Raw genomic sequence first — 72,089 nt, forward strand, 5'->3', positions numbered from 1 at the left:
TCTCTTTGCGAATATAGCACCATTGTTACAAACGGGAGGAAATGTTACATTTTGGTTTGTACGGATCATAGGTGTGAGTGATGAAGGAGACCTGTTAGGTAGTCTAAACACGCCCCATGCTACTGCAAGAATGCTCACTTGTGTAAATTTATGAATGCATTATCCAATCAAGTTTTAAACATTTGACATCTTCCACCTTTTCTCTTGAAAGGTTGCTTTACAACCCAATTAATCTATCTGCCAGTAAGTTTTTCCTAATATTCACCTTAGGTTTTCTCTTTCATAATTTCATCACGTTAACGAAATCAATATTTTCACATTGTACACATCCCATAACAGAACAATTGTTATCACCAAGTCTGAAATATTCATGTTAGGTTCAAAAACCCAAATCAGAAAGAAATATAATGTCTGGACTCTAACACAATATGGAGTTAAACTCTTAAATACCTCCCATTATTCCCTCTAATAGGGCTACATCTTGCAGGGAGCAAACCAAAAAGAGTGAAGGGGGGACAGCATAATAAAAGATGCAGCAGAACACTATGGAATCAACATCTGTGTGGGGGCTCATACCACAGACAAAACTTAGGGAAAACTTCCCAGAGTAAGCCAGGCAAAGTAATCCCAGCAAAGTTTACCTGTGTGTTTTTACTTCTGGAGTAGGAACAAACAAAGGTTTCCTTCTGGGACACAAAGCCCAACATTCTAAAGGATGTACCCCAGGAGCTCAGAGGCCAGTACTTTACATAATAGGCCCTTTCACATACTGTGTAAACAACCTCTCTTCCCAAAATAGATCAACATTTTCCTCTTTTCAAATGTGTCTTGTACTATATGATTAGCTGGGGACTTTACCGCCTATGGTTGTGATCTCCTCTGATCCATCAGACTAAACAGATCTGCCAATCTGGCCTGAATTTTGATGGGAGACTCCAAGAAAAATGAAGGATGCTGATGAAAGGGTGGCAGTGATTCAGCAGATGGCACACTTCCCTCTTAGTCAATACTGAATCATTGCCCCAATATGGTGTAATGGAACACTGTTGGTGAAGGTGCTACCTTCCATATGAGGTATGAAACTATGGTCCTGACTGCTTGTCTTCTCTTCTTCAACGCTTAGCCAGACAGTCGGCCGTAGCGATCGTTCACCATTTGGTCCGTTCCTGCACAACCGCAAAGGCTTGATGTCCTGAGTGTCCAACATCGGAACAGACTTGATGAACCCAGGCAATAAGGGGTCTGCCTCTGAGCCGCCTCCACACCTCGGTTGGTGGAATTTTATCCCAGATGTTATAAGCCACCCGGAGAATGGCATTCACTGGAACGTCTTGTGGCATCCTAGCAATGCGGACAATGGCCCCAGTAGTCTGTAGACCCGAGAGACAGTAAACATCTGCATTACAGATGAAGCCTTTCCACTTTATGCCCAATATACGACCTTGACATTTTGTGTGGAAAGCCTCCAGCTTTGTCCAGTCTGAGCAGCATAGTGTCCATGTTTCACAGCTGTACAACAGTATGGGAAGGATACAGCTCAAATAAATCCTGAACTTGGTTGACTGCTTGTGATCATTACAAATTCTATGACTCTATGTATGAGTAGTGGTGCAAATAGTGATATATTGGCCAAATCCTGAACATCCCGTAAATTCTGTGGTCTTCAGATCTAGATTCAGAATTTGCAATTCTGGTCCACTGGTATTTTAAGTATAAGTCATCCAAATTTTAAAGCCTTGTGAATAACTTAAGTGTAGCCATTCACACTCCACAGTATTGCCTAAGAAGGAAAGTAAGGAAAAGAACAGACTGAGGTGCTTCCATTCAAGAAGGAACTGAAAGATTGTGTTCCACAGTAGGTATTAAATTCCAGAAGCTGGTTTATATTTTGGAAAAGGTTTGCCTCTCTGCTTAGTTGTTTAACTGGACACAAAATGGCAGATCAACTTTTTTGTCTCAGAATATTCTCAAAGGGACTTTTTTTTAATGCATCTGTAGAGTGCCCAGCACAATGGGGCTCTGATTTCAGCTGATGTCTCAAGCCACTACTATAATTCAAATAATATTTCAACAAGCATTCCTCTAACAGCCCAGGAGAGGATGGCTCAGCAAGAGGCTACCTTAGTGAACCAACTCCCAGCACGTAAGGAGGTTAAACTACGGAGGAGGCTCATTCTCTAGGTAGATTGTGGATATCCTTTTAATGTATGTACTGGTGCCTAGACACTAGAGAGATGATTGCCCTAGAAATGCATAAATAATAATATTCCTCTGTGTGTGTGTGTGTGTGTGTGTGTGTGTGTGTGTGTGTGTATTTATATATAGGTATCTGCTGTTTCCACAGCACCCCAAAGATGTGCTTACATAGACTGATAAGTACACCCATTGAGTGATATTCTTACTTAATGCCAGCCCTTACAGCTGGGTCAAAAGTTCTGGTGGAAATCCAAACCCGCCAAGTTAACTTTTTCAAAAAAAGAACCCACAGATTGAAAATTTGGTTCAGCGAACTGGAATCTATGCCCCAGGAGACCATCCCTGGAGTATAGCTAGCAGCAAACTCTGTTTACATTTGGGCCTAGGAGGGGTGAATTTTTGACTCTCCAATCACCTGGGTGCTGGGTGAGATCCTGCCTGTTTATATGGGATATGTAAACATGGGATATGTAAACATGGTAGGTAGAAGGCAGCAGCTCCTGTCCGTCCATTTTGTATTTTTAAACTTGGATTATGCAAGAACAACTATCGAATAGTGTTTTGTGAAAGTAAGGCTTATGTTAGGGAGGGCACCAGGGGGTTGTGTGTGGGGAAAACTCCATTCTGTTTCAGGTGATGTTTATGACCCTTGGAATTTGGCCAGTCTATGAAATTGAGACGGCCTGTTCTTCACATTGAGTCATACAAAATGAGTGAAAAGCCAGGGCATCACTGAACTATTATTTTGTTGGGGGGGGGAGGGGGGGGGAAGAGAGAGAGAGAAGAAAAACCTCTTTATACAGGCACACACATCTCTCGTGAAGGAGGAGTAGGAGCCCAATATTGTAAATCCTTACTCATGCAAGTTGTTCTGATGACTTCAGTGTGACTGTATGAATGACTGCTTGTGTAAGGCTGCAGGAACAGGCCCAGTGGGACTATTAATATAAATAAAATCGTACTGGATTCGGAAGGGTTGTGGCCACCATTCCAGCTGCCTGACCATGAGCTGGTGAAATGAATTTCATTTTCCACCTCTCCTGCTTAGTTCCTGCAGCAAATTAGGCTTTATGTGAGGTGAACGTTTTCCTAATTGCATGTCCCCTTTCACTTTGTTAGTGGAAACTGTTTCTTTTTCCTTTTTTATATCTATATAACTGGTTACAAGTTAAAATTCTATTTTAAACTTGGGGGCGGAGGGAAAAGTCCTCCTGGGCTGAGCCGTTGTGTCTGTTTTCAGCCTCAGAATTCACTCAAGGTCAAATTATAAAGCCTTGGAAAAGGGGGTGGGGTTGTGTACAGTGGAATTGTGGCTAACAAAAATTCTCTGCTCTGACACTAGTGCAGGTAAGGAGCTTTGGTAAATGGCATGAGCCATTTCTGAAAGTAGCAACTGAACTCAGTAACACAGGTGAAAACTCAGAACTAATTCCAAACGGGCCCTTCAACAGGTGTAGGACCAAGCCTACAAAAGTAGGAAACCAGCTTGATGCTTATCATAAGAAGTAGAGAGGAGCATATGCTGAAAAACTTGGATCTGGATCTAGCTTTGGACTTCAAACAGCCTCTGAACTCAATGGTGTCTGGCTTTGGGGTTTGCCCATAATCTAATACAAAGGCAGTGTTTTGTTAGACTTGTCGGTAATATTGTAAAAGTGACTCACAAGGTCCTGAAATAGTGAGTCACTACACTGTGTTCTTTGAGGAGTTGATACTAATCCTCCTTTCCTGGTGCTTGTTGAAACCACAAAATTAACGTTTAAAGGCGCCACTACTAAGTCCCTTTCTCATCTATGTCCAGGACTGGCTCTTCATAACTGAGAGGCAGAATACTTCTGTTGACTGAGTGGACACGTCACACGTCTCACACCCAGGCACCAAATGATGAGAACACTTTGCCATTTGTTTTACCCTTTAGAACTCAGTGTCAAACTAATTAAAGTCAGGAGTCTTTGGCCTGGATTCAACAGCTTTCCTTCCAGATGACATCTGCTGAATGATGCCGGATGACATCTTCTCTAGTCCTGCCTTCCTGATCAGACTCTTTTAAAAGAGACTCACCGGACGAGCTTTTTTTTTTTTTTTTTTTTTAATTCTGTCAGGGTTTTCTCTGGGTCACCTGAATTGATAGAGCAAAGGCAGGATATGATGCTTCCGCAGGATTCATCCAGTGCAGTGCCAGACAAGGCCTTTATGATTACTAGAGGATCAGGGGAGACAGAGCCCAGTTAACTGACTGGGTAGCTTGGTAAACCAGACCCAAGTACTTGGGGTATTTCCTAGTTTAATGTATGACATTTCTAGTTTAAAACAGGAATTGTTACTGCTCTGTAGCTACACTTGGCAGAATTCATTTTTTTTTAAATTTCAATGGATTTTTTAACAGTTTTTTAATTTTATCTATTTACATTTTCACAGTTGCACAAAATTATGGATTTCAAGCATTTTTTTTTCTGGTTCGTATCAATTTAAATTTTCACAATTGCAGGAAATTTTTAGGGGAATCAGACAATTATTTAATGACAGTAGGCGTAGAGATTGAGAAAGTTAACATTTGATAAACTTTCAAAACACAAATTGTCAACATCACATGTCCAAATATACAAAGTAAATAGCCTTAAATCAACAACTCACACCTGTTTTTAATATTCATTCACTTGTCCATTTGTAACATGCCTAATTCAAAAGTCTAAATCACTGGATTTTGACTCTAATAAGTTCTCAAGCAGCATTTTTCTTACTTTGCCTATCTATAAATTTCTATTATAATCAATGGAAGTATTTTTTTCTTTGGTTTGTCTGTCTGGTGAAATTGATGTTTAATGACATTTACTGATAAAAATCTCATCTGCAGCTGAGTGTAGCTGGCTAGCAGGGTAGATCTGAGGAACAGACAGTTCCATGCAGAGAATAAAGAGTCGAGCTCTTATTTGAAAAGGGAATTAGCTATGAATTCAGAGATGAGCCTGCAGGTCCTCTAATGAAAGACGTTTTTGTTTTAAAACCTCTCTAATAAATTGCTACAACTAAATACACTGTGGCTACCAGCTTGGAATTGTTTTGTCTATGACTTTTAAATATTTTGGGAATTAAAAAGTTAAAATAATCAGCGTTTATGCTCAGATATGTGTTCTCTCTCCTTATCTCCCTTCCATCCTCCCACAACAATCAACCAAAAAAACCCTATCACCAAAACCAAAAACCCCTTGGAATTTCTTTTATATTTGTTTCCATATGGGGCACTTTCCTCTGATGGCCATATCCTGCACCTGGATCTCCCTTTGTGGAGAGGCAATGTGGTCTAGGGGGTAGGACACTAGATTGGGACTAAGGAAACATGGATTTTATTTCTGATGGTTCCTAACTATTGTATTTAATAAACATCAAACACTCAAAATTAGAACTGTAAAAAAAAAGTTAAAGCTGTATAAAATCAGGATGGACATTAGTTTTACAGCATCTGCCACAGGGCTCCTCTTCACCTCCCCTAATGCCAGAGTTACAAATAAGGTGATTTTCTTACAAGCATATTGGCTGCCAACCAGAGGCTCTGCAATGTTGTTTTCAAAGGCAGCCTTTACATGTTTTGAAAGGTAGTCTCTTGCCACATGAACTCTGAATGCACTGTTCTAAACAAAACTGTTGTACCTGTGTTCCACAGACCTACACCTATACTGTGTCTGCAGTGGTGTGGGCTGTACTGCTCGGTCTGTAGTAGCAATGAGGTTCCCATTTCCCACCGCCATTCCTACGTGCGAATTGTGCCCATTAACTTACATTGTCTCCTTTATTTAAGCTTTTAAGGCCTGAATTGTTTTTCAGTGGTTTGCAGACGCCTTTCTTGCTTCCCATGTAGATTCCAACAATATGCCCAGACGTCTAGTTCAGTTCTCTTGACACACTTTTACAGCCCTAATTTCAAATGTTAACACCAGCCACAAAAGAATCAGATGTTTTTTGCGTAAATTACAACTAAAATAGCCAAAACATTATCTCATACAGGCCTAGTCATCACAATGCTTAATATTAAATTCTTCTGCATGCTTCAGGAAGTACTCCCTTAGGATACTGGCCAGAGCTGTCTGTCCTTTCTGACTGTAGTTTGAAAAGGGCAAAGCCAAACTTCTTTGTATAAAGTGTATGTGAGCAGTCTAGACAGATGGTGGGATCTGAGCCAGTGATTGAAAACCCACAAAAACTCATAATACTAATGGAAACCAAGTGAATCAAACGGAACCTGTGGCAATACAAACTCTCTCCAATACACCATATGGAAGATCTACAGTCAAAACCCAAGCTTATTGGGACCATGATTAGTTCATTGCTGTAAAGCCCACTTAAAATAAGACCTACTTCACAAATGGTCAACCCACCATATAAGAGTTTTCAAGGAGGTGGTTTTCATATAGACCACTTTAGAAGGGAGCAGGTGATAACAGATGAATACTAATATTGGGCTTGATAAGCAAGCTCTCCAGACGTAGAATTCCCACTGATTTCAATGGGTCTTTCATCTACTGATGGTCAAAGCTGGAGAATCCAGAAGACAGGATCAGCTGCTGGCTACAAAGACCAGCAAAAAATTTGCACATCCAGAAGCTGAATCCAAAACCAGCCTCAGTGTGGCCTAGTCAAACAAGTACTGGGCTGGGACTCAGGAGACCAGAGCTCTTTTCCCAGCTTTGCCACTGGCCTGATGGGCAACCTCCATGCCTCAGTTTCCCCATATGTAAGAAGAAAGACAATGATCCTGACCTCCATTGTAAAACCCCTCCGCGGGCCACATCAGGTGTAGTGTATTAAATTGCTCCCCATAGGAATGTGCTGCTTACGGTGTATTACTTACGGCAGCCAGTCCAGGTGCTCTGAGCGGCATGGCAAGGGGGTGGCTGGGGGGGGGGGGGTTGGATATGCGTGGGAGTCCCAGGGGGCTTAACGGGGCAGGGGTGTGGATACCGATCGGGGCAGTCAGGGGACAGGGAGCAGGGAGGGTTGGATAAGGGGTGGGGTCCCGGGGGGTGGTTGGGGGCAGGGGGGTGTTGGATGGGCTGGGGGTTCTGAGAGGGGGAAGTCAGGGGGCGGGGGCCAGGCTGTTTGGGGAAGCACAGCCTTCCCTACACAGGTGTAGTATATTAAATTGCTCCCTGTAGGAATGTGCTACTTGCTGCCGTATATAGTACACTCTAAGTAGCACATTCCTACGGGGAGCAATTTAATCCAGAGGCACGGTGAGCTGAGGCTGCGCGGGAGGGGCCTGGGGCTAGCCTCCCCATCCAGGAGCTCAAGGGCCAGGCAGGATGGTCCTGCGGGCTGGATATGGCCCGCAGGCCGTAGTTTGCCCACATCTGTGCTAAAGACCAGCCCTCCATACACTTTCGGAACCCCAATGTGGCCCTCAGGCCAAAAAGTTTGCCCAGCCCTGCTTTAGCAACTAAAAGGTAAATCTGAAGTAACACTACATAAATCCTAGTCTTAACCAGCACCCCGGGGCAGTTCCCTCCCTCAGAACCAACCAAGGTGGGTATCCCAGACCCTAGCTCCCACTCCTCCTTATCAGAGTGGAGGCTAGTGAGCCACACCTGCCCCAGAAAATCAGCCACAAGTAGCCTGCAGCTCTCTGCAGGGCTCCAAAATCTACTAACTGGGTGAGGCGAACACTTACTCTTGCCTCTCCCTGAAATCCCCCAGCACTGTAGTGTCTGAGACCTTCTGCCATGGGAGCGTACACCTTTGAGGCATTTTTGTGTATTGAAAAGGAAACAGCTCTAGGATTAAAATAAATCACCGCACATGCTGCATCACATCATTCGGTACCTAGCATAATATAACTCAGCATAACCTGTTACAGTTAGATGGAAACTGGAACACTTTCTCACTGTACCATACCATCTGATTACAAACACTGCACATAATGGTGCAAAATCTTAGTTTATATTTTTAGAGCCTATGAAAAACTGTGAAGGCAATGAACTCCTCCTTCTAGTGGCAAATTTTCCTGGACTAGGCTATCTGGATATTTAGAGATGCCTCTATTTCTACACTCTGTTGGCCACATCTCTTAAAGGTCATACTCTCCAGGGAAGCAGAAGGAAATGCTTGCATGCAAGAAAAAAATATAACTCAGTACCAACAGCTACAAAAAAAGGTTTGAATTCAGAGTGTCCACATGAGCTGGATTTTCCAGCTGTGCCTTTCAGTTTATTGCTGCCAGACAGACAGTCATAATCCTTTGACTCCACTTCTGAAATTATTTTTAAATATGGAGTTTAAGGCGATGACAAAGCAAAGAGCAGGATGGTAAAAGCACTTTTTTCCAATATGGTACATAACAGAAAGTGGTATCCAAGCAACAGGTGTGAAAGGGGAAAGATATTAAAAGACTTGTTCAGTCAATTATCTCAGCCTGAACATGCTGCTAACTAATGTAATTGCACTTGCCGCAGAACACATCTTTTTCTTACACTTAAAAATAATCACAGTATGTCAAAAAGCCATGTTAAGAACACAAACTCTAATGAATCCTGAAATCTCCTAGATTCTCTTCCTCATCCCCAACACACATGCACTCTCTCTCACACACACAGGAATAACTGAAAGCTGCCACCTTCAGGTAGTACATCATTTTGCTCTTTGGTTCTTATAACCATAAAAGTGGCTATGTAAAAATGGCACCTTGTTACTCAACGAATCTGCCTTCTGTACACCATATACTCCACATCACATCCACTTGCTTCTAATGACAAAAATAAGTATTTGCTACTCTTGCAAGCTATTTTTACAAAGTTGGGCCTGGATCCTTCGAAGACTCAATCATGTACTTGACTTACTCGCATGTCTAAAGTTATGTAGGCACAAAAGTCTTTGCAGAATTGGGCTTTTGGTTTAAGAGTCTAGCTGCACCTTACCATATTATGATTAATGGCCTCCAGAGTGGAAGCACTGTGTCTTTCTCCATCAGAACAAATAATGAAAAAGGTGTGAAATCATAGTCTTGACCATACAACATTAAATGTCTTACAGGCTTCCACCAGACTTCATTAGGACATGGTGAGAATTATTATCTCCCTGCATGACATCTGCATTCCAGCTGAAGCGTGGAGGCGATCTGCTGGAATATTGGGTGTGGGGAGAGAGACGCATCAGAACATATGCCTCGCCCTCATCCAAGCAGCAATCATTCCCTACTGCAAAGTTACTCAGGCAGTGGCTGAGCCTTAACTGCAATAGGCTCAGTTGCTATTCAGATAGAACTTACGGAAGTAGCAAAATAACTGACTAATGGAACCCATGGAAATAATTTACTAGGATTATAAATTGACTTTTGATATGGTATCGAAAGACTAAGTAAATGCTTTAGAACATGAGCAAGCGCAGTTGTCAGATACGTGTGTCTTTATTATTATTTTTTTAGATATACAAAGGACCACATTGTCAAATAGGAGCATGTAAGTCGCACCCACAAAACATGTGCATGCATCCATTGCAGGTGTAAAATGAGTGACCACACGCAAATAGGAATGCCAGGGCAATTACATGTGACATGCACACAGTGGTTGTGTACACATAATGTATAGGCACAACCTCAGTGCCCATGTTTGAAAATGTATCCTGAAAAGTTAATTTCATTCTTCATATTACTCTTTATACCTGGGGCACGCTTCCATTGTTACGACTGCTGTACTGCGTGCTTTAATAATTTTGCTGTGGGGTAGCTGATATACTAAGTGCTTACGCGCAATTCTGCTGTGTCGAAGCACTGACTTATTTGAAATCCTCAGGAGTCAAATCTTTCACTTTAAATCTGCGGACTTCATTGAGCCTTAAACTTCCATGCTTCTTGATATAGTGCTGGAAACAAATTTAGCAAAAGCAGCACTGCAGCTTCAGGGCTCAAGATTAGCTCTGGAAATGAAGCACTGGACTAAAGGCCACAAATGTGGCTGGCAGGTACTGTTTAAGCTTGCCACACACACAATTTGATAGTGCATTATAGGTATCTGATTTGCATCTAACCTCAAAGCTTTAAACTTACCCTGGGCTTTGAGGTTTAGAGCCAGATTTTTAAAAGCACTACTCCCATTTGGCCGCTTGTTTTGGTGTCCAAACAGGAGTCAATCTCTTTTAGAAAATCTGACCTTAATGTACTCACAAAAGCTCAGCAAATATGGGCTGAGGTTATTTGCCCAGCTGGGGAGGCAGCCCAAGCTTTCCACCCTAAAGAGAAGAATGATGCTCTGGTGATTAGGGCTGTAGCCTGGGAGTTAAGAGATATGGGTTCAATTCCCTGCTCTGCTACAGACTGCCTGTGTGACCTTGGACAAGTAGCATAGTCTCTCTGTGCCTCAGTTCTCAATCTCTAAAATAGGGATAATAGCACTGCCCTACCTCACAGGGGTGTCGTGAGGCTAAATAAATACATTAAAAATTGTGAGGTGTTCAGATATTATGCTAAAGGGGGTCAGATACATACCAGAGATAAATAAACTGACCTTCTGTAAAGCACCTCCCCCCCACAGCTTCCTCATTTCAACACATAATACTTTTTTGTAGGGCTGTCAAGCGATTAAATAAATGGTATTCTATTACTGTTTAACAGCATGATTAATCCAGATTAATTTTTTTAAAATATTTTTGGATGTTTTCTACATTTTCAAAGATACTGATTTCAATTACAACACAGAATACAAAGAGCACAGTGCTCACTTTATATTTATTTTTGATTACAAGTATTTTCACTCTTGAAAAATACCCTTTTGCTTTTGTTTTATTCACCTCATACAAGTAGTGTAGTGCAATCTCTTTATCATGAAAGATAAATTTACATATGTAGAATTATGTACAAAAAAACTGCATGTAAAATTTTAGATTCTGAAAGTCCACTCAGGCCTACTTCTTGTTCAGCCAATCGCTCAGACAAACAAGTTTGTTTACATTTGCAGGAGATAATGCTGCCTGCTTCTTGTTTACAATGTCACCTGAAAGTGAGAAGAGGCATTCGCATGGCACTGTTATAGCTGGCGTTGCAAGATATTTATGTACCAGATGCACTAAAGATTCATATGTCCTTTCATGCTTTAACCACCATTCCAGGGGACATGCGTCCATGCTGAAGACAGGTTCTGCTCGATAACAATCCAAAGCAGTGCAGATCAACACATGTTCATTTTCATCATCTGAGTCAGATGCCACTAACAGAAGACTGATTTTCTTTTTTGGTGGATCGGGTTCTGTAGTTTCTACATCGGAGTGTTGCTCTTTTAAGACTTCTGAAAGCATGCTCCACACATTGTCCCTCTCAGATTTTGGAAGGCACTTCAGATTCTTAAACCTTGATCCAGTGCTGTAGCTATTTTTAGAAATCTCACATTGGTACCTTCTTTGCATTTTGTCAAATCTGCAGTGAAAGTATTCTTAAAATGGGTCATCGTCCGAGACTGCTATAACATGAAATATATGGCAGAATGTGAGTAAAACAGAGCAGGGGACATACAATTCTCCCTCAAGGAGTTCAGTCACAAATGTAATTAACACATTATTTTTTTAATGAGCATCATCAGCATGGAAGCATGTCCTCTGGAATGGTGGCTGAAGCATGAAGGGGCATACGAATGTTTAGCATATCTGGCACGTAAATACCTTGCAATGCTAGCTACAAAAGTGCCATGGAAATGCCTGTTCTCACTTTCTGGTGACATTGTAAATAAGAAGAGGGCAGCATTATCTCCTGTACATGTAAACAAACCTGTCTGTCTTAGCGATTGGCTGAACAAGAAGTAGGCCTGAGTGGACTTGTAGGCTCTGAAGTTTTACACTGTTGTTTTTGAGTGCAGTTATGTAACAAAACAAAATCTACATTTGTAAATTGCACTTTCACAATTAAGAGATTGCACTACAGTACTTGTATGAGGTGAATTGAAAAATACTATTCTTTTGTTTATCATTTTTACAGTGCAAATATTTATAACAAAAAATATACACTTTGATTTCAATTACAACATAGAATGTACATGAAAATGTACAAAAACATCCAATATATATAATAAATTTCAGTTGGTATTCTATTGTTTAACGGTGCGATTAAAACTGATTAATCGTGATTAATTTTTTTGAATTAATCACATGAGATAACTGCGATTAATCAACAGCCCTTCTTTAGATGTCTTCAACTAGTGAGGCTTGTTGGTGTGCAAGAGCAAGGCTTCTTGTGGAGGCAGAGTGGGCCCCCTGTAGGGGAGATGGTGGCTGTGATATAGAAATGGGCCAGACGCATGGGGAGATTCAAACTGATCAAACTCAAACTTCCACATGCATATGCAGGGTTTGGTTCACATCTAACTCCACCATGGAGAGTTCAGGAGAGCTGGCATATCTCCAGAAAATAGTATTAAAGGTACAACTGCAAACTACTGTGATGTGAAGGTCAATATGTCTCCATCAGGAACTTTTTAATGACCTGAAAATCAAAAAGGAATACTACAAAAAGTAGAAACATGGGTTAATTGCTAGGGAGGAGTACAAAAGAATAGCAAAAGCATGTGGGGACAAAATCAGAAAGGGTGAGGCACAAAATGAGTTACACCTAGCAAATGATATCAAACAATAAGATGAGGTTCTTTATATACATTAGGAGCAAGAGAAAGGTTAAGTAAAGTGCAGGTCCTCTTCCCTTAGCAGGGAAGGAAAGCTAATAACAGAAGACATTAAGAAAGCTGATGTGTTTAATGCTTATTTTGCTTCAGTCTTCACTAAAATGGTTTACAAGGAGGAAGGAACACAAGCCAAAATAGGGAAAGAACAGGTTAATGAATATTTAGATAAGTTAGGTGTACACAAGTCAGCAAAGCCTGATTAAATTTATTCTAGGGTACTTATATAACTAGCTGAAGCAATCTTGGAACTGTTAGCAATTATCTTTAGGATGGCTGAAGTCCCAGATAATTGGAGAAGGGCAAACATAGTACCCATCTTTAAAAAGGGGAACAAAAAAGACCCACGGAATTATAGATCAGTCAGAAAATTTCAATACCTGAAAAGATACTGGAACAAATTATTAAACAATCAATTTGTATGTACGTAGAGTATAATATAAGGAATAGCCAGCATGGAATTGTCAAAGACAAAACATGCCGATTCAACCTAATTTCCTTCTTTGACAGGGTTCCTGGCCTAGTGGATAACGGAAAGCATTAGACATCCTATATCTTGATTTTGTAAGGCTTTTGACACAGTCCACAGGACATTCTCATAAACTAAGGAAATGCAGTCTATATGAAATTATTATAAGATGGGTGCCCAACTGCTTGAAAGACCATACTCAAAGAGTGGTTTCAGAGTAACAGCCGTGTTAGTCTGTATTCGCAAAAAGAAAAGGAGTACTTGTGGCACCTTAGAGACTAACCAGTTTATTTGAGCATGAGCTTTTGTGAGCTACAGCTCACTTCATCGGATGCATACTGTGGAAACTGCAGAAGACATTATATACACAGAGACCATGAAACAATACCTCCTCCCACCCCACTCTCTTGCTGGTAATAGCTTATCTAAAGTGATCATCAAGTTGGGCCATTTCCAGCACAAATCCAGGTTTTCTCACCCTCCACCCCCCCCACACACAAACTCACTCTCCTGCTGGTAATAGCCCATCCAAATAGCCCATCTACTCAAAGAGTAGTCATCAATGGTTCAGTGTCAAACTTGGAGAATGTATCTAGTGGGGACACATGGGGGTCAATATTTTTATTAATGACTTGGATAATAAAGTGAAGATGATGCTTATAAAAGTTGCAGATGACACCAAACTGTGAAGGGTTGCAAGCACTTTGGAGGACAGGATTAGAATTCAAAATGACCTTGATAAACTGTAGAACTGGTCTGAATTCCACAAGATGAAATTCATCAAAGCTAAGTGCAAAGTACTTCACTTAGGAAGGAACAATCAACTGCACAACTATAAAACGGGGAATAACTGACTATATATTAGTACTTTTGAAAAGGATCTGGAGGTTACAGTGGATCACAAATTGAATATGAGTCAACAATGTGATGCAGTTGCAAAAAAGGCTAATTATTATTCTGGGGTGTATAAACAGGACTGCTGTATGTAAGACACAGGAGGTAAAATTGTCCCACTCTACTTAGCACTGATGAGGCCTTAGTTTACCATACCTTTGCATTTCTTTTCACATTTGAAAAGGAGCCCACACCAGTTCAGATGCCAGCAAATAAAATAGTCTCCTTCTTGTGGGTCTCCCAGAGCCACCCTGGCTCACATGTTTTGTGACTGTCCCGGAATACAATCCTTTTGGCTAGAAGAACTCAGGAGAATTAATATGACAATGGATACGTCCTTAAAAATTACTTCCCAGTAGCTTGGTTTGCTACAGTAGTGCTTGTAGCCAAATGACTCAATTGCTTAGATGGAAGAGGGACGGCATCCAGAGAAATCCTGGCTTAGCAACTTGACTGACCTGGCAGCTAAAGAGCAGGTAACGTTTTGGAGAGGAGGGTCCTCAGACAAATTTGAAAAGATTTAGTCTAAATGTTTAGAAACATTTGATTAATTCTGAGCAGATGACAAACAAGATGTTGTTCACTTTTTCCCTCCCAGCTCCCATTCCCTTCTTTTACCTTTTTCATAGAATCATAGACTTTAAGGTCAGAAGGGACCATTGTGATCATCTAGTCTGACCTCCTGCACAATGCAGGCCATGGAATCTCAACCTCCAACTCCTGTAACAAACCCCTAACTTATGTCTGAGCTATTGAAGTCCTCAAATCGTGGTTTAAGGACTTTAAGGTGCAGAGAATCCTCCAGCAAGTGACCCGTGCCCCACGCTGCAGAGGAAGGCAAAAAACCCCCAGGGCCTCTGCCAATCTGCCCTGGGGGAAAATTCCTTCCTGACCCCAAATATGGCGATCAGCTAGCCCACGTGCTCAGGGTTAAGACTCACCAGCCAGACACCCAGGAAAGAATTCTCTGTAGTAACTCAGATCCCACCCCATCTAACATCCCATCACAGGCCATTAGGCATATCTACCACTTATAGTCGAAGATCAATTAATTGCCAAAATTAGGCTATCCCATCATATCATCTCCTCCATAAACTTGTCAAGTTCTGTCTTGAAGCCAAATATGTTGCTTGCCCCCACTGCTTCCCTTGAAAGGCTGTTCCAGAACTTCACTCCTCTGATGGTTAGAAACCTTCATCTAATTTCAAGTCTAAACTTCCTGATGGCCAGTTTATATTCATTTGTTCTTGTGTCCACATTGGTACTGAACGTAAATAATTTTTCTCCCTCTGTGGTATTTATGCTTCTGATATATTTATAGAGAGCAATCATATCTCCTCTCAGCCTTCTTTTAGTTAGGCTAAACAAGCCAAGCTCATTGCGTCTCCTTTCATAAGACAGGTTTTCCATTCCTCGGATCATCCTAGTAGCCCTTCTCTGTACCTGTTCCAGTTTGAATTCATCCTTCTTAAACATGGGAGACGAGAACTGCACACACTATTCCAGATGAGGTCTCACCAGTGCCTTGTATAACGGTACTAACACCTCCTTGTCTCTACTGGAATTACCTCGCCTGAGGCATCCCAAGACCGCATTAGCTTTTTTCACGGCCATATCACATTGGCGGCTCATAGTCATCCTGTGATCAACAAGTACTCCGAGGTCCTTCTCCTCCACTGTTACTTCCAAGTAATGCGTCCCCACTTTATAACAGAAATTCTTGTTATTAATCCCTAAATGCATGACCTTGCACTTTTCACTATTAAATTTCATCCTATTACTATTACTCCAGTTTACAAGGTCATCCAGAGCTTCCTGTATGATATCCTGGTCCTTCTCTGTATTGGCAATACCTTCCAGCTTTGTGTCATCTGCAAACTTTATTAGCACATTCCTGCTTTTTGTGCCAAGGTCAGTAATAAAAAGATTAAATAATATTGGTCCCAAAACCGATCCCTGAGGAACTCCACTCGTAACCTCCTTCTAGTCTGACAGTTCACCTTTCAGTGTGACCCGCTGTAGTCTCCCCTTTAATCAGTTCCTTATCCACCTTTCAATTTTCATATTGACCCCCATCTTTCCAATTTAGCTAATAATTCTCCATGTGGAACCGTATCAAATACTTTACTGAAATCGAAGTAAATTAGATCTACTGCATTCCTTTGTCTAAAAAATCTGTTACCTTCTCAAAGAAGGATAACAGGCTGGTTTGACACAATCTACCTTTTGTAAAGCCATGTTGTATTTTGTCCCAATTACCGTTGACCTCAATGTCCTTAACTAATTTCTCCTTCAAATTTTTTTCCAAGATCTTGCATACTACAGATGTCAAACTAACAGGCCTGTAGTTACCCGGATCACTTGTTTTTCCTTTCTTAAAAATAGGGACTATGTTAGCAATTCTCCAACCATACAGTACAACCCCTGAGTTTACAGATTCATTAAAAATTCTTGCTAATGGGCTTGCAATTTCATGTGCCAGTTACTGTAATATTCTTGGATGAAGATTATCTGGGCCCCCCGATTTAGTCCCATTAAGCTGTTCAAGTTTCGCTTCTACCTCAGATATGGTAATATCTACCTCCATATCCTCATTCCCATTTGTCATGCTACCATTATCCCTAAGATCCTCATTAGCCTTATTAAAGACTGAGGCAAAGTATTTGTTTAGATATCGGGCCATGCCTCGATTATCCTTAACCTCCACTCCATCCTCAGTGTTTAGCGGTCCCACTTCTTCCTTCTTTGTTTTCTTCTTATTTATATGGCTATAGAACCTTTTACTATTGGTTTTAAATTCCCTTTGCAAGGTCCAACTCTGCTTGACTTATAGCCTGTCTCACTTTATCCCTACATGTTCTGACCTCAATAAGGTAGCTTTCCTTGCTGATCCCTCCCATCTTCCATGCCCTGTATGCTTTCTGCTTTTTCTTAATCACCTCTCTAAGGTGCTTGCTTATCCAGCTTGGTCTACAACTCCTGCCTATGAATTTTTTCCCCTTTCTTGGGATGCAGGCTTCTGATAGCTTCTGCAGCTTTGACTTAAAGTAATCCCAGGCCTCCTCTGCCTTTAGATCCATAAGTTCTTCAGTCCAATCCACTTCCCTAATTAATTTCCTTAATTTTTGAATGTCAGCCCTTTTGAAATCAAAAACCCTAGTTGCAGATTTATTTTTGTTTATCCTGCCGTTCAGTTTGAACTGAATTAGCTCATGATCACTTGAACCAAGATTGTCCCCTACAACCATTTCTTCTATGAGGTCCTCACTACTCACCAAAACCAAATCTAAAATGGCTTCCCCTCTAGTCAGTTCAGCAACTACTTGATGAAGGAATCCATCAGCTATCGCATCTAGGAAAATCTGAGCCCTATTATTATTACTAGCACTTGTCCTCCAGTCTATATCTGGGAAGTTAAAGTCTCCCATGATCATGCAGGTTCCATTAGTATTTACTTCATTAAAAACATTAAAGAGGTCTCTATCCATATCCAAATTAGATCCCGGCGGTCTATAGCACACCCCAAGCACTATCCCAGGGAAGGCTCTAGTAGTTTTCTTCCCCAATGTAATTTTTGCCCAGACGGACTCTGTCTTATCCATTCCATCGCTTCTTATTTCTTTACATTCTACCTCATCATTGATATACAATGCTACTCCACCACCTCTGCCTTTATTTCTGTCTTTCCTAAACAGCACATACCCTTCAATGCCTGTAGTCCAGTCATGACTACTATTCCACCATGTTTCTGTTATCCCTATAATATCTGGTTTCACTTCCTGCACCAGTAGCTCTAGTTCCTCCATTTTGTTACCTAGGCTCCTCGCATTGGTGTACAAACATCTTAATTTTTGCTGTTTGGCCTCACTCACATTCTGTACCCAATTAGGCATGGTCATTCTACAGCCAGTATGACCTATTAGACTGGTATCCACACTGCCCTTCCTCCTTATATCCATTCTCCTACCCACGGCTGTATCCTTTCTTACTTCGTTTTCTTCCCTCTCAATGCTAAAATCTGGCGTGGAGATTACCTGGACATCTCCCAACCATCTCCCCCAAATTCCTAGTTTAAAGCACTCTTAATTAGTTGTGCCAGCCTCCATCCTAGAAGTTTATTTCCTTCCCTACTCAGATGAAGTCCATCCCGAGAGATCTGTCCTCTGTCCATGAATGCCTCCCAGTGGCCATACATCCCAAAGCCCTCCTTATAGCACCACTGCCTAAGCCATCTGTTGATAGTCATAATCTTGTCACACCTTTGTTGCCCTTCTCTAGAAACAGGCAGAATCCCACTGATCACTTGAGCCTCGATTTCCTTTAGTGTCTTCCCCAGCCTGGCACAGTCTCCCTTGATACATTCCAGCGAGAATCTAGCCGTATCATTTGTTCCCACATGAAGGATAATTAGGGGATTCTTTCCCACACCCGTTAGGATCCTCTTCAGCCTCAGGTCCACATCCCATATCTTAGCACCCAGCAGACAGCACACCCTTCTGTTCTCTGGATCAGCTCTTGTTACAGACCTGTCTATTCTTCTCAGTAATGAGTTCCCAATCATGTAGACCTGCCTTTTCCTGGCGATGGTGTGATTCTCCAGTCTATTCCCTGTTCCATCGGGCTGTAAATCCTCTCGATTCCTATTGTCCCTTGCAATCCTCTGCAACCCATCCCTTATCCTCCTGGGGCTCATATTTGGTGTAGTCTCCATTGACTCTTGCCCTCTTCCAATAGGCCTATCTGCTCTTCTCTTTTTCCTTGCCCTCTCACCTTCAGTGACCATCTGCTTTGCCCCTTCTTCATTTTCCAGCTCTGCAAACCTTTTTGTTCTTCTGGTTATTTTTTTGTTTGTTTAGTTGTTCTGTTTGTTTTCTGTTCTCCCCTGATTTGGGGAGCAGAAAATAATAAAAATATAAATTAAAAAAAATATATTCTCCATTTCCATGCAGTTGTCTCCGTCAGTTTCACTGACAGAACATTGTGTCATTTCCCAGTAACGGCCATTTTGTAAAAAAAATTTCTATTCTTGCCCTTGGAAACGATCTCTTGTGTGATCCCATTCCAAACTCTAATTATATTTCAAAATTTGTGGTGTAATGCAACTTCAGGGACAGATCAAGGGACATGAAAATACATTAAATACTTTGCACACATATTTTAAAAGAGCCATCTTGAAGGTTTTTTTAATCTCAATAGCACTTACTTGGTTAAATGAAATGTTTCTGAGAATCTTCTAGTTGTCAAGGAGACAGCCATAAACATTTAAAGGATTTAAAGGATTTTTTCCCTTGACGTTCCAACAGTTATCTAAATCAAGCTTAAAATGAAGCTGGGCTTGGAACCTTAACTACTGGGCCTCCATAATAAAAATAAAAAAAAAAACAAAAAACCACACGTCTGCAGGGACTCCTGGACCTCCCGTGCTTCTAGGTACAACCTACACAAATAGCCTTATTTCTTTCTAAGCTGCCACCAGCCAATAGAAGACAACACACTTGCATACTCTAATTTATTTTTTTTTATATCTATCTATCCTGCTCCCAGTGAAGTCAACAGTAAAAACAACAACAACAAAACCCCCACATCACCTGTTGACACTAATGGAAGCAGGATTAGGCCCCAAATTATGAACAATAAAAATCTTAAATAACTTTGCTTAGTTACCATCTATTTCCTTCAAAGATAGCCAATGCACTAGTTTTCAAAGAGATTAAACAGTCATGAACAAGTCATTTTTGAGCTAGAGGGACACAAATAAGACATTCAACAAAAGTCAACATTTAAACTCAGATAATTGTGAAATGGCCTGTAACTTGGAACCTATTTGACAATTTTGAATGTACTTTACAGAAAATGTTCCCCTTTTGTCACAGAGAAAAAGAGGAAATTCCAATGCAAAGTTATAGGCTTGCTTAAATAACATTCGGGGCCAATCCTTCAGCTCTTTACTGTCATGAGGAAAAAGACTACCCATGTAGACATTCCCATTTCCTTTAATGGCCATGTCTACACTACGAAAGTACTCCGATTTTACAGAAGTCGATTTTTGGGAACAGAATGTATAAAGTCAAGTGCATGCGTCCACACTAAGCACATTAATTCAGCAGTGTGCATCCACAGTACCATGGCAAGCGTTGACATTCCAAGCGGTGCACTGTGGGTAGCTATCCCACAGTTCCCGCAGTCCCTGCTGCCCATTGGAATTCTGGGCTGAGCTCCCAATGCCTGATGGAGCCAAAAATTTGTCATGGGTGGTTATGTCATCAGTCAACCCTTCCTCCTTCCATGAAAGCAACAGCAGACAATCATTTCGCGTCCTTTTCCCTGGATTGCCTGAGCAGACACCATAGCACAGCAAGCATGGAGCCCGTTCAGCTCACCGCAGCAGTTATGACCATTGTAAACACCTCGCACATTATTGTGTAGTTTATGTGGAACCGGCACTTGAAAAAAAACCAGGCGAGGCGGCGATGGCAGCGCAGCGATGAGGACATGAACACAGATTTCTCTAAAACCGTGGTCCCGGCAATTTGGAGATCATAGTGTTACTGGGGCAGGCTCATGCTGGGGAACGCTGATTCTGGACCCGGGAAACAAGCACAGACTGGTGGGACTGCACAGTGTTGCGGGTTTGGGATTATTCCCAGTGGCTCCGAAACTTTCGGATGTGTTAAGGGCACTTTCATGGAACTTTGTGACTTGCTTTTCCCTGCCCTGAAGTGCAAGAATACCAAGATGAGAGCAGCCCTCACACTTCACAAGTGAGTGACAATAGCCCTGTGGAAGCTTGCAATGCCAGACAGCTACTGGTCAGCTGGTAATCAATTTGGAGTGGGCAAATATACTGTGGGGGTTGCTGAGATGCAAGTATCCAATGCAATCATTGAGCTGCTGATATCAAAGGTAACAAAGGTATCAAAGGTATAAACATCTCCCCATTACTCTCACAGAGATTGTGGAGCACACAGCAAGCAGCAATAACAATGGGAATATTGGATGTTTAAAGGGTCGCTGGTGCAGTTTACTGACTTGCTCAGACCTCAGCAAAACCAATATTCCCATTGTTATTGCTGCTTGCTGTGTGCTCCACAATCTCTGTGAGAGTAATGGGGAGATGTTTATGGCGGGGTGGAAGGTTGAGGCAAATTGCCTGGCCGCTGAATACGCACAGCCAGACACCAGGGCTGTTAGAGCACAGCAGGAAGCGCTGTGCATCAGAGAAGCTTTGAAAACCAATTTCATGACTGGCCAGGGTATTGTGTGACACTTCTGTTTGTTTCTCCTTGATGAAAACCCATCCTCTTGGTTGCCTCTAAATTCCCTGTAAGCCACCTGCCCTCCCCCCTTCGATCACAGCTTGCTTGTAAAGGAAATAAAGTCACTATCATTTAAAAACCATGTATTCTTTATTAATGGATTATAAAAATAGGGAGATAACTCACAAGGTAGCCTGGGTGGGGTGTGGGGGGAAGGAAAAGGCCACTTCAAAACTTGTTGAATGACAGTCTTCTGTTGCTTGGGCTGTCCACTGGGGTGGAGTGGTTGGGTGCCCAGAGCCTCCCGCACCCCCTGCGTTCTTGGGCGTCTGGGTGAGGAGGCTATGGAACTTGGGGAGAAGGGAGTGTGATTAAACAGGGGCTGCAGCAGCAGTCTGTGATCCTGCTGCGGTTCATGAACCTCCACCAGACACCAGAGCATGTCCGTTTGATCCCGCAGTAGCCCCAGCATTGCATCCTGCCTCCTCTGATCTTCCTGCCGCCACTTCTCCTCACGTTCATCAGCTGCTTTCCTGTACTCTGCTATTGTGTCCCTCCACACATTTTGCTGAACTCTGTCAGTGCCGGACGACTGCATGAGCTCAGAGAACATTTCATCGTGTGTGCTTTTTTTCCCCACCGCCTTATCTGAGATAGCCTTTGGGATGGAGGAGGGAGGCTTGAAACATTTGCAGCTACTGAAGGGGAAAAAAGGGAGTGAAGATACATTTTACAGAACAATGACTATATTCTTTCATGGTGAACAACACTATTCACGTTACATAGCACATGTGATTTTGGTACAAGGTCGCATTTTGCATTTTATATTGAGTGCCTGCGGCTTTGGTGTTAGAGATCACGCACGCAGTGCCAGGCAACAGAATTCAGCTTGCAGGCAGCCATGGTTTCAACCAGGTTACCATGAACAATATCACTCTCCTGAGGATAACACAGAGATAAAGAATGGATGTTGCTTGAATGCCAGCAAACACTGGGACCATGATACCAGATTACTTGCTACTAGCATGATGTGGTAAAGTGTCCTACCATGGAGGACGGAATAAGGCTGCTCTCCCCAGAAACCTTCTGCAAAGGCTTTTATAGTACCTCCAGGAGAGCTTCATGGAGATGTCCCTGGAGGATTTCTGTTCCATCCCCAGACGTTAACAGACTTTCCCAGTAGCTGTACTGGCCACGAATGCATCCCAAGTCCTCAGGGCTAATTAATCATTAAAAACGCTTGCTTTTATAACATGTATTATATTTTAAAAGGTACACTCAGAGGTCCCTTCTTCAGCTTCGTTGGGTTGGGAGGGTATTTCAGTCAGAGTGATAAAAAGATCCTGGCTGTCGGGGAGAACGGTGTGCTATGTGCTCTCCTCAAGCTCGTCCTCCTCATCTTCCCCCTCCGCAAAATCCTCAGGCATGGCGGAGAGTACCCCATCATCGGAGTCCATGGATAGGGGTGGGGTGCTGGCCCCCCCTAGAATTGCATGCAGCTCATGGTAGAAGTGGCATGTCTGGGGCTCTGTCCTGGAGTGTCCATTTGATTCTTTGGTTTTCTGGTACGCTTGTCTGAGCTCCTGAAGTTTCACGCAGCACTGTGTTGCATCCCTGCTGTAGCCTCTGTCCCTCATGGCCTCGGAGATTTTTTGAAATGTTTTGGCATTTTGTCTTTTGGAACGTAGTTCTGATAGCACGGATTCCTCTCCCCATACAGCGATCAGATCCTCCCATTCGGTCCATGCTGGAGCCCTTTTTCGATTCTGGGACTGCATGGTCACCTGTGCTGATGAGCTCGCCTGGCCAAACAGGAAATGAGATTCAAGAGTTCCCGGGGCTTTTCCTGTACACCTGGCCAGTGCATCAAAGTTCAGAGTGCTGTTCAGAGCAGTCAAAATGGTGCACTGTGGGATAGCTCGCAGAGGCCAATACCTTCAAATTGCAACACTAACCCTAATTCAAAACAGCGATGTCGATTTCAGTGCTAATCCCCTCACTGGGGAGGAGTACAGAAATCGGTTTTAAGAGCCCTTTATGTTGAAAAAAAATGGCTTCGTTGTGTGGATGGGTGCAGGGTTAATTTGATTTAACGCTGCTAAATCTGACAAACTTGTAGTGTAGACCAGGCCTGAGTAAAGGTTACTTATGAGAAGTAGGTTTGAATGGAAGCTGATTGCAAATTTAACTAAAAAGGGGTTACTGCCTCTCCATAATACAAACGGATATATTATGCATATCATTTAAGCTCTCAATACTGTTTTATATATGTAGATTATAAAATGTATGAATAATTTTGGACTGGCAGTTTATAGGACCCCTGTACTAACAGCAGGCAGTTCTATCAAGAGAAGTTAAAAACAAAGTTTTATTGATCTGAATTCATGGAGCCCCAAGAAGAAACTACCTTTACTAAAGAAATCATATTATAGTAACATATTCCTGCCTTCAGGGAAGAATATATACCATTAAAATGACAATAATTTCTTCACTAATTGAATCTTTCAGGTGAAATTCCCCTTATTATAATGTTATTGCTTTGCTTCCAGGGTAGAATTGTCTAATCAAATGACGATCTCCTCGTTACACTAACCTAATACCAGGGTAACATTCTTACTAGATGTTTTACAGATTTGCCTTAAAGGCAAGAATAGTTCAATGCATTCTGCTACAAACCAGTGAAATCCTGAATATTGTAATAGAAACATTGTGAAAGATTTGGGAGCTTGGGTATAACTGTGCATGTCTCACTGTCACTAGATGGTGCAAAAGAGCAGTCTCATTTTTGTTCATATAACTAAACCCTTTGATAAAAGTTAATTATATTATTTGCAGTGTTAGATTATCTATTACAATAGATTTCATTTGTCATATGAAAATTGTATATGGCTATATCATTCTGATATGGTTTGGGTTCTTTACCTCCAACAGTTTCTCAGGTGATCATGTCTGTTACAAAGGTGCTTCTTCACCTGAAAGTAGCTTTCTTAATTCCAGACACATCTCTTTCAAAATGAAAGACAGAACCTTGGACCAGGTCAATAATAAGCATTTGTGTTTGCTTCTTTGCCCTCTCATGTCCTGTCTGTTCCTAACTTATGTAATAAAAATGTCTAAGTAAAAACAAAAACAAAACAGGATGGTTGTGATAATACATTAAAGATTGTGAAGCACTTTGAGATTTGTTGATGAAAAATGCTAGCTAAGAGCTAGGAATTACTATTGTTAATTCTTTTCACTCTGATGGGGAAAATATCAGCTAATCTACACTACATAAACTAAAATGTATAGTTTATTGTTTAATTATTTAATATATGGAATATGGAGCACTTCATTTCTAGGTCATTGGTTTGGATTCAAGGTCAGTTTTAACTAGGGACGTCAAACAATTAAAAAAATCACAATTCATTGTGAGATTTAAAAAGTTAACAATTAATTGCAGTTTTAATCGCACTGTTAAACAATGATAGAATACCAATTTAAATTTATTATAAATATTTTTAGATTTTTTTCTACATTTTCAAATATATTGATTTCAATTACAATGCAGAATACAAAGTGTAGAGTGCTACTTTATATTATTTTTTTTTTACAAATATTTGCACTGTAAAAAAAGATAAACAAAAGTGCAATCTATGAGTCGAAGCATGAAGGAGCATACAAATGTTTAGCACATCTGGCACATACCTTGCAACACTGACGACAACAGTGCCATGAGAATGCCTGTTCTCACTTTTAGGAGACATTGTAAATAAGATGCAGGTAGCATACTCTCCTGAACAAGAAGTAGGACTGAGTGAACTTGCAGGCTGTAAAGTTTCACATTGTTTTGTTTTTAAGTGCAGTCATGTTAAAAAAAATTATGTTTGTAAATTGCACTTTCACAATAAAGATATTGTACTACAGTATTTGTATGAGGTGAATTGAAAAATACTATTTCTTTTGTTTACCTTTTTACAGTGCAAATATTTGTAATAAAATTATAAAGTGAACACTGGACACTTTGTATTCTATGTTGTAATTGAAATAAATATATTTGAAAATATAGAAAAACATCCTAAAATATTTTTTATAAATGTAAAGTGGTATTCTATTATTGTTTAACAGTGTGATTAAAACTACAATTAATCACAATTAATTTTTAATCAAGTTAATTTGTTTTGAGTGAATCGCATGAGTTAACTGTGATTAATTGACAGTCCTAGTTTTAACTAAAATATTTTATCATCAGATGTCTGTCTGGATTGTATGAATCGAGTTATTGATCTCAGTCCAGTTCATGGTGTCCACAACACAATATCCATTACCCTAGTTGGTACCCTTGTTGGTATGGAGCTCAAAGACATAAGACCAGAGCCCATGCTTAAATACATGATTTCAGTCTCCCAGTTTGCCCATCCAGCATATTTAATCAGCGCTAGATTGTCTAAAAATAGTGAGATTTTTCTCTTCTGTGTAATCAAATGGAGCGTTCGCTTCCTGTCCATTTTATAACACGTATTTAGCCAATTTTGTGGAGCATGAATGAATGTGTGTGAATGGATTTTCCCCTGCACGTTCTAATATTAAAGCCATTCTCTGGCTATTATACGTTTCCTAGAGCAGCGGTTCTCAAACTTTAGCAACCAAGACCCCCATTTGGATTTAAAAATTTTCAGGGACCCCTAAAGCTACACAATACAATGGGGACTTAGAAGCAAATTAGCAAGGTCTAGCTCAGACAGTGCACAAAAATGTGTCATTGATTTGTTATCTAGCTAGCTTTGAACCCTGCTAAAGTGAATGAGAATTTTATGCCCTTGAGTTGCTATATCCCCATCAAACCAATGAGACAGCTGATCCACCTTTACTTCTGTATTACTTATTTTAAAAGACCAGCCATGGGCTAAAAATGTAAGAGCCTGTTTTCCTGTAACAGCAGCTATATAAATGGGGATACCAGGCCAAGACGCTTATTTCAGTGATCCAGTACTTTGGTCTATTTCTGAGAGTTGGGCTTAATTCTCCACTGTGCCCAAGTGGAAAGATCCCCCAAGGACCTTAAGCCAGTTGAGAATTGGGTATATCAGAGCCTAGCTCTGCTTCCTCCCCTTCCCTCACATGCTCTGTCTCCTCCTTGCCTCCAAGAAGCCTTTGCTTTCCCTTATGCCACACAGTGGGTTCCAGCACAGTAGATGGCAGATGCAGAAGGCAGAACCATCACTGCCACTGGGGAGATTCCTTTGGCTGTTTCACTCTGTTGCAGAGAGCTGTCCCTTTAGGTCTGTAATACCAGGGATGGATAATGATGTGATCATCTCAGATCAGGTTTATCTCCTGTCACCACTGACCTGCTTTTTTCTGTTTGGCTTTGGGAGCAGAGGAGATCTATTGCATCTCTCCACCAGATACCAAGTTCTCCCTAGCAGCCCAGCTTTTGTACTGTAGTTACCAATCTTGCTAATCCACACTTTGCTCACCGCCAAAAAAAAAAACCCCAAAGATTTCTCCCCTCTTTTAGCAGGCATCTCACTGTTGCATGCTCTTATCTCACTGCTTTTAAAGCCTTTTACTATGCACACTACAAAACACTTACTACCATACTAGGAACTATTATTCTAATTAAAATTGCACTTGTCAAATAAATGAATAAAGTACATTTTGTCGGGCACGACTCATGCTTGTTTATTATGACTGTGCTGGGTCACTTACTCGGTAATTTGCTAAACGAAGTGATTCAGTGGTCTGTCCCGCTCTGTGGCTGTCACCAAGGCTTGTTCTGCTGCGTGTTGCACTCCTATGAACAAGCTGCTATCTGGCTAAAGGGCCATGTTATGTATTATGAGGATTATTTATTAAGGGTTTTTGCATTGTTTTTCCATAACACTCAATGATAGCAATTGTGCAATTTATCTGCCAGTTTTGTACCATTTGGTATAATTAAATGACACCTGGTGTATATTTTTAAAATATACCTTTGTATTTTACTTTCTCAAGAGACACATTTGAAATGTGCTTTGCGAAGGTTAGGACAGCATGTGCTCAGTTCCAATAGGACACCTATTGCGTTGCTCAGTCACTTCAGTTATACATTTGACCTGCTCGCTTTATGGCTTAAGCATTAAATTCCTCTGTAGCTCACGAAAGCTTATGCTCAAATAAATTTGTTAGTCAGTCTCTAAGGTGCCACAAGTACTCCTTTTCTTTTCATTTTAGTTTGTTATACTAAAGTGCAGGAAACAATAACTAATGTATGTTTGCTGAGGATTTCTGGAACAATGTAAGCCATCAGATATTTTTGCAGCAGTACAGAAAAAGAATTAAATCTACTAGGCCAATTTTACCCCGGTGTAATTTCACTGTAGTCAGTGGAATTACAACAGATTAATTATACCTTTAGCTTTCAAAGTGCAACAGTATGCCATACCTTCCAGTACCTCACTGTATACAATATGCCATACCTTCCAACCCACCATTGTATACAATACAGCACACCTTCTAATACCCCACTCTGTATACAGTATTTTCAGAGCTTGTAACTTATAAATTTAGGTATCCACATATTGTAATAGAAATAATATTGAAGTATGTATCCATGTAACACTCAGCCACTGCAGGGACGGGTGCAGTAAGGGGACACTCAGGATTGCTGCACACCTGTTGTGTACTTTGCACCTTGTGGGAGAGAGCAGCTAACACCACTTTGTCCTTATCCTTTCTTGGCAAACTTCTTGCAGTGAAAACATTGGAAATACAGGAATAGCATTGATGGCAATGTGAGCTGGAAGTGGTTCTCTTGTTACAGAGCAAGACCACCACAATGCTACTCTGGGAATAGGGCGCATTCGCTGTAGACCGACAGCAAACCAATCTAACGAGGCGCCACCTCGGAATGCGCTGCTACGGGCACAGCGTGAAAGGAGGCCATCAGCTAAACATGCTTTACAGCTCTTCCAGCATTAGATACAAATCACACTCCCAGCAAAAACAGGAGACGGGTTTGTGGCTCTCAGAGGAGCCTACAGTCAGCAACTGCTTCTGTCTCAAGACTACGAGAGAGGGTGAAAAATGAAAACCAAGAGACACATTGCTGGAAAACACACCCACAGCCCTGTTTACTGCACGATAGAGCAATTTCTTTTAAAGCCTATACCTGAGGGAAGTATGGAATGTGGGGATATGGCATTGACCCACCCTGTCTAGACTAGGAAATAGGTTTACTGAAAAACATGATAGTTCAAGCATGTTAGCAAACAAGTTTTTAAACACTGCCTATTCTCCCAGTTTAGACCTGCCCATTCAGAAGAGGGGCAACGAAGCAAAGAAGGGGCACTGGACATGTTAGAAAGTCCCAGTTCAAACCATTTGAACATCCAACCAGAGCGCTCAAGCAGTTATATTCCAGCCCAGAGATCTCAGCCGGCCCATGACCTTGAGCTGCTCTTTTCAATCCCAGTAGTAGGGGCCTTAGCAAGGTGAACTTCACTTGTCTGCAGACACGATGGCATGAACAGAAAATCCGTGGGAATTGAGGGAGGAAATCCAGGGTATTTTAATTCTGACCTGGGGTTCTGGGAGGGTAATGGAGTGAGCAAGCATTCACCCCAGGCTACCACTACTTACACAGACTCTACCCCACTCTTTTCCTACAAGCCAGAGAGGAGCTCAGTGCTTCTCTTTTTAAAAAAAAGAAGAAAAAAAAAGATTGAAACAAAGTGAATTCAGTGCAGGCAAGAAGTGCCTGACTGACCTAGATACCAAATCATGCACATACAGCACTGAAGGGCTTGGAAATCCTCACCCCCCTGCCCTGATGCTGCCTCCCCCTGTCTCCCACAGAAATCCCCCAGGGGTTTATTTCTCCTCCAAAAACCCCCACCATCGCTAGCCCCTGGCTCTGCTGCTCCCCCAGACGCCCATCCAGGCCACATGGCTCTTCTCCTTCTTGCTGCAGCCACCCCCCAAACAGACTCCCAGCGCTGGCCTATGCTGTCTCCCTGTCCCATCCCTGTCCATGATGATCATCCCCAGTGTCCCAGGTGGCCCCCCTTCCTCCCGCCCCGAGCTCTCCCATTTTGCCCTGTCACTGCGCCCCTTTTCGCTCACTGGGCAGGCAGCGGCAAACAGAGTGACTTCAGTGAGCTCCTCTCCTCGGCAGGTACCTGAGCACAGCTGTAACTGGGTGGGTGGGTGGGACAGGACAGGGACAGCTTCCCCCCTCCGGAATGTGCCCCCTCCAGAGTGCCTGGGGAGGGGCATGTGACCATTCCTGCCCCTCCCTAGCATCGCCCCGGAGGTGGGGGGGAAAGGAGTTGATCAGCAGGGTCCACAGACACCCTGGAGTTGTCTTGGGGAACCCCAGGATCCACAGACCCCAGTTTGAGAAGAGCTCTTTTATATTATCAGGGTAGCTTTTAGGTAGGTGTGATTCCCAGCTCACATAGATGCCCTGCGCTAGCTAAAAATAGCAGGGTAGCATGGGCAGCAGCTTGAGCTAGCTGACAGAGTACCCCAGGGGTCCAGGCAGGTATGTACTCCGGTACCTAGCTCAAGCTGCGGCCCATGCTACCCTCTCTACACTCCTATTTTGAGCACAGTAGCTTGAGCAGAACTAGCACAGGTATGCCTACATCAGGTGGGAATCATGTCCCAGCTCAAGGTAGATGGAGCCTAAAAAAGGAGAAGGACCCCTGCCGCTTCAAACAGAAGGGGAGGCTGTGTCATGGTATACCTAAACCTTATAACCTCAAATTGCTTTAATCTGGTCCCATCCTCAACTCTGAGCCACGATCAGGAAGCGGATACTAGACCGTCAGGCAACTAAAGTAAAGTTTCAACCTTGGATACCATATTTGTTGTGTGTTACAGCTGCGTACCCCCCTCCCTGATCGCCAGGTGATTAAAATATAAAACCAACAGATACAGAGCTGTAAGTCCTCTACTCTCTACACACTCTGTTTACTGATCCAACAAGGACACGGAATTATTTACCCCACTGTTCTTTGTCAGAAGTCCCAAAATATAATAAAACTAACACGTTGATACTCAACTCTAAATAGGCTGAAATCTTGGCCCCCTGGCAGAGTCATTTATTTTGATATAATTCTGGTGCGTTACAGTGATCCATGCATGACACATACGTTAGAGAGTTTATTCAGATGATGGTGCCATAAACTTATACTCACAGCGTATTGGTGTCACACATGTTAAATGTGCTCAGCTCTTTTTATGAGATTTCTAAAAAACTTCCAGGCAGGAAGTTATTCAAAGCTTTCCCTCTGCTTATTATTAGCTATTCTACTATGGTAAATATAAAAGGGAATGTAATAAAACTCCTTAGCTTAGACAAACAACTTTTAATTATATTAAATACACAGGGGCCTATCAGGTCATCAGTTTTTAAGCAGAACTCCCCTCTGAAGTCAATGGGGGCATTCTAAAAGGCTGATGGCAGGATCTGGCCCCTGGGTATTCACACGCAGTGGCTGAGATAGTGCAGAATGGGAGGGGAAGCTCACCACTTTTGCTGGTGGTTGTGAGGAGCGTATGGTGATGCAACATGGGAAGAGAATGCGGACAACAGAAAAATTGTGTTTGAAATGAACTCTTGTCCCAAGGATGCTCCTAGCCAACTAAGTACAGTGTGTGTGCAGGCGTGAAAGCAATGTGTGGAGCTGTGGAAGGGCAAACCCCTGATGCTCTGATCCCGATAAATGCTGTCATTGAAATTTGGTCAGGATGGAGAAGCTGAATGGACACAGTAATGTAATAAAAAGAAATAAATGAAAGTGTTTTATGTGAAAATTGAAGCTTGTGAACCCCTTGGAGTAAGGCCTGTCTTTTTGTTCTGTGTTTTATAATGCCTAGCGCAGAAGGGTCTGGGCCCATAATTGATGCTACGGTAATACAAATAATAAATAAGAACCATACATATTCCGAGCTGGGTGAAACCATGCTCTGGGTTGAGTTAACAGCTGATTGAGAGGTGTGAACTCACCCTTCAGTAATATAACTGTAAGCATAAGCCCCCGCCTAAGACTAAATGTGTGTGAGAACCTAGGTTGATCATCATTTTGGGAAGAGGGAAGCGTACATGGGGGCAGAGGGGAAAGAGAAGAGAGAACATCTAGAAACTAAGAACAGAGAGGGCAAAAGAGGCAAGAAAGCCAAGTAGGAGCCTGTAAGCACAGTGTGGCCCTGGAAAAAGCTAGAGAGGGGGCTTTTGGGTCTGGTGTTGCTAAAGAGGTTTGCGGGCTGTAAGCTAAGAAACTGCTCCTTTTGTTCTTGGTTCCTTCTGCATCCAGAAAAGCAGGGCTTTGTACATTCCTTGTAAATACACAAGATTGCATCAAAGATAACACCAGCCTTCATCAATTTCTAATTCCAACTGGAACATGCCCAGGGCCCTGAACTCTGACTGGCTGCCTGGGTCAAAAAGATGCAACACTTTGTGGCAGGGACGATCTTCTTGTTCTGTGTTTGTGCAACACCTAGCACAGTGGGGTCCTGGCCTATGATTGGCTCCTAGGTGCTACAGTTATACAAATAATAAATGATAATATATTTTGATGGTGTTCCTTTTCCCCCACCTTTCAGGTGTTTGTTGTCTTAGATTGTGAGCTGTTTGGGTAATGGAGGTATGTTATCAGCACCTCGGGCATTTTTAGGAGCCATTGGACTAAAAGTAAATAAAACAATAATTATAAACATCATGGTGTAAACAAAATAAAAATGGTGGGTCTGGGAATCACTCCCTGGAAATATTGGATGTAATTTCTAGCATTTTAGAAGACTAAGTTCAAAAGAAACATTGTATATAAAAATTATAAAAAAAATAAGAAGTTTACCCAGTATGTCACTATCTGCTAAAACATCTACAAATATACACCCAAACCTCTAGTGCGCCACTATATAAGATTAGGCATCTTCTCTCTGATCCATAAGACTACTGAACTCGTGTGATTATCTCCCTGGCAAAACAGCTCTCAGATCCCCGCTTCATACACAGTTGATGTCCCTTGACATCCCTATCAAATATCAATGTAATATTTTACTGCACTCCTTTGGCATCAGTCTTTCTATGTGACTTTATTTCCCACTCACTTTCCCACCATCTTCTTCCTTTACTTATATATAATCCCCCTGCCTGTCCCCTAACTGCTCTATTCTCCCTCCTCTGCTCTCTCCACTCACACCCATCTGGTTCCACATTCTCCCTTTCACCTTCCCACTTATCTCTGGAAAGTTAGGAGAGCGGGAGCTATTTTTTTGGCCATGACGTCCTTTTCCTCAAGAGACGCTGGGGAGAGGAGATAGTGTGTGTTGGGGATATTTTGTCTATCTTTCTCTCCCCTTAGAGCCTGCTACAGAGGCTCCCCTTCCCTTCTGCTCCTGAAGGGAAGAGGGAGCTGCTGAGGGGACAGATCTTTGTGCAGAAGAAGCAGACAGAGGACACCTCTTCTCATCTGCTCATGCTGCTGGTAAGAAGCCAAGTAGTCTAAGAAGCGTCTCAGTGAAGCTACATCTTGCTCCCTGTTCAGATTCTCTTGCCTGAAGAGTCCTTACTTTACCAACCAGGGGAGAGGAGACAGGAGCGGGAGTCCTGAGGGAGCGGAATTTTCCCCATGTTTGGGAAAAGGAGAGGAGAGGGGGTTTGTCCACCTTACTTTAACCTCAGTCCTGTAAGTCACTTAAGAATTAGTGAATCAAAATACTTCATTGGCTAAGCCTTCTCATTAGAGATGGGGCTTCTAAAGGCTTAGATCCCAAAACCTCAAAGCTCTGTGGAAATTTTAATCTGGAGCTGAACTTTGCTGCTTGCCCATCTCTATGAAGAACTGAACCAAATCACCACAGACCCAACTATACCAATACTTCGAGAAAGTTTTAATCCAGAGCTGAAGTTTTTAGATCAGGGCCATCTCTGAATGTCACATCTCTTTGGTGGATAGGGAAAGATACTACTTCTGCTTCAGATTCCTCCTGAAAATTATTTAGTTCCTTAGGGCATGTGACAGGGTTGGGACTCACCACCACCACGCCTCCCACTGGCATGTCTAGGAATTAGCTCTGTCCATTGCAGAGCGCCCTCTGCCAGTGGTGTCCCATCCAATGTCTACTCCGCCATTGGTATTCAGACTTGCGTTGCTCCCCACTCGGCAACATCCACTTCAGGACACTGGCCTCCAACAGTGCTCCCTAGTCCATCCTTATCCCCTTCCAGGGGGGTTAACAGCAGTCTTCCCAGTTCTCTCCTGCCACAGTGGCCAACCACAGCCCCAAAGATCTAGCCCCTCTGCTCAAGGGCCAGCTCCAGTCTATCATGGCCATTCTTCCACAGCCAGGTGCTATACAAGGGGGAAAGGAGACTCAAGCCCACCCACTACTCTGGGTCCCAACTCAAGGACCCTCTAGTGGCAGCCTCTCTGCCCTCCTTCTCTCCCCTCATCTATCCATCCTCCCTGGGTCATTTCCCCTCTGACTCCTTGCACCCTCTAGGCCCTTCTGGTCAGGGCCTACAGTCTGAAAGGTATCGGGCTGGAGCTCTCTTCTGCTCCCCCAAGCCTACGCTGCGCTATCCAGGGTGCTGGTCTCCTTAGCTCAGGAAACAGACCTTCCCCTCTGAAGATCTGAAAAAGACTCATTGCTTTGCTCCTGGGCAGCCTTTATATAGGGCCTAGCCTGGCCCTGATTGGCTGACTCTTTCCCTGCTCCGATTGGCTCTCCTCAGGCCTTCTCTGATTGGCTGCAGGTCTGCGCAGCCTCTCAGGCTTGATTCAGCCCAATCTTGCCTGGGAGTGGGGCACCACCCCACCAAAGGGCATTAATCTAGCAGGTATTTTTCTCTTTATTGTTTTATAATTGAAATTAAAGAAAGTAAACCAATGCAACAAAACTCAAGCCCATTGATAACTAAAGGTTATTGATGTTGTATTTCACCTGAACCAACAGGAATATAAATTAATTCACACTAACAGTAAAACAATACATTTTGATAGTTCAGCACAAATTAATGTTTTTGATTCTTCCAGTGCCTAATTTGAATGGGAAAGTAGGAAAGGAGGCCAAGATATTTTAAATGAAAATAAAAGTAAGATCTCATTTATTTTAAGTGTGTGGCAGTTCAAATAAAACAAGAAGGTTATTTTAATATTTAAAGACAACCACCACACCAACAGAGAGACCTTATCTACAGATTGGGCCAAGTTCTGCCATCACCAAGCAAGACTCCCACTGACATCAGTGGGAGCTTTGATCAATTAAAAACAATAAAATCCAGGCCTTGTATGTCTTCAATAGAGTGTTCTATGCTTCTTCTTTGTACCATATATGTAATTTGTCCTTAAACTTTTTGCCTCAAGAAAATACAGAATCCTCCTTCATTAATAAATTAAACATATTGAACCATTTCCACCACTCCCATCATTAAGCATCTTCATTTTTCTATTATGATAGCTGCTAATGAAAAGAAAAACTAACAATAACCAAACCAGAACATTCACTATCCCAGCGTAAATTAAGTCAGTTAGCAGGCAATTAATTTAGACATCAGAGTTGCTGAGTAAGGATTGGTGATGTGGATTTTAGATGCATCTATTTGCAGCCTTAGTGTTCCAGCATATGTTTTATCCTCATGCACAATCCTTAGTTTTTACCAATAGCAGGGATGTATCTGCCCTTTCTACTGACGTTTTTGATCTTTATCTTTTTCTAGTTCTGTGAAGAAAGTGCATTCAGTATCCAGTATCACTACTGGTGGCTTACTAAGGCAAGACTTACACTAACACCTTCAATCAAAAACATCTCACTTAGCAATAACTTAATTCAATTAGCAAAGGGGTATAGTTATGTACACAAATGCAACCAGGTTTCTTTTCATCAGCTCAGACCCTTGTCCTGTTACCTTTAAAAAAATTGTTATGTGCATCCAAAGCAAAAATCTCCCAATATATTTATTTATTTATGTGGAATAATCATAAAACTAGACTAACAGCAAAGTTCATTTGGTTGTCAGTGTTTTATAAACTATATATATATAAAACTTTTTTGAAAATAACTGTTTTGTGGAGTTTTGAAAATAAATTATTTAATTTTATAACAGGTTTGTAACACTGATAGATACTTACATGAGATATACATACACAACACTGGATATATACTTCTGTGTTATATATATGCATGCAGACAGTACTGTGCACCAGCTAATAAAGCAAGATATGAGAGACTGTAGCCTGTGCATAGCACATGTGATACAGTACAGGATAATTATAATACAGACACACATTTCTTTTAAAAGCTGCTTGTTTTGTTTTCAGTCTGTAACTGAAATTGACAACAGGTTGAAAAACTAAAGAACCTTGCTGCTCTTCTGGCATGAAATTAACTCTAAAACGGGGAGGCTGGGCTTGATGCAGCCAGCATTGCAAAACACACACCCGCCCCTTAGGTGCTGGATAGTTCCTTTAATCTCTACGATCTCTCAGGGCTGGAATTTCCTTGGCAGATTAAGTTTAAAAAAAGCTTCCCCCCCGCTGCACAAAACCTTCTCCCTGGAGCCTCCACCAGACCCCCCTGCAAGAGACTCACTCACCACGCCCCCCGCGCGGCGAGCCGCCCCCAGCACACCGCCTGGTAGCGCTGGACAAGCTTGTCGTTCGTCGCCGCGGGCGGCACACCTACGTGCCATTACTGCTGCCGGGCGGACCTGCGTATGGTCCATATAGACACAGCATGGCCCAGGGAGAGCCGGCGCTGGTCCTGTCGGACACAGACAGCGCAGAGGACCTGGAGGAGGTGGAGCCCAGCTTCTCTGGAATAAGTGAGCAAAGGAAATGACTGGAGCCCGCCTGAGGCTGCAATGCCTTCGGAACCAGGGGGTTGTCAATGACACCGTCCAGGCGATGGTAGGGGTTGGAAGCAGCGGGGGCTGCCCAGGCCCTGAATGCCTGATGCTCTGATGACTTCTAGGAGACACAAGAGACACTTCAATCCATAGGAGGGAGGGTTGGGCCACTCTGCACATTAGAATAATAAATTATCTTCCCCCCACTTCAGCTAACTGTGCATGGATCAGCTGTATAAATACCTAACTTCACAGCTGTTTGAAGAATTCAGTGAATGTGGGTGGGCTAGACTGGTGTTTCCAAAAGTATGGAAATAGAAGTCGCAAAAGTTCAGTGGTGTAACCTGGCTATAGTGGTGTTTCTTGCTTAGAAAATCACAATACTGCTAAAAGTGGAGTTACTGTCCAGGAAACTTACGGTTGCATGATCTTTTTCCCCCCTCAAGCGATAGAGCTGCAAGACGAAGAAAGCACTTCTTCTGATGTGATCTGTCTTGACTCTCTTGAAGAAATAATGCCTGCTACACCCTCAAGCCCCAACAGAGGTATCAGTGTTTTCAGAAGGAATTCACAATAGGTTGACACTTTTACTCTAGCCTGTTTCTTTAAAACATTGCAGCAGCTTGACCTGCAGAGTGTGTGTCTACTGAAGCAGCATACAATCTTACACTTGTGTGCACATGAGTCAGTGAAGTTATTTGATCTACAAAAAGGAAACAGAGGAGCAAAACTATAGGACTGATCCTCAAAGCCAGCTGCATGCAAAACTCACAGGGACTCGAATGGGAGTTCTTCATGGGGAGGGCTTGAAGGACTGGCTCATAAATCCTTAGGGAACCCTTTTGTTTGTATAGCAGAAAATACAGGTTGTGCCAACTCTTAAGGATTGTTGCTCTTCCAGTTTTTGAAGAAATAAACAATTAGTATTACATTTTGTTTTTCCCCAGATTTTATTGCACATGAAGTAAATGAAAACCAAAGGAGTATTGAAGGTGAGTAATCAAATTAAATTACCTAAAACCAATAGGCCATTTAGCCATGTCACACTGCATGTTAACCAATATGACATAAAAATCAGGTGTCCAACTTAAAAGCAATATCCAAAAATATGGGGTAATCAAACGTAAACAAAAATACATTAAAAGAATTTGGCATACAATGGCTGCCCTAAAGGACTGGGATTACAGCCATCCTCACTTCTGGTTCACTAATTTAAATCTGCCCCAGGTTATTCGTGCCTGAAAGACATTAACGTTTGGTGGTTTGCTGGCCTATAGAAAATGATTTGGTGGGCTTAGACCAGCATCTAATGGACTCATCACAAGAACTATCAGCAAAATTGACATTAACTGGCAGTTTTGAAAAAGAAAATGAAAGCTGAATGGGCACAGAGATCTGAAGCAAGATCTGGCTAAAAGAGATGATGTACATGTTTTTCTTTAGGTCAGAGAGCATCATTGAAAATCTAGCCCTTAAGAACAAATCCGATGGATTTGGAAGTGTTGGCAGGTCTCTAGCACTTGACCTTGACAGAAATGGCTCATAGGCAACGTCCACAGGAGTAGTGTGAAAATTATCTCAGCTGGAAGTGGATTCTTGTATTGACCATGTTTAAAATAGTCTGTATTAAAAACACAATGTCCCTCTGGCTTTATTAGTAACATTGGCCCTTTTCCTATCCTTTTTGCTGTGCAGATGAGGATCGTATTCTTAAAACTCTTCTTTAGAGAGCATTAAAGAATGTTCTTGTCACTGTTTTTCATTTCTAACAGATGTGCTGAGCATGTAATAATAGGAGTTACTAATCTGGGAACGCCTAGCCTCTGAGGTTTCAGAGCAATGTCTAGAAAATTCTGCATCTTGTCCAAAAGAAATAGGTGAGAGAGGCTGAAATTAAACAATACTAGATTTTGAGATAGGACATTCTTTGTGTTTTATAGAAATCTGCATCTGCTGTGGCAGCTTCCAGATTCATACCCAGCATCCCTTGTTTCATGGAGGAATTTGTACTCCATGCACGGTTGGTAGTTCATATGGCTCAATAAGGCAGCCCCCCTGCCTATTTTTATCAGCTGGAAGTGGATCCGCTGAAGTCAATGAGAGACTTCAGAAACATTGTCTATTTAGTTTATCCAAGACACGGGTCAGAGGTGACTTGGTCATAGTCTGTAAGTACCTACATGGCAAAAGATTTCTGATTGTAGATAACTCTTTAATCTAGCAAAAAAAGGGATACTGACATCCAGTGGTTCAGAGGTGCTGGAACAATTTTTATAGTGAGGGTGCTGAAAGACACTGAACTAAATTGCAAACCCTGTATATAATGGAAACCACTTTAAGACAGGGAGTGTGGCAGCTCCCCCCAGCCCCAACACCATGAGTTCCAGCACCCATGCAATGGTTGCAAGCTGAAGCTAGACAAATTCAAACTAGAAATACGGTGGACATTTTGAACAGTGAAGATAATTAACCATTGGAACAACTAACCTAAGAGTGTGGTGGGTTCTCCATCATCTGAAGGCTTTAAATCTAGATGGCACAACTTTTAAAAAGATATTCTGTAGCTCACACAGAAGCTATGGGCTTGGTGCAGAAATGATTGGGTGAGGTTCTAAATCCTAGGGGATCAGAATGGTCCCATTCTGGCCTAAATATATAAGAAAGTGTCACTAACCAGCCACACACATGCCTCAACTCAGTGTCCTTTAATTTGGCTCCCATTAGAGTTTACATGCACGAATAAAAATAATACTTTATAAAAATTAGAATTGATATATTATTGTTTTGCCCACTGGGTGACCTTAGGAAAGTCACTTCCCTTTCTGTGCCTCAGTTTCCCCATCTGTAAAATGAGGATATTGATACTTGCCTCCCTTTGAGATCTCCTGATGAGGAGCACCACGTAAGACTTAGGTATTATAATTATATGGCTAAAGTTATCTAATATATCACATTGCTTTCATGTTACATCCTATTCTTCACCACCTTTGTCAGTATTTAGTCTACATTCAGTTGTACATTCAGCTTCCTCGGGCAGGAAACTTACGATCTCTTTGCAAAGCGCCATGCACAGTAATGGTGCCACATAAAAAAATTAATAACACAAGAAAGAAGTTCACGTGCAAAGCAAACACAGCTAAGGATGCTTGTTTCATTTTATCAAATAAACCTATTTTTTGCAACTAACCATAGTTTGCTGTTTTATAAGGAGAACTTTCTGGAAACATTTTTCCTGTACGATGAGGATGGCTTTCAAGCTTTTTGTACGATCTGCTGCTCAGGGAAGACTCTGCTAATGTGCGATGATCCAACTTGTAATAGGTAAAGAGTAGGGGTAGGCCTGAGGGTATGGCTAGACTGCAATGACAACATGTGTTTGCAGCTCAAGGGGACATACTCCAGCTAGCGTTAATCTAGCTAACTTCTGTGCCAGAACAGTGCAGCTGCACGTGTCAGCGTAGGCAGTGAAAACTGGGCCAGAACCCTGGGTAATGACTTGTGGGCCTGGCCCACGCTGAAGTGCGTGCTGCCACAGCTTCACTGCTCTGGGGCCTCAGCTAGGCAAATTAAAGCTAGTTCAGTATGGCTACACCCAGTGACTGCAGCATAGACATACCCTAAGCCACAAGGGTCAAATCCAGTTCTAAACTTCCACAAAGTTTGAAGGGGCGGGTCTGCATGCAGGGTTCTGCTTCAGTTCACTGAAGTTGGAGCTAGGTACAAAGTTCCGATAAGCCTGGGGTGCTGGGATGTCAGATTTTAGATCAGGACCTGCACTGTGCTCACCTCCTATCATTGTTTTACTTTATATTGGTTGGGGTGTGCAGGTTTTGACATGCCCAGCACTCACATACACATTTAAATCACCTGTAGTTCCCCAAGTAATTCAGCACAAATTATCCACAGGATAGCAGCAGGGTAGGGATTAAAGAAAAACTCATCACTTAAAAACCCTGTTATAAATGTGAATAAAGAAATGAAATTCTGCAAACAAACATGTCAAGGAAACAAGATTATTCAAGACACTTTGTCATAATGTTTGTCTGCGCATGTATTATGTTCCAGTCGAGTAAGAAAACAGCTTATTTGAACATGGCTAACTGGGGAGGAGAGGGAGAAGAGGTACAACAGTGGCACCTTAAAATAAACCAGCTGTACACATGGGTGAATCCTGCCCACAGTGGGTACCTCTACTCTGCAAAAAGGAAAAATAGCAAGTCTCAGAGCTCAGGTCTACAGACTCACGCTCGTGGTACAGCACTTAAAATAGCAGCATAGACATTCCTGCTCGGGCTGGAGTTCGGGCTCTGAGACCTGGCAAAGAGGGGGGCTGTTTTTAGCACCATAGCTCAAGTCTGAGTCTGTAGACCTGAGCTCTGAGACTTGCTGCTGCAGGGGTTTTTTTGCACTCTAGTCGTACCCAGTGAAGTCAGTGGCAAAACTCCCATTGACTTCCCTCAGGCTAAGATTTCACCCTATAACATTTTTGCCAAGCTCATCAGCACCCAGAGTTAAGGTTAGCCTTTGGCATGTCCATCGCCACCCGGAGATGGAGGATGTACTTCTACAAGTGATGATTCAGCAGAGTGAAGAACGTGTCAATGCTCTGAGCACAGCTAGCAGGGGAAATAGCCAAATATTTGCCCTTCTCGCTAACAGACAGCTGCCCCATTTTGAGGTAACTTTAATCTTCAAGGTTGTCCTGGCTTGGATGTCCCCTTTTTGTCCTGGCTTGGATGCCCCCTTGTCTCATTCCTAAAGCTGATTCCCTAGTTGTTGTGCCCCACATAAACAGGAGCTTCCTTGTAATGCATTCAGGCCCCAACTAATTCCCATATTAGTTGCGGGTGGGGTGGGGGATTGTTTTTCCATTGAGTTCAATGGGAGCTTGATTTGCTCTTTAGACTTGGTATAAAAATAAAAAGCATGTGGGTTTTTACTGGACATATCTAGCATGGCTGGTCATTTGATTGAAAACAAACTAAACTCCCAGTGCTTCCAGTCTCACCATACCCTGAGTTTTGCATAAACACTGGGATTGTTCCTTTGAATCAACCTCAACTTTGACTGTTTTAAAGGTGTGGCCAGGAACACAGAAGGGGATCATTCATGGATATTACACTGCTAAGGTGCTTTATCATATAGCGGATAATGCACCAACATCTTCAGCAAAACATTTCTGAGGAAAAAGATAATTCTCTTGAATATGATTTTAAAAACCAGAAAAGAACCAAACCAGTTAAACTGAGCCTCTGGCTAGCATAGAATGTGTGGAAAGACCTGTTTAAACACTGAATTGACTTCTTATTTAATATGTGTAGGTGCTATTGCCTGGAGTGTCTGGATGTTCTTGTAAGTCCTGGTACTGCAGAGAAAGTTAAAGCAACGAATACCTGGCTGTGTTTCATGTGCCTCCCCTTGAGTTCACATGGGTTGCTGAAGAGGAAGAAGAGATGGCGTGTGAAACTGAAGTGCTTCTACGATCAGGAATCTGTAAGGAGCGTCTCCATTAACTTTTAATAGAAAAGTAAAGGGATGGAGGAGTCAAGGCTGACACGGACCCAACTGTTGACCTATCTTTCTTCCCAAAAAAAGAACAGGAGTACTTGTGGCACCTTAGAGACTAACAAATTTATTTGAGCATAAGCTTTCATGGGCTACAGCCCACTTCATCAGATGCATAGAATGGAACATATAGTAAGAAGAGATATATATACATACAGAGAACATGAAAAGGTGGAAGTAGCCATACCAACTGTAAGAGGCTAATTAATTAAGATGAGCTGTTATCAGCAGGAGAAAAAAACTTTTGGAGTGATAATCAAGATGGCCCATTTAGACAGTTGACAAGAAGGTGTGAGGATACTTAACATGGGGAAATAGATTCAATATGTGTATGACCCAGCCACACCCAGTCTCTATTCAAACCCACGTTAACGGTATCTAGTTTGCATACTAATTCAAGCTCAGCAGTTTCTCACTGGAGTCTGTTTTTGAAGCTTTTCTGTTGCAAAATTGCCACCCTTAAGTCTTTTACTGAGTGGACAGAGAGGTTAAAGTGTTCTCCTACCAGTTTTTGAATGTTGTGATTCCTGACATCAGATTTGTGTCCATTTATTCTTTTGCATAGAGACTGTCCGGTTTGGCCAATGTACATGGCAGAGGGGCATTGCTGGCACATGATGGCATATATCACATTGGTAGATGTGCAGGTGAACGAGCCCCTGATGGTGTGGCTAATGTGATTAGGTCCTATGATGGTGTCACTTGAATAAATATGTGGGCAGAGTTAGCATTGGGCTTTGTTGCAAGGATAGGTTCCTGGGTTAGTGTTTTTGTTGTGTGGTGTGTGGTTGCTGGAGAGTATTTGCTTCAGGTTAGGGGGCTGTCTGTAAGCGAGGGCTGGTCTGTCTCCCAAGATGTGTGAGAGTGAGAGATCATTTTTCAGGATAGGTTGTAGATCTTTGATGATGCGCTGGAGAGGTTTTAGTTGGGGGCTGAAGGTGATGGCTAGTGGCATTCTGTTATTTTCTTTGTTGGGCCTGTCCTGTAGTAGGTGACTTCTGGGTACTCTTCTGCCTCTGTCAATCTGTGTTTTCACTTCAGCAGGGGGGTATTGTAGTTTTAAGAATGCTTGTTAGAGATCTTAGGTGTTTGTCTCTGTCTGAGGGATTGGAGCAAATGCGGTTGTATCTTAGAGCTTGGCTGTAGACAATGGATCCTGTGATGTGTCCTGGATGGAAGCTGGAGGCATGTAGGTAAGTATAGCGGTCAGTACGTTTCTGGTATAGGGTGGTGTTTATGTGACCATTGCTTATTAGCGCAGTAGTGTCCAGGAAGTGGACCGCTTGTGTGGATTGGTCTAGGCTGAGGTTGATGGTGGGATGGAAATTGTTGAACTCATGGTGGAATTCCTCAAGGGCTTCTTTTCCATGGGTCCAGATGATGAAGATGTCATCAATGTAGCACAAGCACAGTAGGGGCGTTAGGGGACAAGAGCTAAGGAAGCGTAGTTCTAAGTCAGCCATAAAAATGTTGGCATACTGTGGGGCCATACGGGTACCCATAGCAGTGCCACTGACTTGAAGGTATATATTGTCCCCAAATGTGAAATAGTTGTGGGTGAGGACAAAGTCACAAAGGTTAGCCACCAGGCTTGCCGTGACATTATTGGGGATACTGTTCCTGATAGCTTGTAGTCCATCTTTGTGTGGAATGTTGGTGTAGAGGGCTTCTACATCCATAGTGGCCAGGATGGTGTTTTCTGGAAGATCACCGATGGACTGCAGTTTCCTCAGGAAGTCAATGGTGTCTCGAAGGTAGCTGGGAGTGCTGGTAGTGTAAGACCTGCGGAAAGAGTCCATATAGCCAGACAATCCTGCTATTAGAGTGCCAATGCCTGAGGTGATGGGGCGTCCAGGATTTCCAGGTTTATGGATCTTGGGTAGCAGATAGAATACCCCTGGTCAGGGTTCTAGGCATGTGTCTGCACAGATCTGTTCCTGTGCTTTTTCTGGAAGTTTCTTGAGCAGATAGTGTAGTTTCTTTTAGTAATCCTCAGTGGGATCAGAGGATAATGGCCTGTAGAATGTGGAGTTAGAGAGCTGCCTAGCAGCCTCTTGTTCATATTCCAACTTATTCATGATGACAAAAGCACCTCCTTTGTCAGTCTTTTTGATTATGATGTCAGAGTTGTTCCTGAGGCTGTTGATGGCATTGTGTTCAGCACAGCTGAGGTTATGGGGCAAGTGATGCTGCTTTTCCACAATTTCAGCCCGTGCAGGTCGACGGAAGCAATCTATGTAGAAGTCCAGTCTGTTGTTTCAACCTTCAGGAGGAGTCCACGCAGAATCCTTCTTTTTGTAGTGTTGGTAGGAAGGATTCTGTGGGTTAGTATGTTATTCAGAGGTGCGTTGGCAGTATTCTTTGAGTTGGAAACGTTGAAAGTAGGATTCTAGGTCACCGCAGAACTGTATCATGTTTGTGGGCCTAGAGGGACAAAAGGAGAGGCCCCAAGATAGGACAAACTCTTCTGCCGGGCTAAGAGTATAGCTGGAAAGATTAACAATATTGTTGGGTGGGTTAAGGGAACTACTATTGTGGCTCCTTGTGGCATGTAGCAGTTTAGGTGGTTTAGTGTCCTTTTTCCTTTGTAGGGAAGCAAAGTTTGTGTTGTAAATGGCTTGTCTAGTTTTTGTAAAATCTATCCATGAAAAAGTTTGTGTGGAAGGTTGGTTTTTTATGATAGTATCCAGTTTTGAGAGCTCATTCTTAATCTTTCCCTGTTTGCTGTATAGGATGTTGATCAGATGGTTCCGCAGTTTCTTTGAGAGTATGTGGTACAATCTCTCAGCATAGTCTGCGTGATATGTAGATTGTAATGGATTTTTTACCTTTAGTCCTTTTGGTACGATGTCCATCTGTTTGCATTTGGAAAGGAAGATAATGTCTGTCTGTATCTGTACGAGTTTTTTCATGAAGTTGATGGATTTCCACTCCATACGGCTAAATTCATGTTTTCTGTATGTATATATATATATCTTCTTACTGTATGTTCCATTCTATGCATCCGATGAAGTGGGCTGTAGCCCATGAAAGCTTGTGCTCAAATAAATTTGTTAGTCTCTAAGGTGCCACAAGTCCTCCTGGTTTTTTTGCGGATACAGACTAACACGGCTGCTACTCTGAAACCTGTCTTTCTTCCCGTCTCTCTTAATAATGAGCTCTAACACGTGCTTATGTTTTCAAAACAAATGCTTGAATCCTCTTTTTTATATAAAATTAAATCAATACCCAGCAGCCCTGCATTCTAAATTAACACGGGACTTTGATTCTGCAAATACATATGTATGTGTGTGTGACTTTACGGACATCAGCAAAATTACACAGATTGCTACATGTTTGCAGGATCTGGGCCTTAGTATGTATGTGGGACTGAAGAAGAAACACTTTAGTAAGGAAGCAGCTTCCAAGAAGGTTATGGAGAAAAATTATGTAAAATACCATGACAATCTTTTTTTTTTTTTAAGGTTTTAAAAGTTAGAGAGGAAAAAATAAGATATGTTCATTGTGATCCATTATATATATTTTCCTTCTTGATCATTAAGTATATGTGGCACTTTTTTTCAGGACACAGGTGCTATCAAAATAGGACAAAAGAATGATCATTTTAATTCACACAGAATCATTAATTGATACAGAATTCATGCAAAGTATTCAGAGCTAGATTCACTTATGAGCGCTGGACTCTTTTCCTTTGTACTAAAACAAATAAAATATATTAACTGCATCAGGCTCCTGTCATAACCAAAATACAGATTAGAATTTAACAGCTTTGGAATTTTTAAGTGTATCATTTATTCTTCTGTGCCAGTTGAAAGTGGTGACTGGAATTTTCTTCTTGCAGCCAGTTGGAGACACAAAAAACTGACCTTAGATATCTATCGCTTCTGCAAGAGGAAACAGTCAGCATACCGGTCAGATATGTTCTGCCTCCAGCAGGTGGAAGCAGAGCCCCATCAGCTGTACTGTTAGAAGGGATGCGAGGCTGACATTTGCAAAAATAAAAATATTTGGGGACATATACTGCCGAAAATCTGAATTCTTCCTACCATAGGTTTTAATAAGGTGCCAATCACCCTGGTGTCTAAGTAACACCTTAAATACTGAAAGAACTGAGTTCTGCAGCAGTCAACAATCACCACAGAAATCTTAGACCAGAGGTTCTCAAACTATGGTTCATGGACCACCAGTGGTCCGTCAGCTCCATTCAGGTGGTCCACGGATAGTTCCCTCTAAGGTGCGTGCCTGGGCGGCTGCACACGAGAGAATGAAGGGACACCCACCTAATTAGTGGAGCCATGCAGGCCTGGCTCCACTAATTAGGTGCCTGGACCCTGGAGAAGATGCACATGTAAGGTGAGGAGGTGGCCTTGGGGGGAATAGAGGGCAAGTGGGACGGGCAGTGAGGTGAGAAGAGAGAGTGGGGGGGATTTGTGATGTGCAGGGCTGCAGCAGCCAGAGAAAGAAGCAACTTTCCCCAGCTCAGGGCTGCGGCTGCCGGGGAGAGACCCCTCTCCTTCCCAGCCTCAGCTCTGTGGCTGCTGTGGTGGGGGAGAGACTCCCCTCCTCCCAGCCCTAGCTCGGGGGCTGCTGCAGTGGGGGAGACAGGGAGAGACCCCTTTCCTTCCCAGCCCCAGCTCGAGGGCTGCTGTGGCGGGGGAGAGAGGGCACATCCATCGCATTAGGAAGGTAAGACTACTGATATTAAAATATGAGTTGCGTGCTTTTATTTGTAGAACAAAAAAACGTTAATGACTATTAAGTTTTTTTTATATAGCGCTTTTATCCAAAGCACTTTCCAATAGTTAGCTAATGGTACAAACAACATTTGGAAAAATCATTAAGTGGTCCACCGAGACCCTCAGCAATTTTCAAGTGGTCTGTGGAAAAAAAAGTTTGAGAACCACTGTCTTAGACTATACTAAGATTTTTCTACACTGCATATCAATTTAGGGTTTGATAAGAAATTTGTACTGCGTGTATTGAGTGCTGCCCCTTTAAATTTTACCTGCCACGTGGCAGATTATCACAACATACTTCAGATCGCATCCTGCTTTAAATTCTCCAGCAAATGATCCCATATCAGACAATTTGGATGGTGTTTGAAAATGAAGTGGAACTCATTTTATGTAACAGAATAATTACAATATACTGTGAAGGGATATTTATTTGCAATGTATAAATCATTACTTCCTAATGTGTTAATCAGAATCCAGGAGTCTCCAAGGTTCTGAAATACTTTTAATTGCAATTAGTTGCCTTATGCCCTTCTGTGGATTTTGGGATCCTGACTGGATACTGAAGAGAGGAGTGGTTGCTGGCAATGCTGGGTGGGTCATTTAATTAAAAAAGGGATAGTGTCACAGTTTCAGGATAATTGCATCTGGATTCCCCCTCCGTGACCCACCAACAGTTCTCACTCTAGGCTCCAGGCTCCTCAAATGTCAACTCTCTTAGGCAAAGATCCCTGTCTCTCTCTCTCCTGACCAGGGGTTTTCTAGGCTGCACAGTCCCCTGCCTACACTGTGATAGTCCTGCTAAGTCAGACTCCCTAAACAGGCCAGCATCTCTGCTTTATTATTTTTAATGGACAACTTTGAGTATTCACACAACTGAATGGGTTCTACAAACAAGGGTCTTTTTTATTTATGACAGAACCATCTTGAGATTTATCAGCCTTTATCCGCATGGGAACGAAAGCCAATCAATGTTCTCTCCCTTTTTGATAATATTACCACGGGTAAGTGTACATAGATGGTTTAGGATTGAAAACAAACATATTAAAAATCTATTACTATATCAGGCCAAATTCATCCCTGATGTGACTCTATTGTCCAGTGGGACAAATGAGGCCCATACTTGGGATAAATTTTACCCATCATGATTCATTATGACCCACACAAAGGTATCATCATCCTGTTTGATAGAGCTGGTCAAAAATTGTTTAATGCAGAGCTCTTTTGTCAAAAAATGGCTTTTTAAAAAAAATTTACCTTTGAGCAAAAAAACTATTAATGTTTTGCTAAAAAATTTGTTTATCCAAAACATTATAAAATATCTTATTTCAACAACCATTTTGATCACTTTGTTTACCATATACCCTTCATAAGCAAAAGATTTTACCAGTGGTTTTTGCTAAACATTTGTATATGAAAATGTCATGAAAACTTTTAGAAAAAAAAATCCATTTTGAAACCTGTAAAGCAGGAAAAAAAGTCAAAATTTTCCACATTTTTCGTTAAAAGAAATAGTGTCATTTTCAGAACAATCTCATACCCATCTTGTTTATCTAACGTGCTGCTATTTGTAGGCCATGTGGGGACATTCAGTTCAGCATTACATAGTTCGATCTCAGGTTTACAATCCTGATTTTGAGCTGTCTCCAACTTTGTCAGGTTAGGAAGCTGTAAATGTCCAACACTGTTCTCTACTGGAAGGGCTACCTGATTACATGTCAGTTACTGCACTGCTCACTAGGACCCTGACTGAGCAAGGTACTTAAGTATGTGCTAAACTTGAAACACTGGTCCCACCAGTCACATGCTTAAAGCTAGGCATGTGCTGAAGTAAGGTGCGTAGTGAGGGAACTAGTTCCTAGTACTAACACTGTCTGTATTTCTGATGTCCGCTCTTCAGAGATGAAAAATCTTGGATTTTTGGGCAGCAGCTTGGGGGATGGCAGGCTGACATACTTAGATGATGTCACCAATGCTCTGAGGACAGATGTAAGTACAACATAGAAAATGTCACTGAATTAACAGTGCGCCGCGCTGAATTTACCTTACTGATTGCTGTGACAATTCTAGGGGAATGCTGCCGGGGGCAGCCAGGCAAGACCTAAACTGAAGCAGAATCTTCATCATTCCAGGGGAGGGAGGCAGGCAGGTCAAAGTGAGGCTGAGCAGGGGATCCCTCTCTTCTCCACTGAGACTGTGCTGAACAGCAGTTCTCATCACACCAGGGCTTCTACTGGATGGGGCTCACAGCTGGGCAGGAGAGAAGCTGGGATGTGGACAGTGTGTCTACAAAGGGGATCCAGCTGCTGAAAGCTGAGTCTCGAAGGGAGCACATAATGGTCATCAGGCACTACCCCAGGCCTCAGTAGCGATGACAGAGCTGCTCTGCACACTGGATCCAGCTTGGGGAGTATGAGTGGAGGATTCTTAGATTACAGACTCTTTTCTTAGGGTCTGATCTAATGCCCACTGAAGACAATAGGTATTTTTACATTGACTTCAATGGGCACTGGATCAGGCCCTTCAACCGTAAGCTCCTTCAAGTGGGTATCATATCTTCATATGTACAGCACCTAGCACACTGGGGTCTGGGCCTGGGCCTGATTGGTTCCTGTGGGCAGTATCACAATGCAAAGAATAAATAATAATAATTCTATTGCCCCTAATAGAAGCATATGAGTAGGGCCCTACCAAATTCACAGCCATGAAAAATGCGTCCCGGACCGTGAAATCTGGTCTTTTGTGTGCTTTTACCCTATACTATACAGATTTCCTGGGGGAGACCAGCATTTCTGAAATTGGGGGTCCTGACCCAAAAGGGAGTTTCAGGGGGGTCACAAGGTTATTTTAAGGGGGATCACGGTATTGCCAACCTTTACTTCTGCGCTGCCTTCACAGCTGGGTGGCCAGAGAGCGGCAGCTGTTGGCTGGGCACTCAGCTCTGAAGGCAGCGCCCCACCAGTAGCAGCGCAGAAGTAAAGGTGGCAATACCGTACCATGCCACCCTTACTTCTGCATTGCTGCCTTCAGAGCTGGGTGACCGCAGAGTGGCAGCTACTTACTGATGGCCTAGCTCTGCAGGCAGCAGCGCAGAAGTAAGGGTGTCAATTCCATACCATACTCTGCCTTCAGAGTTGGGTTCCCAGCCAGCAGCCACCACTCTCCGGCCGCCCAGGTCTGAAGGCAGCGCCGCCATCAGAAGCAGCACAGAAGTAGGGTAGCAGTACCACAACCTTCCGCTACAATAACCTTGTGACTCCCCTCCACAACTCCTTTTTGGGTCAGGACCCCTACAATTCCAACACTGTAAAATGTCAGCTATAAATAGCTGAAATTTGTGATTTTTAAAATCCTACGACCTTGAAATTGACCAAAATGCGCCGTGAATTTGGTAGGGCCCTACATATGTCCCCACTGGAAAATCTCCTTACTCAGTCGGGGAGGAGGGGGGATAAGTGGAAATTTGGCTCTGTTTATCAAACTTTGTATAATGTGAAAAAAGCTTGGCAATGGAATAGCAGAATCTCCAACTATGGTTTAATCATGTACATGCTACAAGGATTCAGTAAAATGACAGAAAACCTCCCTTGCTCCAAGAATTGAGATATGCCACCTGAGATTGTAGCAATATTTTCTTTTGCAACAACTGAATTTCAGAATGAAATCTTAGAGAAATCCAAGCCACTCTGGTATTAATTCTGTTCAAACTGAAAGTTCACTGCCATTATGCAATTTCAGTAATGGATAAATAGCATAACCCAAACCATATTTAGTATTTCAAAACCTGACCACTCATTGCACTACCAGTCGCTTTTCTAAACTCCTAGTTCCCTTTTTTTGTTTACGTTTTTTTTTCATATTGTGGTCTTGTACTGCAAAGTCTGGTCTGCACAACTAGTTCTCCCTTGCCAGTCTTTGACAGATTATGCCAACTCCATGCCCACTTTAAAAGAAGGATGGAGATTTTTGTGCAGCTGATGACATTCATCCTTTGAATATGCAATTTCCTCACCACTGTGTCTGCTGACACATTGTCTTTGGAACCATATGCATGTATTTTCTATTAGCTGCAAGCACAAGTCATAACTCCACATGCACGCAACTTGAGTGCAAAATTTCATGTGCACAAATACAGGTTACATTTTAAAAATTTGGCCTTCCATAATCTGGTTTCACAGCATTACTGACCGGTTGGTAATGATCAATTATAATTCTTTTTTCTGTCTTTAGTACAAGGATGAATCTGTGTGGAGAAACTGCTATTGTTATGTAAGAGTGGTGGGTGTGGCTGCGGAGACCAAAGGTCAGACTCCATCTTGGAAGTTGGGGTTCTGGACTGCAGGCTACACTCAATAGCAAGTTCCGGTTTTCTGTTGTGTTCGAGCTACGTAATGACTAAATGCTAACTTAAGCATTAAATACAAGTTCTCCAGGCCTTAATAAGAGAACAACGCCGAATTCTCTGTGATTGGGAGTGACTCCTGATGATGTCCCCAGAGAGGCCTGCCTTGGGCTATCTAGGTGGGGAAGAACTCTTCAGATGGAGCCACAGCTCATCTCAGGTCCTGCTCTATTCAGGTTCTTATACCACACCCATCACCATAGTGTCCGAGTACCTGTAAACAAATGCTTACATTTTAATAGCCATCATAATAAGAATAAATGTTTCTAAAATAAACAAGGAGTTCTGAAACTTGTACATCTTATTAGGTAAAAGAATGGGGTCCTTTTGATTTCATATTTGGTTCCACTCCTCCGGTTGGAAATTCCTATGAACACCCTCCTGGTAAGAGGTGCAGGGGAGTATAAAATGATATATAAATTATCAGTCTGACCGTTAGATCTTTAACTGCATCAAAGCTCCTTGTGGTACATCTGAGGAGACAGGGGGCAGGGCAAAAGGCAACTGTAAAACATTTGTCTATTCCCGCGATTCCCAGGAATGCTGAGATCCAGTTTGGCACCCTGAGTAATTTACAGCAGTCTCAAGATTGCTCTGAATTTCACAGGCTTGTACCAGCCATCAAGCCACTGCTATGGCAGTGTGGGATTTCACCAACGCTGTGCAATCTGACCGCAGCCCTCCATCCTCTGACATGTGCCCTATCCAGCAGGCTGTGGGAGGGGCAGGTTAAAGTGAACTTTGCTGGCTAGCCATCAGCTGAGGCTTACAGCCCCTTTGTGCTGCTACAGCAGAAAGGACCATTGTGATCATCTAGTCCGACCTCCGGGGTTAACACAGGCCATAGGACTTTCCCGACATTTGAGAGAGAGAGAGCACGCACAACTGTTTTCATTAAACTGTATTAAATCTGCTGTATTTCATCACCTGTGAAAGGAGAGACATTTCCTAGGAGACTCCTATCCTGTGACCGTACAATCTCAACTGTAGGGACCACATTCAGTCTGGTCCTTATTCAGGTGTGTGGTGGCAGAGGGTGCAGTGAAGAGCCTCCCCCTCTGTAAGGGCTGTACAGCCTATGCAAGGGCTGGGAAAAAATTCCAGAAAGCACAGGGCTGGGCCATCTCTACCCCAGAGAGAGCTCCTGATGCTCCAAACAGAGTGAGGAGCAGCTCTGTCCCCCTACACATTGTCCAGTTGTGGTTACTGGCTTCATAGGAAGAGAATTAGATGATCACGCTGGTCCCTTCTGACCTTGAGTCTATCATTCTGTGGCACCCCTTGAAGGAGGTGCATTAGTGTCCACACTCCCCCTGCACACCATGGAGCTTCAGGAGGCATTCTCCTTTCCTGGGGCTAAGCGCCCCCCCAGTGCTCCCTCTCAGTCTGGGCAGCTCCGCACTGCCCCTTACTAGGGCCTCCGTGTAATGTGCAGATGCTGGCCCTTGGTAACTACAAGGCACATCATTCATTTCCAACTCAAATTTGCCTCTGTCCCATGCGGATCCAGGATCCAATTCAGACCTAGTAGAAGCAAGTGCCTATTCAAGCCAATGAAGTTGCACCTGGTCTGAAGTGGATCCCTAGTGTTGTTATCTGACCCTCTGCTTACATGCTGCACATTATGGAGATGAGAAATGGTGATGCCTCAAACTGAAGTTATGGAAAACTTTATCCTTGTTAAAACTTTATTCTCTCTTGTCTCATTTCAAATTTCCTCCAGTGCTCTTTGTGCTATAGTGATAGAGAGGCTCCTAGCATCTCTCTTTGAAAGCTGCATTGTCCCACAGTCAGAGCAGGACAGTATGAGAGCCATGCCTCTGCTATTTGGTCCTTTCATTTTTGATGTCACTCTTCCCTTTCCTTTCTCCTCATCCCTTTCACCGCTAGCTTGGTACTTCTATCAATATCACCGCATCCTACAATACGGGAAACCCCCAGAGAGCAGTCAGAGGCCATTCTTCTGGATGTTTGTGGATAATCTGGTGCTGGAAAAAGAAGACAGAGAGACAGCTTCACGATTCTTTAAGGTACACAGAAAATCCAGTCCCTCCCCAGATTGTTTTTTCTTCACATCATGTCTCCTTAGTGTTTAGTAACTGGGTCCTTTTATAGTGATGTTTATTGTGTCTTTTGGGAATGGTGTTCTCTGCAGTGCCATACAACAGAACCAGAACTGATTGCTGGTTCTTTAACCTCTCACTTCCTGAACTGTTGGTGTACAACAGGGGCAGCTTGTGGAAGAAGCAGAGTTCCTCTGGTCAAAATGGACCTCACTCATTTTGTTTAAGGAGTAGAGAAGACTCACATCATAACGTTTGGATCTGGATCTGAATCTCCCCAAAGTTTGAAGTGGGGGAAGAGAGATGGGAAGGGAATGAAGAGCCTGGGTTCTGATTTAGATCCATCTCTAGAGATTAAGCCCACATCATTCAATTTGGATCCAGAGCTGAACTTCCCAAAAGTTTGCAGGGAGTTTTATGTGGAGTTCTCGGTTAAGGACCAGTGCTAATGGACTTCCAAGTGAGTATACACACAGTCGCAGTATTTGTGCATGCCACAAAAATCAATCACTCTCTCTGGTTTCGCTGCATTATAACTCACATGTGGACTAGGAAATCACCAGTAAAGCCATTAGTCAGATGTTAATCAAAATGCTTTACAATTGTCAGGATACAACACTTGTCATCCGAGGATCTCAGAGCTTTTACAAACAATAACTGATCCTGACAACAGTCCTTGAAAACTAGTAACAGCTCTAATATCCAATATTAAGGGGGCATGGATCAGCATTCATGTCATGCTCCCCGTCAGTACCTGGCCCAGAATGAAGACGCTAATAACCCAACCAGCGGACCAAATTCGGTGATGAAGCCTGGACCCATGCCACCTGAGACACGTTGTGCATACACCAAAAAAGAAATAGCACTGCCACCTTCCCAATACAAGAAGCACGGCCAATGTCTGATGAGAGATACACTACTATTACGGTATTATTTACTGAGTAGCAACAATGTGTTTAGCATAATATGTACCTAATAGTAAGGCATTGTCCCATCCCCAATGAGTTTAGGACTTGAATTGCTGAGTGGATTAATACCCTGAGTTCCCATTGACTTCAGTGGAAGTTGCAGGTGCTCAGGGCCTCTGCAAAATCAGGAAGCAAGTGTTGACCTGTTCATAGAAAAATGGGGAACATTTTTTTTACAAAAGATCTAGCAAAAAATTCCCTGCTTTTTATTTTTGAATTTTCAAAATTTGAAATGATGTTTAAATTTCAAAATCTGGAAAATTCTGCTATTGTGCTCTCAAACATGAGGGAGGCTTGCCCAATTTACCCCAAAGGCAGACTACAATCATAAGAGAAAACCAGCTAAGCATGTCATGAATCGGTAGAAGCTGTTCTTAAACGTTCTTGGTGACCATCATACAATACAGTATTAACATTTGGCATAAGTTGTATGGTTACTAAGACACTTGCATATTTTTCCCTTTTAAAAGACAGAGGCAGTGACTATCCACAGGAAACATGCAGAAACTGTCCAGAATGCTGTGATCTTATGGAGCAACATACCATCTGTTAAGAGGTGATACAACAGTTTACTTTCGGGGTTTCTTCTAAGGAATGGCCTGTCTCTGATCCAAAGAAGCTGAAAACTAGTTTAGTCAATAAAGTGGTTTCTAAAGTTCAGTATCCTCAGACACTACAATGTTTCTGTGTCCCCCAACTACCTCTGGTACTTTTACTCTGTTTCTGTAGTTCTCACACTCTCACATACTCAAGTGATCTCAACTTGACAGGCCAAACGTGCATTCTGAGTTTGGAACCTGCTGGGAGAAGTTAAAATAGGTTCCATTCACACTTAAATAGCTTGATTAGAAGCCATCCTTTAAGACAGCCGCTCCTGAAGCCTTACTCAGTCATTTGGGAATGTGGATGTGGCAAAAGAAGACTGAAGAATTCCATCTCTTACCCTCCAGTTCATCCCCAGGTTTCTATTATCCTCTCGACCTCACCCTTTAAGAACAATGTACATTACCATCAGGGTTGAGAACCTGTTTGCAATGTTTCAGTCTTGCATTGAGATCCGATCCTGAAATGCACTGAGTAACCATGGAGTACTGATTTGGGGCTTTAGGGTTTTTTACATCCCAGGTATGAAACATCTCATCATGGGCTTTATGATGGATACACCAAAGGAACCTCAGTTATATCCATTCAGGTGTATAGATGCTGAAAATCAGCTATGCATACACGAGAAAATGCTTACAGGAGGAACACAGATTTCTCACAACTTCTGAACAAGACTTGCCTCACTTCCTGGTTTCCCAGAACATTTCTCTGAAAAATTGGCTTCAGAGAATTTATCATACAATGAATGCACTCCATGACACAGATACTCACAGGCAGCGTCATCACAACTACTAGTTTTGCACACCAAGGAAGTTCTATTAGACAATTTTAAACTCTGAACTCTGTGAACAAGACATAGTTTAAAAAAAACAAAAAACCTTTACTGAAAGACATGAGCTCAAGCTTTCAGAGTAGCAGCCGTGTTAGTCTGTATTCGCAAAAAGAAAAGGAGGACTTGTGGCACCTTAGAGACTAACCAATTTATTTGAGCATAAGCTTTTGTGAGCTTCAGCTCACTTCATCGGAAGGCTAATATTTTTGCAATTGAATTATAGGCATATGGCACTAGTTCAATCAGAGAAAGCTCTGAGTTATACTGCCAGTTATTACAACAGCTGCAAAGAATCTGCTGCTGTAGAATAGCCTTAAACTTTTTACAACGTCTCAAAATACACTTTTTTCACACCATTAATCTCATACTGATAAAGCTGTCTACTAGTATGTTTGAAATGTAGAGCCCAGTCCTGCAAACACTTTCATGGATAAGTAGTCCTTACTCACATAAATAATCTCATTGACATTGATGGGACTACTCAAGTGTAATATTTGCTGGGTAAGTTCCCTTGCTGGGGAAAATGAAAGACTCGATGACTGCCTCCTTCATAAAGACCAATCAGCAGGTAGTGCCTGACCCTGCAAGGTGCTAATCACGCTGGCCCTGATTCAGCAAAGCACTGGAGCACATGCTCGACACTAAGCAGGGTGGAAGGGTCACTGAAACCAAGGGGACTCCAAACATGCTTAAAGTTAAGCATGTATTTGAGTGCTTTCCTGGCTCAGAGCCAGAGCGCTCAACACTTAGCAGGATTAAGCCCGTACAGAAGAGAGATTTTGAAGCACAATTTATGGAAGGAACTTTGTGAGCTTTTACTTTTTGTTTGTTTTTGCAGCAAGTATTCTCTCTCAGACTTGGATCTGGATTTAGACCTCCTGGCAAAGAACATCCTCAAAACAAGACTGCTCTCTCAACGACCCGTCACTCTAGTGAGGAAGTTTTTTCTTCCCTTGAGAGAATATTTTAAATGTTTTTCATAAGAAGTTCTTCCCACTCCAGATTAATTATCTGGATTATCCCATAATACTGGAAAGAAATTCTGTGTCTCTTAAGGCATGATCCAAGCCCATTGAAATCAATGGGATTCTTTCTGTTGACTTCAATAGGCTTTGGATCAAGCCCATACTGCAGGATTGCTCTTTCACATTTATTTCTTGATGTTGTATAACTAGCTCTCTTGTTTTGCCCAAGCATGTTATTTGCTTTCCTTTTGCTATTTGATGGGTTGCTGCACTTTGTTTTATAGATGTTACTTTAGGCTACATAGAGCCACTGTGTACATGCTATCTTTAATTTGATATTTAACACCTCATTGAGGCTTTGATCATACAAACACTTGGGGATATGAGTAACTTTACTCATGGGAGTAATCTCATTGAATTCATTGAGATGACTCATTTGCAGAAAGTTACTAATATACCAAATCATTTCAAGGATCAGGATTTAAGGTAGAATTTTATTTAAAGACACCTGATTTTATATACTTTTTACCTTAATACTAGAACTAGCAGGAAATGTTTTAATATATCTTTTACCTCAATCCTAATATAAGAGAAAATCTTTTAAAATTTTATTTTTGCACACTTTTACCTAAATGTTCTCTATTTATAATTAAAAACTGATTTGTGTGTTTAAACTTAAAAAAAGTCTGAACAACATAATGAATGTGAGAGATGAGCAAAACTCCTTAATCTAAAAATGTAGCACATTATTTTGTATCTGAATGGAATGAAGCAAAAAAAAAAAAAAAAAAAACCCATGCAGCATATTGTAAGCATACTTGATCATGCTTTATCTTGTTTTAATGGATGTATATTTAAAATAAAGATTGTTTTATTAACATTTTACTAAAAACCGGATACAAATAAGAATCAGAAAAATCAGTCCAGTTCAGGGTTTACAAGAAATAGAAAATAAAGCAAATATAATAAATAAAGAGCTCTGAGTACAATACTGTTACATGATGAGTGAACTCAACTCACCTTAGCTTCACTGGGAGTTCAGGGTGCTCAGAATCTCCCAGAAAGCGCACATCACCTTGCATTGCAGAATTGGGCTCTAAATGAGCAAAAGGAAAACCGAATCTGGCACAGCCAATAGCATGTTAGCTACACTGTCATGTGATCACATGGGGAAAGGTATCCTATCCCACTTACAAAATTAACCTGGGGACCAAAGACCCTCAGCACAGGGAGATATACCACTCATCCAGCTTACTGAAGTTCACAGGCAGACCTGCTCGGTTGTTACTGATAGAGATAATGGAAGATTCTGAAACTTCAGGTTTAGAAACAAAATCAGCAATATCCTCCATCTAGGCCCTGATCGTGTAAATGGTTACACACATGCTTAGCTTTACAACCGTGACTTATCCCAATGAGTAGTAAAGTTAGGCACATGCATAAGTGTTTGCAGGAAATTGCGGCCTAATAGCATAACTTTCAGGGAGACTATGAAATCCCAAAGAACATTGAGTAATGACCTTCTTTGCCACTAAAAATAAAGGCAGAACTACTTCAAGGTTCGAAGGGATGTGATCATCTAATTTAGTCTGACCTCCTTCACACTGCAGGCCACAGAACCACACTCACCCACTCCTGACCCCCTAGGTTCTGACTGAGTTAGTGAACTCCTCAAATCACGGTTCAAAGTCTTTAAGTTACAGATAATTCTCCATTTACTCTAGTTTAAACCTGAAAGTGACCCATGCCCCATGTTGCAAAAGAAGACAAAAAACAGATTGGTTTCTGCCAATCTGAGCTGGAGGAAAATTCCTTCCCAACCTCAAATATGATGATCAGTTAGACCCTGAGCATGTGAGCAAGACCCTCCACCCAGACACCTGGGAAAGAATTCTCTGTAGTAACTCAGAGCCCTCTCCATCTAGTGTCCCATCTCCAGTCATTGGAGATATTTGCTACCAGCAGCCGCAGATGGGCCTCATGCCATTATAGGCAGTCTCATGATACCATCCCCTCCATAAACTTATCAAGCTCAGTCTTGAAGCCAGTTAGGCTTTTTGCTCCCACTGTTCCCCTTGGAAGGCTGTTCCAGAACTTCACCCCTCTGATGGTTAGAAACCTTCCCTTAATTTTGAGCCTAAATTTGTTGATGACCAGTTTATATCCATTTGTTCTTGTGTCCACATTGGCACTTAACTTAAATAACTCCTCTTTGTCCCTGGTATTTATCCCTCTGATGTATTTATGGAGAGTGATCATATCTCTCCCCAGCCTTCTTTTGGTTTAGCTAAACAAGCCATGTTGTTTGAGTTTCCTCTAGTAAGGTAGATTTTCCATTCCTCAGATCACCCTAGCAGGTCTTCTCTTTACCTGTTCCAGTCTGAATTCATCTTTCTTAAACATGGGAGACCAGAACCGCACACAGTATTTCACATGAAGTCTCACCAGTGCCTTGTATAATGGTACTAACACCTCCCTGTCTCTATGGAAATACATCGTCTAAGGCATCCTAGGAAAAGATTAACAAGGAAAAGGCATTAGCCTTTTTCACAGCCGCATCACATTGACGGCTCATAGTCACCTGGTGATCAACCAATACACCCAGGTCTTTCTTCTCCTCTGTCGCTTCCAACTGATAAGTCTCCATTAAGAATGAATATTTTCAGTCTTAGAATGAATCAGATGTAAATTTTGGAGATTCAGCAGATACTTGTATCCAGTGGTTCTAACACCACTATTTTGTAACTTCGTAATAGCTGACATTGTATCTGCCAAATAATTTCCATTTTGGTATACAAGTCACTGCTACCCTATTGTAATGTATGTAACTTCAGTTGCAGCTGCTTCTGCTTTTGTGGTTGTATGGGTGGGTAGTCATGGATGATGCACATGAGTAAGTAAAAGGAAAGTGTGTGTGTGTGTGTGTGTGAGAGAGAGAGAGAGAGAGAGAGAGAGAGAGAGAGAGAGAGAGAGAGAGCATGCAGAGGAAGTGAATATGCAAGCATGCTCCAGTGAGACCTTCCTGAGTGTGTTTCCAGGAAAATCTTCCATGGTCCCAAAGTTGGAGGGACAGATGTTCGACTGATAAACAATAATAGAGCAAGTAGACAATCGTACTGTGTACTTTCTCAAACTTCTCAAACACCAAACTAGGGTCTGGCTGAGAGTTGCATAGCACATGCACAGAAGAAAGCAAGAGAAAAAAGGCTCTTGAATTTGGCATTGATATAGTGATGTGGTGCCAGTAGGTTCCTGCTGTTTTCTCTCTCTGCTTCTCTGCTAACCCCCTGTGTTCCGGCGGTGTGAGTGTTTGCAGAGAGAAGGACTAAGGAATAGATTAATTTACTAATGTTATGTACGCTTGCTGGGTATATGTACACATTTTTCCCCAATAATATACTGGATGTATGGACACCAGAGCACAGCACCCAACCTGAGAAATTTGCTCTGGAATATATACATGTTAATATCTTGTAGGTAGACCCAGGGGCAGGGGGAGATTCCTCCACTCCCTTGGGAAATTTGTTTAACAATATTTGTCATTCGGTGCAATCTGGTGCATTCTAAAGGCAAAAAAATAAATGTTCTCCAGAGTAGTTTTGTGAGTCCTAAAGAGAACCTGCATTCCTGGCAAGGATGATTTAACAGTACCCAGAGAAGGAACTCCATTAGAACCATGAAAATAATCCCAACCCTCCCTTTAGTTTAGTGCAGGGGTGGGCAAACTTCGGCCTGTGGTCCGCATCCGGTCCGCCAGCCATTTTAATCTGGCCCTCAAGCTCCCACTGGGCAGCGGGGTCTGGGGTTTGCCCCGCTCTGGCGCTTCAGTCGAGGAGCAGGATCAAGGGCCGCTCAGCATGGCTCCCAGAAGCAGCGGCATGTCCCCCCTCTGGCTCCTACACATAGGGACAGCCAGGGGGCTCTGCTCCGCACGCTGCCCCCATCCCAACCGCTGCCCCCACAGCTCCCATTGGCCGGGAACCGCGGCCAATGGGAGCTCCAGGGGCAGCACCTGTGGACAGAGCAGTGTGCAGCAGAGCCGCCTGGCCACACCTCCGTGTAGGAGCTGGAGGGGGAACATGCCACTGCTTCCGGGAGCTGCTTGAGGTAAGTGCTGCCTGGAGCCTGCACCCCTGAGCCACCGCCGTCCCCCAACTCCCTGCCCCAGCCCTGATCCCCCTCCCAACCCCTCAGTTCCCAGCCTGGAGCACCCTCCTGAACCCTGAACTCCTCATTTCTGGCCCCACCCTAGAGCCCACACCCCCAGACAGAACCCTCACCCCCTCCCAAACCCGAACCCCAACTTCATGAGCATTCATGGCTTGCCATACAATTTCCATACCCAGATGTGCCCTCAGGCCAAAATTTTGCCCACCCCTGGTTTCGTGGCAGGGAGCCCTGGAGAGTCCTCTCCAGCACGTCACTGGGCAGCTACAGGTTCAGTGATAGGCTAGATTTAACCCTGGGCTATGGCAGCACAGCACCCATCCAGAGGAGATTTGCAACAGCATAAAGTTCTAGAATCCTCTCCCTTCATCAAAACTGAGCAGCACTGGCTGGGAATGGGGAAGAGGCCACTGCAGCTAAGGGATGTGCTGATCCCCTAGGCAACCTCCCATTGAGCCACAATCATAACGTAAAGTTGCTTTTTCCCAGCAAAACCGCAAAAGGGAGGACAGTGGCACAAACACCACTAGCCTTCCTTCAGGTGCACTGACACTTCACTGTACCAGGGGTGGGTAGGTGGATGGGGGAAACCAGAATTAGACGTGATTAGATTCTCTTCTTAACCCTACTTAGTGTAACCCTTATAGAATAAAAGACCTTAGCAAACCGATAGAATACAGCTGTAGAGGAGAAATAGAAAAAAAGCCATCTTTAATGAGTGTTTACTAAATGGGATCATAACTCTTCCATTCACAACAATGAACAAGTTCTATTTACAACAGGAGTAGAAAACTAGGACTGACTCTCTCAAATGGTAAGGTTGAGATTTTCGCTAGGGAAAACCAAATACTTTAGATGCAGCTTGCATCTGATAGTAACTGCAGCAATGAAAGTCCAGGCAAATGTTCTGGCTCGGTGCCTGCTCAGTTCCAGGGTAGATGGCACAGAAACATTTCCTTGTTTTTATTTAGACTTAACCTTAATGAACTGCCACAGAAAAAAATATAGCCCCAGATTAACCAGAACCTACTTATTTAAGGCATTTCTACTCTCATTAATTATTGCAATGATGGCAAAAGTTTAACATTCTATAAAGATAAAACACAGAAGCAGGAAATACAAAAGGACATTGGGATTGTTGCAGTCATAACACAAACACTCATGTGATTTGAGCATGGTGTGAACTTTAAACCTTCTCTTGTCTCTTTCTAATGTGTCGGCTCTTATGAGCACACCGTGAGGCATTCCATTTATCTGAGTCCATCCAGTTTAAGAGCTGGGATTTTAAGATTGTTGCAGACTTATTTTACCCACCTCCCTTCCCCCCGCACTCTTTAGGGACATATTTTGAAGCACAAATGTAATTTTTGGAGAAAGGATGATTAAATTGGGGGCTTGTGAGCCTTCACAATGCCCCTTTAGGAAATGTAGTTTGATAGTCACATTTGGCTCATTCTTTACATTTTTATAAAAAATAGTTTTTTATTGATTGAATTTGTAAAAGAAAACAGATTAGTGTGGTACAAGAACCACCAAGAAAGAAAAAAAACACCTAAGTGGCTGTCAAATATGTATATCAATATTTGAATAATTTCATGGCACTACATATATAGAATAAATACATCACTATAAGTATGGTCATCAATATCAGACTCCTTGTTAACAGTAATCTGGACTGGCCCCAGAATAAACTCCTAGGGATAGAGATTACCATCTTTTTGTTATTGCAGAGACAACCGTTTAAATCAAAAACATTGGATAATCCAAAATAACAAATTCAAGCTTAATTTAGCTACTTATTTTAGTCCTACAGAAAGAGAGATACTGTTCTCCTCACATTTTAAATAAAATATAATCAGGTCACATAGGCCTTGATCCTGCAAGGCACTTAAGCACATGTTTACATCCAACTGACATCAAAACACATGTTTACATGCCTCACCACATGGGGATGGGATTACTCATGTACTTAAAAGATAGGTGTGTGCTTAAATTCCCTGCTGAATCAGGGATACAGAGCTTGATCTACAGCCCATTCAAGTCAATTAGTTATTCCACTGATTGCATTTGACTTTGGTTCAGGCCTGGATTCCTTAATTATGTTCTGTGCAAACTGGAATCCTGCGTATCTAAAATGCAGTAGACCATCATTTTCTAAATTTTTATTAATTCATCAAACTGTGGAAGGGTCATGGAAAAATTAGCACTATATAATATCAAAAAAGCTCATGTTAGGTGGATTAAAAACTGGCTGCCACATCTCAACAAGCACTTACTCACAGAATGGGAGTGTTTCTAGTGGAAGGCCATAGGGATTGGGACTAGGCCCAATGCTGTTCATCATTTTCATCACTAATCTGGAAGTAACTATAAAATCACTGCTGATAATATATGCTGATGACACAAAGATTAGTGGATTGGTAAGTAATGATAAAGACAGGACAGTCATACAGAGTGATCTAGTTTGCTTGATAAATTGGCCCCATTCAAACAAAATGCCTTATAATACAGCCAAATGCAAAATTACACATCTAGGAACAATGAATGTAGGCCATAGCTCCAGAAGAGGGACTGTCTCTTGGAAAACTGTGACTCTGAAAAGAATTTAGGGATCATCCTGGATGAGCAACTGAATACAAACTCCTAATGCAATGCTGTGGCAAAAGGGCTATGTGATCCTTGGATGTATAAACAAGGGAATAGTGAACAGGAGCAGCAAAGTAATTTCAGTGCCATATACGGCATTGGTGAGACCGAAATTAGAATACTGCATACAGTTCTGGTTGCCATATTTAAAAAGGATGTTGAAACACTAGAGAAGATGCAGAAAAGAGCCAAATGGTTTGATGGTTGGAGAAAATTCCTCACAATCAGAGACTTAAAGAGCTCAATCTGTTTACCTTATCAGAAAGAAGATTGAGGGCTTGCCTTCAGTACCGGGGTAAATCAACCTAAATTACACTACTCCAGCTACGTGAATAACGTAGCTGGAGTCAACGTAGCTTAGGTCGACTTACCCTAATGTCTTCACTGTGCTCCATCGATGGGAGATGCTCTCCGGACGACTTCTCTTACTCTTCCCAGCAAGCTGGAGTACCAGGGTCAACTGGAGAGCGCCCTGCCATTGATCTAGTGGGTTTTCACTAAACCTGCTAAATCAATCCCTGCTGCATCGATTGCAGCAGTGTCGATTTCCCTGTAGTGAAGACAAGCCCTGAGAGGTGACTTGATTACAGTGTAGAACAGGGGTGGGCAAACTTTTTGGCCCAAGAGCCACATCTCGGTATGGAAATTGTATGGCAGGCCATGAACGCTCATGAAATTGGGGTTGGGGTGCAGTAGGGAGTGAGGGCTCTGAGGTGGGGCCAGAAATGAGGAGTTCAGGGTGCGGGCAGGTGCTCCAGGTTGGGAACCAAGGGGTTCGGAGGGCGGGAGAGAGATCAGGGCTGGGGCAGGGGGTTGGGGCACGGGGAGGTGGCTCAGGGGTGCAGGCTCTGGGTGGCGCTTACCTCAAGCAGCTCCCAGAAGCAGTGGCATGTTCCCCCTCCAGTTCCTCTATGGAAGCGCAGCCAGGCGGCTCTGCTGCATGCTGCCCTGTCTGCAGGTGCCGCCCTTGCAGCTCCCATTGGCCGTGGTTCCTGGCCAATGGGAGCTGCGTGGGTGGTGCTTGGAGCAGGGGCAGCATGCGGAGCAGAGTCCCCTGGCTGCCCCTATGCGTAGGAGCCGGAGGGGGGACATGCCGCTGCTTCTGGGAGCCGTATGGAGCAGTCCCCGATCCTGCTCCCTGGCTGGAGTGCCGGAGCAGGGCAAGCCCCAGACCCTGCTCCCCAGCGGGAGCTCGAGGGCCGGATTAAAATGGCTGGTGTGCCAGATGCAGCCCACGGGCTGTAGTTTGCCCACCCCTGGAATAGAAGTATCTTAATGGGGAGAAAATACTGAGTATTAAAGGGCTCTTTAATCTAGCAAAGAAAAGCAGAAGAAGAACCAATGGTGGGAAACTGAAGCCAGACACATTCAAATTAGAAATTGGAAACAATTTTTTAACAGTGAGGATAATTAACCACTGGAATAAACTGCTGAGGGAATTCTCCATGTCTGGATGTCTTTGAATCAAGACTGGATGTCTTTTGGAAGTTATGCTTTTGTCAGACACAAGTTACTGGGGTCAACACAGGGCAGCGAGGTGCAATTTAATGGCCTGTGCGATACAGGAGGTCAGATTACAAGATCTCTGGGTCCCTTCTAGCCTTACACTATGAGAAAGGAAAGGTGGTGGCAGCATACAATGCGCCCACAAAGCTCACTCTCGGTTTCTGTTCTCGATGCAGAGAGACTCTTGTGGCCAAAAGAGGTTACTCTAGCAGTTGTGGTTAGCTCCGGTTTCAGAAATGCTGATGATTGGAAACCCAAAGAACTGAAGGCCAGTCATAATGTGAAAACAAATGGTCAGAATTTAGCTGCCTGGGATATCCTTGGATATTGTCAGACATATTCCTAAAGGAAATATTTTGTTATAAAGTCAGGGTAAAATACTTGTTTTGAGCTGTCAGTCGTATTTGATAATTAACCAAGTATTTGTGTACATAAAGTACATACTTAGAATATAAGCTTTTGGGGGCAGCACAGTGTTCTTACACTGCCTAGCACAATGGGACCCCAATCTCAGTTGGGGCCAATGGGGGCTCCTATAATTCAAACAGTAATTTTAGAGATAGGGGGCCCCCAAGCACCAGGCTGACAGACTAGGCCCTGGGGGCCTCTCCCAGGCTCCAGGCATCCTTGGATGAACTGCAGATGGTGCAGCAGCTACACCACATTCTTCCAGACTCCCAAGCAGCATATAGCATGCAGCATATCAGAGCATCCTGGCACCCAGGTGATCCCTTAGAAATCCAGTTTTAACAGCAATCACACTTTTTATAAAATAGCCTTCCCATACTGCTGGGAAGATCATGGCTTACTTCCTTTAGCAAAGAGAATCAAAAAGAAAAGGAGTACTTGTGGCATCTTAGAGACTAACCAATTTATTTGAGCACAAGCTTTCGTGAGCTACAGCTCACTTCATCGGATGCATACTGTGGAAAGTATAGAAGATCTTTTTATACACACAAATATGAAAAAATGGGTGTTTACCACTACAAAAGGTTTTCTCTCCCCCCACCCCACTCTGCTGCTGGTAATAGCTTATCTAAAGTAATCACTCTCCTTACAATGTGTATGATAATCAAGTTGGGCCATTTCCAGCACAAATCCAGGTTTTCTCCCGCACACATACACACACACAAACCCACTCTCCTGTTGGTAATAGCTTATCTAAAGTGATCACTCTCCTTACAATGTTTATGATAATCAAGGTGGGCCATTTCCAGCACAAATCCAGGGTTTAACAAGAACGTCTGGGGGGGGGGGGGGTAGGAAAAAACAAGGGGAAATAGATTACCTTGCATAATGACTTAGCCACTCCCAGTCTCTATTCAAGCCTAAGTTAATTGTATCCAATTTGCAAATGAATTCCAATTCAATAGTCTCTCACTGGAGTCTGGTTTTGAAGTTTTTTTGTTGTAATATCACAACTTTCATGTCTGTAATCGCGTGACCAGAGAGATTGAAGTGTTCTCCGACTGGTTTATGAATGTTATAATTCTTGACATCTGATTTGTGTCCATTTATTCTTTTACGTAGAGGCTGTCCAGTTTGACCAATGTACATGGCAGAGGGGCATTGCTGGCACATGATGGCATATATCACATTGGTGGATGTGCAGGTGAACGAGCCTCTGATAGTGTGGCTGATGTTATTAGGCCCTGTGATGGTGTCCCCTGAATAGATATGTGGGCACAGTTGGCAACGGGCTTTGTTGCAAGGATAGTTCCTGGGTTAGTGGTTCTGTTGTGTGGTATGTGGTTGCTGGTGAGTATTTGCTTCAGTTTCGGGGGGCTGTCTGTAGGCAAGGACTGGCCTGTCTCCCAAGATTTGTGAGAGTGTTGGGTCATCCTTCAGGATAGGTTGTAGATCCTTAATAATGCGTTGGAGGGGTTTTAGTTGGGGGCTGAAGGTGACGGCTACTGGCGTTCTGTTATTTTATTTGTTAGGCCTGTCCTGTAGTAGGTCACTTCTGGGAACTCTTCTGGCTCTATCAATCTGTTTCTTCACTTCCGCAGGTGGGTATTGTAGTTGTAAGAATGCTTGATAGAGATCTTGTAGGTGTTTGTCTCTGTCTGAGGAGTTGGAGCAAATGTGGTTGTATCGCAGAGCTTGGCTGTAGACAATGGATAGAGTGGTGTGGTCAGGGTGAAAGCTGGAGGCATGTAGGTAGGAATAGCGGTCAGTAGGTTTCCGGTATAGGGTGGTGTTTATGTGACCATCGTTTATTAGCAGTGTAGTGTCAAGGAAGTGGATCTCTTGTGTGGACTGGACCAGGCTGAGGTTGATGGTGGGATGGAAATTGTTGAAATCATGGTGGAATTTCTCAAGGGCTTCTTTTCCATGGGTCCAGATGATGACGATGTCATCAATATAGCGCAAGTAGAGTAAGGGCATTAGGGGACGAGAGCTGAGGAAGCGTTGTTCTAAGTCAGCCATAAAAATGTTGGCATACTGTGGGGCCATGCGGGTACCCACAGCAGTGCCGCTGATTTGAAGGTATACATTGTCCCCAAATGTAAAATAGTTATGGGTAAGGACAAAGTCACAAAGTTCAGCCACCAGGTTAGCCGTGACATTATCGGGGATAGTGTTCTTCACGGCTTGTAGTCCATCTTTGTGTGGAATGTTGGTGTAGAGGGCTCCTACATCCATTGTGGCCAGGATGGTGTTATCAGGAAGATCACGGATGGATTGTAGTTTCCTCAGGAAGTCAGTGGTGTCTCGAAGGTAGCTGGGAGTGCTGGTAGCATAGGGCCTGAGGAGGGAGTCTACATAGCCAGACAATCCTGCTGTCAGGGTGCCAATGCCTGAGATGATGGGGCGCCCAGGATTTCCAGGTTTATGGATCTTGGGTAATAGATAGAATATCCCAGGTCGGGGTTCCAGGGGTGTGACTGTGCGGATTTGATCTTGTGCTTTTTCAGGGAGTTTCTTGAGCAAATGCTGTAGTTTCTTTTGGTAACTCTCAGTGGGATCAGAGGGTAATGGCTTGTAGAAAGTGGTGTTGGAGAGCTGCCAAGCAGCCTCTTGTTCATATTCCAACCTATTCATGATGACACCAGCACCTCCTTTGTCAGCCTTTTTGATTATGATGTCAGAGTTGTTTCTGAGGCTGTGGATGGCATTGTGTTCCGCACGGCTGAGGTTATGGGGCAAGTGATGCTGCTTTTCCACAATTTCAGCCCGTGTACGTCGGCGGAAGCACTCTATGTAGAAGTCCAGTCTGCTGTCTCGACCTTCAGGAGGAGTCCACCTAGAATCCTTCTTTTTGTAGTGTTGGTAGGGAGGTCTCTGTGGATTAGTGTGTTGTTCAGAGGTGTGTTGGAAATATTCCTTGAGTCGGAGACGTCGAACATAGGATTCCAGGTCACCACAGAACTGTATCATGTTCGTGGGGGTGGAGGGGCAGAAGGAGAGGCCCCGAGATAGGACAGCTGCTTCTGCTGGGCTAAGAGTATAGTTGGATAGGTTAACAATATTGCTGGGTGGGTTGAGGGAACCATTGCTGTGGCCCCTTGTGGCATGTAGTAGTTTAGAAAGTTTAGTGTCCTTTTTCTTTTGTAGAGAAGCAAAGTGTGTGTTGTAAATGGCTTGTCTAGTTTTAGTAAAGTCCAGCCACGAGGAAGTTTGTGTGGAAGGTTGGTTTTTTATGAGAGTATCCATTTTTGAGAGCTCATTCTTTATCTTTCCCTGTTTGCTGTAGAGGATGTTGATCAGGTGGTTCCGCAGTTTTTTTGAGAGCGTGTGGCACAAGCTGTCAGCATAGTCTGTGTGGTATGTAGATTGTAATGGATTTTTTACCTTCAGTCCTTTTGGTACAATGTCCATCTGTTTGCATTTGGAAAGGAAGATGATGTCTGTCTGTATCTGTACAAGTTTTTTCATGCAGTTGATAGATTTCCACTCCATACGGCTAAATGCAGTGCCTTGCATAATGACAGGTTTCAGAGTAACAGCCGTGTTAGTCTGTATTTGCAAAAAGAAAAGGAGTACTTGTGGCACCTTAGAGACTAACCAATTTATTTGAGCATAAGCTTTCGTGAGCTACAGCCACACTATCAGAGGCTCGTTCACCTGCACATCCACCAATGTGATATATGCCATCATGTGCCAGCAATGCCCCTCTGCCATGTACATTGGTCAAACTGGACAGTCTCTATGTAAAAGAATAAATGGACACAAATCAGATGTCAAGAATTATAACATTCATAAACCAGTCGGAGAACACTTCAATCTCTCTGGTCACGCGATTACAGACATGAAAGTTGCGATATTACAACAAAAAACCTTCAAAACCAGACTCCAGCGAGAGACTGTTGAATTGGAATTCATTTGCAAATTGGATACAATTAACTTAGGCTTGAATAGAGACTGGGAGTGGCTAAGTCATTATGCAAGGTAACCTATTTCCCCTTGTTTTTTCCTACCCCCCCCCCCAAGACGTTCTTGTTAAACCCTGGATTTGTGCTGGAAATGGCCCAACTTGATTATCATACACATTGTAAGGAGAGTGATCACTTTAGATAAGCTATTACCAGCAGGAGAGTGGGGTGGGGGGAGAGAAAACCTTTTGTAGTGGTAAACACCCATTTTTTCATGCTTTGTGTGTATAAAAAGATCTTCTATACTTTCCACAGTATGCATCTGATGAAGTGAGCTGTAGCTCACGAAAGCTTATGCTCAAATAAATTGGTTAGTCTCTAAAGTGCCACAAGTACTCCTTTTCTTTTTGCGAATACAGACTAACATGGCTGTTACTCTGAAACCTGTCAAAGAGAATCAGGAACTCTCCTCAGTACTCACTGAGATTTCCTCTTCAGAAAGCACTTAGACCTGATTATCAGTGATTTCAGCTCTAGCAGTCACTTAACAAACCAAAAGACTCTCTATGGAGCCTAATCAGCTCTATCTCTAATCAGGAGAGAGGGGCAAGTCACATTGTGACTCTTAGGCAGAGCCCACACCACCAAGCAAAACACTTGTGTCCCACCCTCTCTCTCTCTCTTCACTAGGATATGGCATCCAAACCTCCTGCTTAGGGAGTGCAGTTCAGTTGAGGGTGACCAGGGCTTAATATGAAACAAAAGAGGTGCCGGGGCTCAAGCAAGTTTGTTACTTTCATAACTGATGTGACAAGCCCAGAGGTCCCAGGGCTTTGAATTGCCCAGCCTAGAGGTGCTGGGGCTCAGCCCTGGCAAGCCCTCGCAGAAATTATGCACTGAGGGAGACCCCCCTCATTCAGGCAGGCTAAGTACGGTTCTGCTGCCCTTTACTCATACAGTAAGGATAACAACATTTCATAACCCCCACATTTAATACTTGAGTGATTTGTAACCCAACACCAGCCAAAATCGATCATTGGGCAACAAACTCTGTCTGCTGGATACCTAGGCAGAGTAGGTGTGTTCATGTAAATACAATCTGGTCCTGAAGCCTTTCCACCCACCCCTGGCTCATCACCAGCTGTCAGGGGAGAGCTCATTCAGACCTTGCTTATAAATAATAATTTGAAATTATTAGGTAGGCCAATATAGCCGAAACAAATGTGCTGACATTGTCATAAATAACAGCTGTATGAGGAAGCTAGTCTTTGTTCATACTTTTCAACCCTATTATGCTTTCTCAGGTACAAGTATTTTATCATATACTGTATATGCTTTTAAAGTGTGTATTAATGTTTCAATTTCAATTCAAATTTCCAACCAACGACTAAATTGGCAACACTGCATGTAACTGGGGGGAGGGGACTCGGGGGGGGGGGGCGCGCGTCTACAGAAATCCCTGACACAAATGCTGATTTGTGTAAACAAACGCTTGCACTTTCTGGTGCATCAGATCTGTGAACATTTGTGGACATGCCCATTGTATCCAGGTTTGAACATCTGACTCCAAGACAGTAGTGGGGATGCAATGGAGGGGGATGGGGAAGGAATTAGGTGGGGACATACAGAGGATAAGCCACACAAATTTTCTTTAAAAGAAAAATGTCAGTCAATTATTTCCTCACTAGTCATAGGTAGGAACAATGTACAATGCTAAAGATGTCAGAAGTCTGGAAGATTTTGTACATTGATACACAGAAGCTTGTACACAGTCTGCCACACCAGATTCAGTGATGGAAAAGAGGGAGCATATTTGAGGGGGCTGTGTTGAAACATCTGTTAGAGGGAAGTGTCTAAAATAAAGAACCAGACAAGTCAAAAGGCTGATGCTCTCAAAACTATACAGCAGGAGATATAGCTAGTACTGTTTCCATTACCATTCGTAATATCTTCAGGAATAAATAAACAAATAAACTGGTTAGTCTCTAAGGTGCCACAAGTCCTCCTTTTCTTTTTACGAATACAGACTAACACGGCTGTTACTCTGAAACCAGGAATTAAAGTGTTGCAAAACCCCAACATGTCTATAACATAAAAATGAAAGCACGTTCAGCAGATGGATCTGAAAGACATTACAGAGCTGATCATTCAACCGATGTTGCCATTCAATATGGTTCCTGTTTATTCTTTGTAAAATTAATGGCTAATGCTACATGCCTAATAATATTTTTCATTGTACTACACCTGTGGCTGCCAGACAAATCAGCTCTTTTAATACTGTAGCTAGTGTAGCTCCCAAGACAATGGACTTTTAGGGGAATTCAACAGAACTAAGAATGTGTTTTATAAATATCATATTTCTAAAAAGATTATGGGCCACATCATAAATTGATCTACACATCACAATGTCATTGATATCCATGAGAATTGTGTGAATGGCTCAAGGGTGTACATGGCTCCTTACAATCAAAAAATTAGTTCTTGTTGAAATTACTCTTACAATAGCAAAAATTAGACCCAAATAATTTTAATGAACATCCCAAGACGCATAGAGTTCAGTTCCTGTTTCTCAGATCTTGGCACTCATCTGACATCCTGTTGTATTACATGGTTTCCTATTTCATTCTGCTTTTCATTCAAAGATTACATTAAAATGTTAATCTACCTTTGATTTTTTAGATGTGTGAATAGTATTGTTTTCATAGACTAGAAACGATCATAGTCCAATAACCAGGAAAAATTTGCCAGTTCCCTTAGCCCAGCGCAGATGTCTACAACATTCTAGCTGTATGTTAGTTTCTTTTATTATAGTATCATGATCTTTTCTACAGCTCTTGTTCTTAAAAAGAACTTTGTATGCAGTCCATTTAGACTGCCAGTTCCCAGATAACTGATTTTTGGGTCATTAGTAATGTCAATTTCCAAAACATTATTTAATCTATTTTATTACCTCATCCCAGAACCAATTCACTCAAGATAATCAAAACATTCATAAGTTACAATTAGACCCTTAAGAATTCCAACAATGGCATTCTCTTTTA

The 72,089-nt window shown here is 42.6% G+C and overlaps 1 protein-coding gene across 3 annotated transcripts; it reads left to right on the forward strand.

Moving 5' to 3' along the window:
• The first annotated feature begins 36,060 nt into the window (after positions 1 to 36,060).
• On the forward strand, positions 36,061 to 57,485 carry DNMT3L (DNA methyltransferase 3 like). 3 transcript variants are annotated; one of them, XM_043538116.1, is made up of 12 exons: positions 36,061 to 36,258; positions 36,729 to 36,827; positions 37,230 to 37,274; positions 38,223 to 38,302; positions 39,491 to 39,603; positions 41,604 to 41,775; positions 47,500 to 47,584; positions 48,481 to 48,569; positions 51,291 to 51,366; positions 52,873 to 53,012; positions 54,484 to 54,569; positions 56,287 to 57,472. In XM_043538116.1, exons 1-12 carry the CDS (start codon positions 36,171 to 36,173, stop codon positions 56,429 to 56,431), a joined length of 1,218 nt encoding a protein of 405 aa, XP_043394051.1. In that variant the 5' UTR covers positions 36,061 to 36,170; the 3' UTR covers positions 56,432 to 57,472. The 3 variants fall into 3 exon arrangements, with proteins under 3 accessions (XP_043394051.1, XP_043394052.1, XP_043394053.1); XM_043538118.1 differs by having other exon boundaries at positions 36,206 to 36,343; positions 56,287 to 57,475; XM_043538117.1 differs by lacking the exon at positions 36,729 to 36,827 and having other exon boundaries at positions 56,287 to 57,485.
• The last annotated feature ends 14,604 nt before the right edge of the window (positions 57,486 to 72,089 follow it).

Source organism: Chelonia mydas, chromosome 1 (genome assembly GCF_015237465.2).
Source record: "Chelonia mydas isolate rCheMyd1 chromosome 1, rCheMyd1.pri.v2, whole genome shotgun sequence".
Classification (NCBI taxonomy): Eukaryota; Metazoa; Chordata; order Testudines; family Cheloniidae; genus Chelonia; species Chelonia mydas.

Bases quoted from the DNA above. Each gene is read 5' to 3' on its own strand.
- DNMT3L (XM_043538116.1), top strand. From the start codon at position 36,171: ATGGCCCAGGGAGAGCCGGCGCTGGTCCTGTCGGACACAGACAGCGCA. The intron at 48,570-51,290 runs GTAAGTACAACA...ACATCTTATTAG, and splicing joins CCAATGCTCTGAGGACAGAT to GTAAAAGAATGGGGTCCTTT. The intron at 51,367-52,872 runs GTAAGAGGTGCA...TTTCACCGCTAG, and splicing joins TTCCTATGAACACCCTCCTG to CTTGGTACTTCTATCAATAT.